The 72,089-nt window shown below is 39.5% G+C and overlaps 5 protein-coding genes across 6 annotated transcripts; 2 read left to right on the top strand and 3 right to left on the bottom strand.

Moving 5' to 3' along the window:
• The first annotated feature begins 6,090 nt into the window (after nt 1-6,090).
• LOC108667756 (protein-S-isoprenylcysteine O-methyltransferase) lies at nt 6,091-7,824 on the top strand. The gene is made up of 2 exons (XM_018154821.2): nt 6,091-6,312; nt 6,596-7,824. Exons 1-2 carry the CDS (start codon nt 6,097-6,099, stop codon nt 7,256-7,258), a joined length of 879 nt encoding a protein of 292 aa, XP_018010310.1. The 5' UTR covers nt 6,091-6,096; the 3' UTR covers nt 7,259-7,824.
• A 2,772-nt stretch (nt 7,825-10,596) lies between these two features.
• LOC108667751 (kelch-like protein diablo) lies at nt 10,597-24,502 on the top strand. Its single transcript, XM_047885754.1, has 11 exons — nt 10,597-11,437; nt 11,693-11,815; nt 12,355-12,515; nt 13,836-14,010; nt 14,327-14,530; nt 14,897-15,009; nt 15,595-15,761; nt 20,022-20,254; nt 20,836-20,938; nt 22,664-22,771; nt 24,303-24,502. The coding sequence occupies exons 1-11, from the start codon at nt 11,333-11,335 to the stop codon at nt 24,500-24,502; spliced, it is 1,692 nt and encodes a 563-aa protein (XP_047741710.1). The 5' UTR covers nt 10,597-11,332.
• Nucleotides 24,503-31,856: 7,354 nt separating this feature from the next.
• On the bottom strand, nt 31,857-33,033 carry LOC108667755 (CLIP domain-containing serine protease 14D-like). The gene is made up of 3 exons (XM_018154820.2): nt 32,876-33,033; nt 32,487-32,677; nt 31,857-32,179 (listed from the first exon to the last, which is right to left on the bottom strand). The coding sequence occupies exons 1-3, from the start codon at nt 32,898-32,900 to the stop codon at nt 31,952-31,954; spliced, it is 444 nt and encodes a 147-aa protein (XP_018010309.1). The 5' UTR covers nt 32,901-33,033; the 3' UTR covers nt 31,857-31,951.
• A 306-nt stretch (nt 33,034-33,339) lies between these two features.
• Nucleotides 33,340-36,078, bottom strand: LOC108667753. The gene is made up of 4 exons (XM_018154818.2): nt 35,764-36,078; nt 35,421-35,530; nt 34,269-34,393; nt 33,340-33,762 (listed from the first exon to the last, which is right to left on the bottom strand). Exons 2-4 carry the CDS (start codon nt 35,509-35,511, stop codon nt 33,340-33,342), a joined length of 639 nt encoding a protein of 212 aa, XP_018010307.1. The 5' UTR covers nt 35,512-35,530; nt 35,764-36,078.
• Nucleotides 36,079-37,423: 1,345 nt separating this feature from the next.
• LOC108667754 (phenoloxidase-activating factor 3) lies at nt 37,424-43,516 on the bottom strand. Of its 2 annotated transcripts, XM_018154819.2 has the most exons (8): nt 43,399-43,516; nt 42,609-42,755; nt 42,031-42,152; nt 41,489-41,663; nt 40,463-40,571; nt 38,629-38,801; nt 38,309-38,505; nt 37,424-37,924 (listed from the first exon to the last, which is right to left on the bottom strand). In XM_018154819.2, exons 2-8 carry the CDS (start codon nt 42,751-42,753, stop codon nt 37,721-37,723), a joined length of 1,125 nt encoding a protein of 374 aa, XP_018010308.1. In that variant the 5' UTR covers nt 42,754-42,755; nt 43,399-43,516; the 3' UTR covers nt 37,424-37,720. The 2 variants fall into 2 exon arrangements, with proteins under 2 accessions (XP_018010308.1, XP_047741711.1); XM_047885755.1 differs by lacking the exon at nt 43,399-43,516 and having other exon boundaries at nt 42,609-42,811.
• Between the last annotated feature and the right edge of the window lie 28,573 nt (nt 43,517-72,089).

Consider the following 72,089-nt stretch of genomic DNA (forward strand, 5'->3'; position numbering starts at 1 on the left):
CCAAGATTAGCCTTTGCTGCCGCACTGGCAGACATTGGAGTGTCTTGGAGACTTAGCACAGTCTTGGGAGCTGAGATCCCTGCAGCAGAGCGCACTCATGTATTTTCTAACCTGTCACAATTTTTGTTGCAGTCTGGCAAGCTGGATTCGCTGTGAAGCCAAAGGAGCTATAAACAACTGATTTATGTCTTGCGCTAACTAACTTACTCTCAGATTCAGTCTACAGATATGAGAAACTTCTTGCTGTGAGACCTGCTGCAGCCCCGTGGAAACCTACATATTGGTGCCAGAAGCAGCACTCTTAACTAGCAAAGTACCAAGTTTTGTGCTCTGCGCTCTGCTCTTTCTCTTTGACAGGGAACAGGCTGGGAGGTGCTTTGTACACCACAAGTCTTAAAAAACCAATTAAAAAAAATATCCCTTGGAGGAGAAAGTCAGTTGCGTTCGTTGTGTAAGCACGTGTGCCATTTTGCGCTCTCTGATTGATTTACTGATAAAAGTTCTCTTAGAGTTAATTTTTGAAGGATTTCCAGACCAAAGTCATTAAGTAACATGACTGGCTTTCTCCCACAAGCCACAAGGGTTTGTCAGTCGTTCGTGTTTTTTTTTTCCTTTTTTTTCTTTTTTTCTACTCGCTCTCCTACTTCCTTCCTTTTGACTGCAAGTTGCCATCTTTTTTTGTAAATTGTTAGTTTAGTTGTCTGTTGTTAGGTATGGACTCAGACTGTCTTGCTGGGTCAGGGTTTGGCCCTCCAGCTGACTGGCTCAGAGGTCATTGTGATTGATGGAATGGATGTTCAGGGTACTATTGTTGAGGATTCAGATCTAGATAGTCTCATTGATGCAACTCCTAATGTGAATGTTGGTGCCAGCCGACCAGGGTGCAGAGGGTGGATGCAGTGTCGCCAATATATGGGTTTTTAAGCCCTAAGAGTTGCCGGGTAATTTTAAGATGCATCGCCAGGTAATTTTTGATGAAAAGCTATTTACACTGAGTAATGAAAAACTATTTACAAGACACAAACTTATTTACAAGGTTGCATGCACGTCAGCACGTGTTACCCCAAAAAACTAATTTTACCCTAAAAACAGTCCGATTGTACAGCAAGCCCAATTGGAAATTTAAGGTAATGGTCAGGAGTACTGCTTTTCAAAATTCTCTCGGAATTACACCGAACCGCCAGTGTGGAATTCTGTATAGGTAATATATTCTCATGTCAATATAAGAAAACGTATCGAAATACCAACCCTACCAGTTACCACCGCGTTACACCACCTTCCACTGCAATGAAAATTGATGAACTGAACTCATTTGAAACAGCTGTGCTTCCGAAATCGCGCGTGGTTTGCAATCCAATCCCGTGTTGCCAACGACTAATCAAGTTAACTAGTCGTTTATCTGTAGGCTAGCGGACACATTTTTGCAATGAATACATTCTAAAATTTAAAAAAAACACATCCAGCTTCGTAAAAAATTATCACGATTGGACAACACCCACAAAGTTTTCGATTTCACACAAAATTATGAGATAAACTTTGACTCTTTCACTGCGTATATTCACATGGTGTTTTCTGTTTACTTCTCACAAGATGGTGTCACACACTTATGTTTTGGTTGTGTCTAGTTTGATTTCACAAATAGACTTGATTCACATTCCATTCTGAGATTTAAATGATTGAAAGTTTTTTTTAAATTATAAAAACCTATTTATACTTTCCAGATTTGAATTTTTTGCCCTATTATGTTGAATTTATCTTGATAAATTAATGTCATGTAAATAGTTTTTTATTACTCAGCGTAAATGGCTTTTCATTAAAAATTACCTGGCGATGCATCTTAAAATTACCTGGCGACGCTTAGGGCTTAAAAACCCATATATTGGCGATGCTGCATCCACCCTCTGCGCCCTGGGGGCTGGGCTTACACCTACGAAGTGGCCAGTGGGTAAGGTGATGCGACAGTCCGGTGCGGGGCTGTTCCCATTTACGGCAGTCTGGTTTGGTCTGAGCCTCTGCGGACCCTGTGGCTTATGGCATTTGTAAGAAGTGATGACTGTGATGGTATGGGCTTGAATCATTGGTGTAGGAGCTATTGGGCATAATCCGTTTGCACTATCAGCTTGTGGGCTGAGGCATTGCTTGTTTCAAGCTGGTGTGGTGAGATGAGGCAAGTAAGAACAGCTGCATGTGTGCTAGGCTGACTAGGTATTTCTATTGCATGTAGAGGGTTGGCATTGGCTCTTGGGCTGATTTAAGAGTCAAATTTTTGGGCTATGGCAGCGCTTTCCAATTTTGTGCGGGTCGCCTGTCAAAGACCACCACTGCCCTTAGTGCACTAGATGTAACGGACCATCAACCATCATGATTCCTGCCTTCTGGAACGTAGCCTTCAAAGTTCAACACTTCAAGCCGTCCGGATCTAGGCCGTGGGTCGAACCAGCCCTCGGTCAAAGTGTCGAACGGCGGGAATGCAGCCGTGCACCACCAAATTTGTGCACCAATCAGCCCTGAAAGGAACGCCTTGCATATATCTGGATGACAACCAATCAGCCGCGGATTAACCTTGCCGTTAGTAACCAGCCCATGACATATCTTGCTTTAAATATTAGGAACTTCACGCCACCATATTCTGAAGCAAACAGCCCAGACTCAGAGAATAATGGTTGTCCACCACTGAACGTTGCATTGAATCATCACTTCATACCCTGACTTTAGCTCGAACTGTAACTTGCAGACAACGGACTGTGACCAACCAGGGTGACCAACCAGGGCCCAGGGTGCCAGTGGAACTGCATGCATCCTGCCGTGAACCACCAGGCCGTCAGTTTTAGCTCAACATCCGGGGTTAGGTTTCAGAAAGCATAGTTCTGTTCAAAAATTTATCGTCGTACGACGCGTGGCCGTTTGACCGTGGGCTGATTCGACACACGGGACAGATACAGACGGCTCCGGCGCGCTCCATCCGGGTGGTGTAAAATTTTTTCGCGTGTTGGCAGACGAAGCTTGGCCATACGACGCCAGGCTTATTTTCCTGTGGGCTGATTGATCTAATTCAATGGATGTGATCTGTCTGGTGGCATGCGGCTGATAATGTTACAGTCATGAAGTGTTGTAGGCTACATTCTTCAGGGAAGGGATCATGAAAGTCCATTCGAAGCATGGCAGTGGTGGTCACCGACAGGCGTCCCTCGAACGGCCACTTGTCGGAGGACAATAAATTTTGGAACAGAACTATGCTATCTGAAACCTAACCTCAGATGCGGTGAACGTAAAATTACGTAATTTAACGATGTGTGGAAGTCAGATTCGATCCGCGGCCTGGTGGTGCGCGACAGGTGGTGGTCAAGGCCGGAAGAGGACAAAGCCGAGTGGTGCACAGCTGATTGCCAGTGATTGGTATAGGTCCAGAGTCACTCACTCCGGAGAGATCCAAGATGTTCGATTCAGGGCTTATTGGTGTACAAAATTGGTGGTTCACGGCTGCGCTCCCATTTTGTGCTCCAATTTGTTTTACCAACTTGACCTTGAGTCTTAAGGTCAAGTAAATTCACTTAACCCAATTAAAATGGTGTGAAATTACAAGCCGTCCTGTAAGCTTACAGATACAGAAAAATGCTATAAGGCTGCTGATATGAAGCTTGCAGTGGACAAGTTGTTGTAAATGCTCATACAAGCCGTCCTGTAAGCTTACAGATACAGAAAAAATGCTATAAGGCTGCTGATATGAAGCTTGCAGTGGACAAGGTTGTTGTAAATGCTCCATGGCATGTTCATGGATACGGTAATATCGCATCAATAATACGGTAATATCGCATCAATAATACGGTTATTATTGTATATGGTAATATCATATCAATAAAGGAAAAACAAGTAAAAATCACAGAAAATGTCATTTATTCTACCTCTACATTATCTACAATGAAAGAGAAGGACTTCAGAGTACTGTTAGTAATGGATGAGTACACTCTGCTTGCATAAAATGTTTTAAAATTAAGTTTTATTCCAAGTGTCCCTAGTAGCCCCATTTGACGGGGCTACTCGGGACACTCTTTTTTTGCTTCTGGCACCTTACAAATAGCATATGGAATTTTTTTGGAGAAGCCACGTGATAGCCCTTGCAAAGAGCTTTGAAATGAGCCTAAACTTGATTATGAAATGTTTCGTGGTAAGAAGTTATGAATGAAAAACATTTGAAATCGTCCCAAGTAGGCCCAGTTGATGGTACATAGATAGTAAAAATGTAGAACTTTATGCCACTTTTTTTAGTTTTGCCATATTTTGATTAGTTTAGCTGCTACAACATTCTTACAAAATGTGGGACGACTGTCCCAATTTACCAAGCCCATCCCTTTTTACCCTGTTTGACAGTACTACTCCTACATCAAAAATGTGGTGAGCAATTAAGAACATCAGTGGGAAGCAAGGCTCAACAAACATTCCTATTGGCAACCAACACACAACAAGTGAGGAAATAGCTGCACTTTTTCTGAACCAATTCACCCAAGGCTGTGTTTCTGCAGAGGATTGGGCAGCAGATGAGGAAGTGATCAACAGCATGGAGAGTGTAGTACGTATCACGTGCTGGTACACCACAATGCCCTGACATTAGTTTCCATGAGCTCCAGAGGGATATCCAATCATCAGGGAACATTTTACCTGGTAAGGAGCCTGGACCACATTAAAATAGAGCTTCTCAACTTATTTAACACTAGCTTTGTTTGTGGAGTTGTTCCAGCTACGTGGAAAAGGGGAATCATATGCCCAATACTAAAGCCAAGGAAGAATCCAGCTCAGACCAAATCCTATAGACTCATATCTTTGCTGTCCTGCATAGGAAAACTCATAAAGAAAATCATTCAAAAAAGAATTGAACATTATATTGAATCAAGAAACACGTTTTCAACCATTCAAACAGGCTACTGTCATCGTAGAATTACAACAGAACTTCTGGCTGTTCTAACCCACATCATAGACAGGCAACAACAGGTGGAAAATATAGCTTGGTTGTTTGCAGCCATTTTTGCAAGACCTGGTGTGTGATAATGGGTGATAAACAATAAGGGTGATAATGGCTGCCATTTTTTTTGGATTGAGGTATGTCAATTCTGCAANATAGTAAATGTACAATTTCTTAACCAGCTTTCTACATAATAGATATTAATGAATAAATATGAAAAATGAACATTTTAAAAGCCATGTTTTTCTGGTGTTTACAAAACTAAAAACAGTGAAATAAATATAAATAAAAAATTTTTTAAAAACCCCGTTTTCTTAAGAGACAAAAATAAAAATGTTAACTCTTACATAACTTTGAAGTTATGTGAAATGTTATGTAAATGTATGTAAGAGTAAATGTTTTTCTCTTTTGTCCATTAGGAAAATGCAGTTTTTTAAAGTTTTTTATTTGTTTTATTTTACTGTCGTTAGTTTTGTAAACAGCAGAAAAACATGGTTTTTATTAACATTTTTTTATATTGATTTATTTTCTAGTTTTTAGTTTAGCAATTTTAGCAATTCAAATCATTTCCCAGGGTTGGTAAGTCTGGATGTTCAACAGAAAAAACTTGATTCACAACCATGAATTTTTTTTTTTATTTTTTTATAGAAAATTTTTTTTGAATATTTCTGATGATCAAATCTTGAATTGTTAGGCAGCAGAAGCATGCATGTAAAATTTCAAGTTTGTAGGATCTTCGGAAGTGCTGTAAATTAGGATTTGAATTTTTGATGGCGGACAGATAGGGACAAAGCGAAACTAAGTAAAACGTGGTAAAAAAGTGGAAGTTTATGCCACTATTTTTAGTTTTGTAATATTTTGATTAGTTCAGCTGCTACAACATTTCTACAAAATGTGGAACGTGTGTCCGGATTTACCCCGCCTGTCCCTTATTACCCTGTCTGTCCCTTATTACCCCATTTGACAGTAATTCTGCTGGTGGGAATGTCACAGCTCCACAAATGGCAACAATGGAATAAAATAATTACCAATATATTCTGAGATTTCTGTTTGAACTAAAACACATTACTTTGAAACTGTAAGATTTGAATTTACAATGTAAAAATAACTAAAAAATATCTTCCTCAGGTATTGTAATAATGTCATTGATACGCAATGGTCAAGTAAGCTTGCAGAGCTTTATTTTAGGCTCATTTGTATCAAGTTATTTATTGCTTTCAGCACTGCATCTTTGGCTAACTGCTGCACCTCAGTGGTTTCTCTGGATTCTTTCAAATTCATGGATATATATCCTAGCATACTTTATATTATCAAATATTATCATCAGACTGCTCTATTGGGATGATGAATGGATGGTAAGTTGGTGAAATTTATTGACTCACTGTTCATGTGATATGCTGCTCAGCTTATTTATGCATCTACCATTCATTGTGCCTTGAAATTTCACTTAGGTACTTCTCAACAAATGAAGTGAACCTTTTGAAAAAAAAGAAGCCATGTTATACATTTTGATTGGTCACATTTTCAGTTATATTTTATGACTCCTTCTTGTTTCTGAACAAATTGTTGTGGAACTTTTTATCAGATATTTTATATACCGTACATATTAGATTGCTTTTAATTCTTCATTAATTGCAGGTTGCTGTGTGTGGAAATTTGACTGGAGTAGCCTTTGGCTCAGGCCTGGTTATAGTTGCATTGGATCTTCATGGACTGCGTATATTTGGTGGGTATGTTATGGTACTTGCTTTTTTTCACTTCTCTGAATATTTCATCACAGCTGCCACCAACCCTACAACTCTATCATTGGACTCTTATCTTTTAAACCACAGTTGGGCTTACTGGTTAGCAGGTTCTGCCAGTTGGGCGGAGTATTTCCTTGAACTTTGGTTGTTTCCTCCCATTAAAAGTTTGTGGTATGTGGCAGCAGCTGGGGCAACCATATGCATATTGGGTGAGATCACTCGTAAACTTTCCATGATAACTGCGCAGAAGAATTTTAACCATCTTGTGCAAGTGCGGAGACAGTCTGGACACAAGCTTGTTACCCATGGTGTGTATGGCTGGTTTCGTCATCCCAGCTATGTTGGTTGGTTTTGGTGGAGTGTTGGAACACAAATCCTGCTCATCAACCCTGTTTGTGCTGTTTTGTATGCAGTCACTTCATGGCTTTTCTTCAAGGAGCGTATAACTTTTGAAGAGATGACTTTGATCAGCTTCTTTGGCCAGGAGTATATAGATTACCAGAAACGTGTGGGTACTGGTTTACCCTTCATTAAAGGTTATTTGTTGCAGGATTAATGATTAACAAATAGATAAGGCAGTTTTTGTACCAGCTATTCTATGTTCTGGCATTGTTATAATAGAATTATGCTACACCAGAGAATTAACCTTTTTGATATCTATTCACACATATACACATTCAGTTCTTAGCTCAATTGACTCCATTGATCTCACTTCTAATGTATTTAAATGATATGGTTTGCCATGATTTTGCGATAAGTTAATACAAAGTAATAATTAATTTATTTTAATAGTTATGATTACTTAAGAGAATTTTTAACTATGATTCCCTTTTTTTCTCACGACTCACTGTTGTTTCTTCCTGTACACCCTGACCTTGAAAGTTTTTATTGCTGGAATGCTGTGAAGTGGTTCATGCACAAGCAAGTTTTTTCATTGAAACGCGTATGAATAATGACCAGCGAGAATGCATTATGTTCCAATTTTCAGGGAATCAAAAATTCTTCAGATGATGTTAATAGGTAGTAGATCAAAAGGCAGGTCACAGCAAGTACCAATAATATATTTAATGACGTTTCGAATGTATCAACATTCATTTTTAACTTACAAGAATCATTGAACAATAACATTTCGATTGACATGGACAAATACCTACACAATACACATAAATAATATACAACAAGGAAATTTTTAAATTGAAATGACTGCAAATTATCTCATAGTTCAGACAAATTCGGCAGTTTGCAAACAGAAGCTGGAGTCCAATCCTCATAGATCATGGTTCCAGCAATCATCGGTCGGTTAATATTTGGTGGCAGTGCGCTGAGTGCATAATGACGAGACTGTTTGGTTCCTCCAGCACAGTGTGAGCGACGGTCTTGTGAGCTTATCTCAAGGGGTTGCCCTGTCCTCCAGACTGTAGGTGGCAGGTGAGATGGTCTCAGTGTCGTGGTTGTTAGTCATATAACTCCAATGTAGTCCAAATTATGTTGATTTGGACTACGTTACATTCAATAACTTGTAAATGAATGTTAATACATTTGAAAAGTTGTTAAATATATTATAAATATACTTGCCTTTTGATCTATTAACATCATTTGAAGAATTTTTGATTCCCTGAAAATTGAAATATATTGCATTCTCTGGTCATTATTTGTGTGCATTTCAATAAGAAAATTCTGCCGTCTAATGCTAATTTCTGCCAGCATATTTTTGTGCACAAAAGTCTTACATGTTTTGCTTGTGCTTATTTTTTGAAGATGTTAAGGCAGTTATCATTATCAGGATTAATGAACAGTTGCATTAAGCTTTGAAAGCCCTAATTTATGTGTAGGTATGGCCTAACAGTTTGTCCAAAAAGCACAGACCTACTGTAGCTTCTAGAATCTAGATGATTGCAATTAATTATTTTTTAACATTGCTGTTCCTTGGATTGTGCGTATTTGGTTGCATCACAACCTCAGTATATTGCTCATGTTTTGTTCTTACAAATCCCAATTTTTGATACAAAAAACTGATGTTATTATATATAATAGAGTTGTCCTTCTATGCCTGCAACAAATGCTTTGTTGAATATTGATCTAGAGATGTTTAGATCATCATATTACTTTAGATGTCCTTAGAAGTCCTATTAATTATTATAGGATCTATGCAAACGAACTATTAGAAATACGTAATCTTCTAATGTTTAATTATTATTACAATTACATTCATTTAAAATGTATGTCTTCCATATTGTGTTTCTAGTTTGAGGCACATGAAATTGATCATATTGTAGCATTTATTGAATAAGATAGGTAGGTACTCATTGTTGGAGCTTGAATATGATTTCACATCACTTTTTGAATCTTTTGCTATGACACATGTTCAACTTGGAAAAATACCGTAACATGGCATGTGATTTAAAAACTTAGGTATGGTATTTGGATTTTTCATGACCACTTATACGGTGATATGAAATGAATGAATTATAAGAAAAATGCACATACTTTGCTGTTACCTTATCCATGAATCCTCTGGTACTTACTATATGTGATGTACAATTATTGTGTCATGCTATTCAGTGCTACAAAGAAATATATGTGCCCTCCATTTAGTCAAATGTTCATGAGTTGCCACTAGGAAAGTACGGCTCTGATTGAATATATAAAAGACTTACCGGTATTGAATTTTAATGTAATAAGCTCCAGAAGGAATTAGTGTGTCATTGTCTTATGACAATATTTTGTAGTAAAATCTTCTTTTTCCCATTGTTCTTATCCTTCTATTTTTTAAATAAAAAAGTTTATTATGGGCTATATGATTTTGAATGATCTGCTTCATTATTATCATTAATATGCCATCAAAGTTGTCTAGACATACTACCTACCCTAAAAAGTTGAGCGTAGCACACTAACTTTCCGTGCACCTTCTTGTAAGTTTATGGTACAGCAATTTTAACTGTTATGGCGACCTGCACTTCAGTTTTGAATGATAGCTACGTGTGTTCAGAAATGTTATGACGGTTGAGTGTTTGCCTTTTACAGACGTATGGCTTATGAGTGTGAGCAAACTTGTATAGCTTATGAGTGTGTACAGTCTTGTATGGCTTATGAGTTTGTGCAAACTTGTATAGCTTATGAGTGTGTGCAGTCTTGTATGGCTTATGAGTTTGTTCACTCTTGTATGGCTTATGAGTGTGTAGTGTGCACACACTGACAATATTATTATTTAGATGCCATGAAATAGGGAGGATACTTCGCTGGTAGGGTGACCTATCAAAATGCTACCTATGTTATGTAATCCCTCTGACTTTTCGGGTAAGAGTTACGATTCAGAATCTTTACTTCTTTATCTCCCTTATTGGAATAAAACAATTTTGATGTTGAACGCATGACTCATCCTGAATGAATGGAGATCAGTGTTTTTTGAAGATGATACGATTAGAAGGCTCAACTTTTAAATGCGGATTGACAATTTTGGAAAATGTTTGACTGAATGAAAACATTAGGTATCGTAGTGTTGGAGAATTGATTGAAAATAGTGAGTTGAGAGAACAGTACAGTGCAGGTTGAAAGGGTCTTGCGTCCCTTGCTTCCACAGCTGAACATTTTTTTCACAATAGTCAACTTTGAAAATTGATGAAATTAGAAGGCTCAACTTTTAAATGCGGATTGACAATTTTGGAAAATGTTTGACTGAATGAAAACATTAGGTATCGTAGTGTTGGAGAATTGATTGAAAATAGTGAGATGCGAGAACAGTACAGTGCAGGTTGAAAGGGTCTTGCGTCCCTTGCTTCCACAGCTGAACATTTTTTTCACAATAGTCAACTTTGAAAATTGATGAAATATTGAAAATTTAAGTATTGATTATCGTGTACAAATTTGACGAATGTCCATACTTGTGCAGGTATATGGTCATTTTTTTTTTTTTGCTTAGGGACCGTTTAATTATTCGTTTCTACCATCAACGAACGCATCTCCACGAGAAGATTATTGACGGTTTGTAGTATTTTCTGGCGGCTGTCATTATCCGCAATAGAAGGAAGGCACGAGCTTGTCAATTTTGTTGAAACCTTAATCCTCTGCCGACGTATGTCAATCTCCGGGAACATAACTTTCAACCTAAATATACGTAAACTATTGAGTTTAGAAACTTGACGTTTGTGCGCAATAGTGAACATTTTAAAGTTGCCGTACGTGGCGGCAAGCATCAGTGCGAGTCAGTTTGCGCTCGCTAGAACGCATCCTTTTTTGGGAAGTAGGCTTGCGACAATATTGCTCCGATTACTCATGCCAGGCGGTAGAGGGTTAAATCTGAGTTCCAGTAATCGATATTTACTCTATCAATGCTCGTACTTATCGTGGTTTACCCTGCATGCATAAATTTATCAGAGCACTGGTGAGAAGGGACTCGAAATGTGGTCAAAATTACGAAAGACGGGAGGATCGCTGACTTGCCAGCCAGCAACGCGATCATCGCTGACTAGCTCGAGAGCGGCGCGGTCATTGCTGATCTTTCAACTTTCCCCGCCACGCTCTTCTTAAACCATGCGCCATCATCGCTGACCTCGCTTCATACGGCGCTCTCAATACACCGTGCGCCATCATCGCTGATTTACCTATATTCTTACGACGCTCTCATTAGACAATGAGTCAGTTCACGGTAGCAGAGGTGGAGGCCGGCGCGCTGCGGAGGGACGGCACAAGCACCATACAAGAGGTTACCGTCATCGACAACACTCTGCATCTCGCGGTCAGCCGCTGGCGAAGCTAAGCTCTTTCTCCACTTGATTATTTTACTGAAATAAATCCTATACTTGCGCTATAAACTATATATATAAACGATCTTGCTTATACTCAAGCTCTTGTGGATTTTCCATCTATTCTCATAAACTTTTAACCTGGCTTATATACCGCTTAAAAATCTATTTGAAATACTCGTCTTTTACCAATGCTCGTTAGTAACATTAGTGTTGGCGGAAGTGTAAAGAGCTCGTCTGTCGCACAGCTGCACCGCGGCATGAACGAGCTACGTAAGAGCGGCGAGCTGTGCGATGTCTCCCTCTGTGTTGAGGACTGCACCTTCCCCTGCCACCGAGTGGTGCTCGCCGCCTTCAGCCCCTACTTCAGGGTGAGTAGTACTGGGACTGTTATACAGTCACTATGACGTGCTGTGACAACCTTCAGCCCCTACTTCAGGGTGAGTAGTACTGGGACTGTTNGCCTACACCGCCTCCATCACCATCAACACGTCCAATGTACAGGTCTGAACCTACCAACTTCTTGCTAATAAACTTCATCTCGTGTAACATAAGGCTAATTTAAAGTTTAAAGAGAAATAACTTCAATTTCCGAGTGAAATCATCACTAAAATTCCATTTTACAAACTTGTCGCAATGGATGCCATCGAACTCTCGAATGTGTGACTACTCTGTACTAAGTTGTGAACACGACTTAGCTAAACTAGAGTACATAAAAACGACTAACTCTAGTTTATATCGAGGGCAGATCGAGCATTTGTCTCGAAATTGGTCCTTGTACATTGCAAATCTATACTAAAATTGAATGATAAATGTAAAAAAAATTGAATCAATAATATTGTACGACGGAATCAGAAACTATCACTAATAAAACCCCCTTTGCGATAGGAGGCAGGCTTTACCTTTCTAGCAGCAAAATATTTATTCATCTAATGATGGAATGGGAATTGAAGTATTTACCGANTTCCTGGAGCATCAGCTGGAGCCGTCCAACGCCCTCGGCATCCTGCAGCTCGCCGACACCCTCCAGTGCGAGGACCTCAGGGCGGCCGCTCACACCTTCGTCAACAGGTATGACTTGATTCCACACTAGGTTATTCTATAATTTAAGTTATACTGTAAACTGACTCTGCAGCTTCATTTTTGATATTATTTCTTAGTCAATTCTCAAAATGGCTGTTAGATTATTCGTCTGTAAAAATAAATATAAACCAACGAGAATCTCAATTGAAGCAACTTAATTATGTTGGTTCAATTCATTGATACATTTTCACCATGTATGGAATTAATGTTGCTATTAAAGTATTCTTTTCCTAATTGTGTTACCAGCCGTGTTACTACTTTTGCGTATCAATTATGTTACGTTTGCATAATACCGTACTTGATTCAAAACCTATTGCATGCATAGACATTCTTTCTTTACTTTTCAACTATTTACCTATATTGTAATTTTTCGAAAATTTATATAAACTTCAAACCAGTGAAGATCCTCAAATGATTTTTCTCATTTGACATTTCTTGAAAGCATGCGACGAAGTAGGGGCGTGGTAGGTGAAGCGCAATATAGCGACGTATTAGGTATTGTAATGGTCCCAAACTCACGTACTTTACAGTTTGCGGCGGCATATGTTGATCGCAACCAATATTACCCGCAGTCCTCTAGTAACTAGTTCTACCCTCAAGCATCGAGTTCTAAATAATCATATTGTTATGGCTTGCATTCTGTTGCATAACATGATTTTATTCATTATTCCGCTCTTGTCTTGCAGGCACAAAGTATTTTTTAAAATATTTCTCACTGCCGTGAGTTCAACGAGCTTCCTCGATATTTTTTGTGGGTTTATTGAATTTACTAAATATCGCAGCAAGTTTGTTGTACATCCTCAGTACTGTAGCAATTTAAAAGAGCTTTTCCTACTGTGAGGCGAAGTTTTTGATATTGTTATTGATATTCCAGTGAGTTTGAAGAATATTCTCAATATTGTAAGAGCACTCACTTCTGCAGCCAGTTCAATGAGCACTTACTATGGCAGCGAGTTTAAAGAGCTCTCACTATGCCAGCAAATTTAGAGAGCTCTCATGGCAGCGAGTTTAAAGAGCTCTCACTATGCCAGCAAATTTAAAGAGCTCTCATGGCAGCGAGTTTAATAAGCTCTCGCTATGGCAGCGAGTTTAATAAGCTCTCATTATGGCAGCGAGTTTGATGAGCTCTCACTATGGCAGCGAGTTTAATAAGCTCTCATTATGGCAGCGAGTTTAAAGAACTCTCACTATGGCAGCGACTTTAATAAGCTCTCGTTATGGTAACGAGTTTGATGAGCTCGCACTATGGCAGATAGTTCAATAAGCTCTCACAATGCCAGCGAGTCTAATAATCTCTCACTATGGCAGCGAGTTTGACCGCGTGCTGCGTGAGAGCGACGAGCTGCTGGACCAGAGTGTGGCGAGCCTCGTGTCTGTGCTGAGCAGCGCTGAGCTCACCGTCAACAGGGAGGAGGACGTCTTCGCTGCCGTCATGCGCTGGATGCACCACGACCACGCCAGGCGCGCCCCTCACCTACACAAGGTACTGACCCACCAATCCCTGACGTTAGTGAATGTTTCCCTCTGTTTCTGAACATTCTATGTCATTAAAATTTGACGTGTAAATTCAACATTTTATGTTATCAATAATACTTTGTATGTAAATAAACATTGTGCACCGATACTCTACTCAGTTGTTCGTGACGCTAGGATTTGGCTGCTGGATACTTCGCATGCATGTTTGTATTTTGAATGAAACGTATTAAGCATAATTATAGTTTTTTCAATAATGTACTGTAGGGACATGAACTTCATTTCTAAAGGTTCTCTGTTTTTGACTAAGTAAAGTATGTGCGCAGGTGCTGCAGTGGGTGCGCCTGTGCCAAGTGTCCCCCTATTTCCTGGTGGACGTGGTGGAGGCTGAGCCTGCCGTCCGCTCGTCGGCGGAGTGCCGCGTGCTGGTGGAGGAGGCGCGACTCTACCACCTCCTGCCCGACCGTCGCCACCAACACCACAGCAAGTTCACGCAGCCCAGACCCCGACCCACCAGGACCACGGCCATGGTATCAGTTCACCTACAATACCGCTCATGTGTGTGTAGTTGCCCATCTTGGTAGTGGCAACTACGGAATGGATGTATTGATGTGTCAGTTTTTAAGCTGAGCTTCCCGGAAGAACTTTTCCTCAGTGGGACTCCAATCCAATAGCTGGGTGCGAGAGACAGAGACTCTCACCACTGCACCACCGCAGCTAAAAAACCTCTCATCGTGTTGTATTCCAATATCTTTGCTATCTATATCTTGTCTTAGTTTCTTCAAGTAGATCAAAATATGTCAATGTTATATTGACTTTAAAATTGATTCTTTGTCGCATAAGCTCATTTGTGTTTAATATTATACATAAGCACTGCATTGCCCCTGGTTCGCTAGGGCCTGGTTGCGGTGTGTGGGGAGGACCCCTCAGGCGTGTACCAGGACGTGCATTTCTTCGACCCGAGCACCTTGGACTGGGTCATCCTCACTGTCGTCCCGGAGCCCTTGCAGTCAGTACACGCTTCACTCGTTACCAATATTGTCACATTCCTCACCTCGTCTTAGCAACAACCAATACTTTCGTATTTGTTCTTTGAACTCATCGAGGAAACTTGCTTTGTACCTCAGTTTACGGTAACAGTTGGTATAGGTACTATATGGTGGACGATTCTTTTGATTTTGTTGACTAAAACAAAACTAAATTCCAACTTAGCAGCGATTTCCAAAACACAAACGTATCCGCTTCTTCACTATTCAGTGCGACAGTGACACTCCAGGAGTTTCATTCAGAATTTACATTGGGGAAAAACGGTTAAATTACTGATTTTTCTCACAATTGCAAGTACCCTACATTTTAGATCCTTAACATGTCTTCTTTTAAAACATTTAAATAGTACTTATTATGGTTGATATCCAGTTTCCAAGATGAGCGTCGGAGCCGTACTATAAACTACTGCGTATTTCTTCACGGTGGTGATTGATGATAAAGAGCCGAACAAAATTCAATTTTTTAATTGATACTAAACCGAAGTGTAAAATATTCCCACGTCATAACTCTGATCAAACTATACCCTAACAATGGCGCCGTTGTGCAGCGGTATGAGCGCGTGCGTTATGGGCGGTGGGCGGACGCTGTTCGTGTCGGGCAGCGGCGTGTCGCGGCGCTGGCGAGGTCCGACCAACTTCGTCTTCTACAAGTTTGATTCAATGCTCGAGCACTGGATGCTGCTGCAGCCCGTCAAGACGCCCCGCTACAAGCCTGGTCAATATTTACTTCATTATTTGGGTCCTTGTGCTTGCAATTCTGTAGTTCTGGTTTTGTTGACGTTGGATGCGGTGACAGGCTATGAAAACTGTGTCGTGATTTTCAAAATATGCATGTATTATTTGCAGTCGTTATCAGGTTAATAATAACTCATTGTACGCCTCCGCGTCGTGTGATATGAACCATCCCTGAGTTGCATGAAAATTTCTTTTAGAGTCGTGTGCTTGGCAATAACGGATCTAGATGGTTGAAATTGTAAAGATTGATTGTATTTTTTGCCGCATCCAACAAGGGTTGATAGAGTTTAATAACGTTCAGCTAAATCTCAAATTTCATCTCATGGTAAGTCCCAATTCTATGTTATAGTCGTAATCTGTTATAAAAACCATTCATACATTACCGTTCCAGCCAAATGACAGATGCCTGTTCTCATAATAATAATTAACATTATTCTACGAAGCATTTATCGTGGCGTCTGGTTCAAACAAACTACGAGGGCACGTTGCACATAACTTTAATAGCAAGCGAGAAATAGACACGAGAAAGGAGCAAAAAGGGTAAAAATTAATAACCACTTGATTCATAGGCTCTATGAATGTAGTAGAGAGCCAAAACAAGCGGTGGTGACTTAAGCAATGTGATTGTCCATAGAAAGTTCCAAGTCCAGCAGAATGCCCAGATTGCGAACCGAAGATGCAAGGATGACGAACTTGTTGCACACGTAAGCAGGGTTGGTCCGGAGCTGATGCTGGCGCCGAGCAGTCGCAAACCAAATAAAGTTGTTTTTGATGCATTGAGCTGGAGTCGGTTGGCGCGCATCCAGTCTGAGACAGCGTCCATACAGACAGACGTCCGGTCCTGCAACGCTGCAGCGCCAGCCGGTGCAAAGTAGCCATAAATTTGGGTGTCTTCGGTGAATATGTGCGGATTCAAAATATGTGAATCAATTTTGTAAAATATACGTCGATAATATATAATAGGGAGAAGATCGGGCCGAGAACTGATCCCTGAAGTGAGCCGCAAGTTGCCAACGATGGCGTAGAAAAATTGTTTCCCGTGAGGAACGCATTGGAATCTATTGTGGGAATAGTTTCGTGGGGAACGCATTGGAATCTATTGTGGGATGCGACTCGAACCCCCACAGCACTGTGCCGCACAGGCCAAATGATACAAGTCGACGTTATAAAGTGGCGTGGTCGACCATGCCAAACGCGGTCGACAGATAGTAAAGCCAGTGCCCCATTGTTGCTGCTGTCCACTGCTAGCAGAATGTCTGAAAGCACCCTCAGCACAGCGGCTTCCTTCGAGTGGAGATGACGGTGTGCAGACTGGAGACGAGGCATGAGACGGGACTGCTGAAGATGCTTGTTCAGCGGTTGGGCCACAACGTGTTCTAGGAATTTCGTCAAAATCGGGCTGGAGATCAGTCGATGTGATTAGGGATCAGAAGCGTCATGGTCTTTTTTTTTCAATCGAGACGTAATGTAAGCTGATTTGAATTTCATCGGAACAACATGTTTAGTAAGGCAGCGGTTGAAAAGTTCGACCAGAAAAGGTGCTAGGGTTACAACATTCCTCTTAAGTAACGACGTCGGCAGCTGATCGCTGGCACACTGCTTCAGCCTGTTAAGGCCCGTTCACACTAGGGGCAACACACGAGAATCAAGTGCCTCAAAGCGCATGCAGAGGCGCTTTGCAGCCTCTGCATGCGCTTCTTGACCGATTGACGAGCTAGCGATTGACAGGGGCCATGCCTCATGCAACACAAGCGCGGCACTTAGTAGATAGCTATTAAAGAATTGATGTCACTTGTATGCTTAAATCGCAAATTAGCTAAGAATTTAAATTAAATTAAAAATTTAAATCAAATTAAAAATCTAAATTAATTAATTAACGAAATTCAATTCGTTCTATGGTTTCAATGTATTAATTTGTGACTTCTGATTTGTGATTCTAGATTCTACGAACTGACGATGGAAGTTTATGTGATTGTAGCAACTCCTGACAATTTATGCATTACCGTTTAGCGATTTCAAAGGATGATATAATATCGGTACGAATATTGGAACTTTTTATTTAAGAATAGACTACGGTTATATTTTTTATAAACTATCTTTTTGAATGTGCTAGTTCTCTAATTATGATGCCTATGCTAAATTCTCGTTTACAACTGGCATAGTGCGAAGAATGACGGACCGCAGCACACCCGAGAACAATGGCCCACAGCTCAAATTCGGTTACATCCATCCTCATTGACGTCTAGGTGGCAACTGGTGTTCAAAGCGCGTGGTCTCAAACTACTGAGTACAAAAGTAGTGTGAACGGTTGTGCGCGGTGAGGCACTGCAGCAAACGACTCAAAGCGCATGTCGTTGCCACTAGTGTAAACGGGCCTTTAGGCAGCGCGCGCACTGCAGCGATAACATCGTCAGCTGTGGCGCGAGTGAATTCTTGGAGCACGCAATCGAACAAGCAGGATACAAATGTTGCCGGCGGAGCATCAACTGACGACGCTCGCACTACAAAAATTTTGTTTTTTTTAAAGAGTTTGTTGTTTGTTTAAAAAGCCCGTGAAATTCCTCCACGCTTACGTCACCCGAAGCTTCTGTATGGCTTCTTCCCATGAGTTTATCCAGCGAATGCCACAACGCTCTAGGATCGCTGCGTTGGGCGTCGACTCTCTGGCGCCAAAATGTCTCTCTTTTAGATTGAAGAAGGTCGACATAATTGCACCGAGCATCTTGCCAGGTGGAGGCCACAGTAGCGGCAGCAGCAGCAGGATTGCCGCGGCTGTTCGCCCGTTAGACAGCCCGCTTCGAGGCCGAATTTCGAAGACAGCCCGCTTCGAGACCCAGCATTCATCGTCGAAACATGAGTTGGAGACTCGTTGGGGTACTCGAACTGTGCATGCAGCAATGAGGTCATCGAGTGTACAGATCAGCTTAGTGTCGTAGAGTTGCACGAGGTCGTTAACTGATAGTGCCAACCATGAGTCAGGCCGACATAGTTGGTACGGCTGCAGTTTTTCGCGTAAGACATCGCCGTCGAGACCGCGCCACGGACGACAGGTAACAGTTTTGCATGCTGGCACCGGGCGCACACATGGCACCGTCCTCTGAAGTAGTCGATGGTCAGATATTGCGATTGCTATGATGTCGACTGGCAGACTTTGAAGGCCAGCTCGCGTGATGACGGCGTCCAGCAGTCCGCTCAGCCGATGTCGTGCGTCGGCAAGGTCACGTGACAAACCATGCCGAAGGTGGCCAGAAGGTCGTTCAGCTGACGAGCAGATGGGTCTTCGACGCGATCCAGTCGAACGTTCAAATCGCCGATAATAAGGGCGGGAGCGCAGCCGTGCACCACAAATTTTGTACACCAATAATCCCTGAATCGAACGCCTTGGATCTCTCCGGACATCCACCAATCAGCCGTGAATGGAACCTTCTATCCGTAACCGATCCTTGACATCCTTCTGATTTGAATATTTTGAGCTCTACACCCCCCAGACACGAGGTCGAATAGCCTACGGTCGAATGACCGTCCACCACTGAACGTTGCGTAGAAGCATCACTTCATACCCTGGCCACCGCTCGAATTGGAACTTGCGCGCAACAGCCTGCGACCACTTGGCTTTGCCCCTGTCTCTTATACACATCTAGATGTGTATAAGAGACAGCCACAGCAACCGATCCAGGACGATAGATGGCGACTGCAACGCCCTTGAGCGATGCACAGGTGACCCTTGCACACAGCAGCTCAAAAGTGGTGGGTCGAGGGCCGACGTCAAGAACGGCAAAGTGCACGCCCCCACTGGCGACGGTAGCTACTCCACCGTAATTCGTCGCCAGGGTTTCGGGTTGTAGGTTGGGCCGCACGCGCCCTACTACCTGGAGTCCTTCATCGCGATGACGCACGATGCAAACCGAGTCAGCGTCGTGCCAGGTCTCTGTCAGGAAGACGACAACTAGTGAGAACGAGCGACAGATGTGAAAAAATTTATCAACTTACAAATAGTTATATTGTATTTAACTTTATCCCGTTTTGCGATGTCTCATGGTAACATAGATGCCATTGTAGCGCATGGCCTCAGAATGAATTGCAGCCGTATTATTGCGATGTTAAGCTATTACAAACGTGCCCGCACAGCCATACATTAATCAGATATACTGGCATACTAAGTATCAAATATCCTGCAGTTACTGCATGCCCGTATGACATAATTCCTGAAATGCTTATTGTTCGTCTACTTGATGAGCAGTGACGGTGTGTCTGAACGGCAACATCTACTGCGTTGGCGGGCAAGGTGGCGTGGACAGAGACCCGCTGGACCTGCACGGGCGGGCGGTTGTCAACACCAACGAGTTCTACGACGTCGCGACCAACGTGTGGAGCTCAGCGTCACCCATCCCTGTTGCCGTGCTGCACCCTGCCGCCGCTGCGCTCTTAGGTATGGGGATTTGCGGCCACATGAACGCTGATATTTTGCTGATAGCAAAATATCGTCGTGATATTTTGCTAAACTATTTACTTTGGAGACTTGGGACCACAATAATGTAGTGTGTGGTTGTCACTTATTGAAATTTTCTATATGGGGACTATGGAGACTAAGTCATTTGTTTTAATTATCTGGTACCGATTACATTACATAATGTACAGTCATAGTAAATAGTTGAATGGACTTTTTCCTGTGGTTATATGTTAAAGTGATAGATTTGAATGATCTGTCGATGGGAAGACAGAAATTCCGATAGCATAATAATTAGGCGAATAATCCATTCGACGACAATAATACCCATCATTTTTTTCGCATTCTTGTAGATACTTGAAAGAAATAAACTCTTTAATAACTTGCCTGGTGCAAGTCATGATTGTTACTGATTTTGTGCCTGTCATAATTACTACCTACTGATGCTTCCTAGTTGTTATCCTGAATAGCTCAAAGTTAAAAGTTTTTATATCAGAACTGTTTGCAATACTATTTCGTATTATGTTTTCAATTTGAGATGGCATTTGTTTTCCTTCGCCAGAGCTTTTTTATCTCACAATGATAATGGGTTTTATTTTGCTTGCAGGTGTACAATCCTCACCAGGACTCGTGGAGCTGCTGTGCGCGGATGCTGGTGGCGCGATGTGCCGCTGCCGCCGCTGTCTTGGATGGAAAGCTTTACGTCACCGGTAGTACCGTAACCTTGTTATTAAACTTCGCCTTGTTTCCTCGGCTTTAACTTCGCCGACGATGTAGCCATCACATGCCGAGGAAGAACTCCAGCAGCTTATCACCCGCTTTACTTATGCTTGCAGGGAATTTGGCCTGACCGTCAACCTGGGAAAGATTTAGGTACTAGCCCAGGGCACTAGACTAGAGCTTCCCAAGCATGGTTCTTGATGGTTACACCCAGGAGGTCTTTGAGAACTTTGCTATCTCGGGTCCACTGCCGGTATCTCCAGTTCACTGTACATCGAATCTGAGATTAACGGCAGGAACACCAAGTCCGTCACAGCCGTGACAAGTAAACCCAGCGTGTTTGGAACAACTCGAGCCTCACGGTGAAGACTAAGCTGTGCGTTTTACAAGGCTTGCGTCATCGGCACTCTCCTGTATGGTTGCGGGACATGGACCACTTACGCGGAGCATGAAAAGAAACTCGACGGCTTCCACAAGAGGTGTCCTCGGCGCATACTGCAGATCGGGTGGTAGGACAGAGTCTCCAATTCTGTGGTAAAAGAACTATCAAATATGATCAGAAATATGATCAGTCTGCTCTCAGTTCTCAGTGAGAGACGTCTCAGGTGGCGGGGGCATGTCAGAAGGATGGTAGCGAGCCGCATCCCCAAGGACCTCCACTATGGCGAGCTCATGGATGTCCTACGGAAAACGGGACGCCCAAAATTACGCTTCAGGGACGGGACATCTGCATGAGGAACTCCGCATCGACCCATCCTTGTCGGAGACCCGAGCAGCTGACCGAAAAAGGCTGGAGAATCTCTGACGAGCAGGATGTGTCCTGTGCTGTGGTCGAGCGCCGCGTTGGCGACTCTCAGAGGAAGTGCAGACGGAAACGACGGTCGACGCAACTGCGACAGCCATCAGCCTTCCACTTGTGAGGCTGTGGATTGGATTGTCACTTCAGGATCGGTCTTTACAGCCATTCTCGATGATACAGGCAGGAACTATAGCTACTCTATCGTCTCTCGAGATGGACGAATTCCGACGAGTAACCTTGTTACATGTGACTGAATTCTTGTTTATGTCGAGTATGAATAATTGAAAGAAAATTTTTCTTTATTGAACGAGACTGAGTGATAGTATTCCAAAATATTGCCATCCTGCTGTCAACTCAATAAAACCATTATATTTACTTAATGACTTACAAAACAGAAGCGGCGTATTCTATTGAATGAACGTATATGTTAGAGGGCAGCCTAAGTATTTGCTGACTACTTAGTTCTTTCACAATTCAAGTGAAGGATATTGAATCGAGAACGATAATTCGCAGCGCCAAACACACACACCTCAATTTGTCTTCATAAGCTGGGCAAATAAAAACTCTGCAATTATTAAGGTTATATAATTAATTGAAAGTCGTAACCTAGGTCACATGATGTACAATACAAAATATACGATTTTGTTATCACGAAGGCGGACGTCAAAATTGGTAGCTATAAATCGGCAGCAATGTTGACGTGTGATAAATAGGTTGACGTGTGATAACAACGTGTGCTGTGCAGGCGGCTGTCGGCAGCCATGTCGTAGATTGACGTGTAATAACAACGTGTGCTGTGCAGGCGGCTGTCGGCAGCCATGTCATAGATTGACGTGTAATAACAACGTGTGCTGTGCAGGCGGCTGTCGGCAGCCATGTCGTAGGTTGACGTGTAATAACAACGTGTGCTGTGCAGGCGGCTGTCACGGTTTCTTGTCGGTGACGAACAAGGCTGAGCGCTACGACCCCAAGACGGACACGTGGGAGGAGATCGCCCCCATGACCACGGCACGTCAGCACCACGGTGAGCGAAGCAAGCAACGCTCTGTAGCCAATTCTTTGGCGAGTGTGTGCAAAACACATCAAGATGCCACCAATGGTAAATATAAAAGATATATTGATGCATAGGTATATAAACTTTGTGAAGATTCTAGAAATGACTTCACACGCGCCGATTACCGTCTCAGTTAAGGTGGTCTAGAAAATTTATCCCGACCCGGTTATAATTATGAGCAAACCGGTTACGTTTCATTCCATCTAGATGTGAAAACAGTTTTCCTTAGAAATTGTCAATTGTTGATTTGAAATTCTTCTACAACTGCTAGAGAAATGAAGTCTAATAAGTGCACTCACTGAGTTTCATTCAGCATCTGATATTTTAGCCCTTTTTTCATTTCCAAAAAATAATCTAGAAGTCGCTATTATACATTTTCTCACATTAGTAAAGGAGTTAAATATTACTGTTTTCATCTTTATCTGTTTTTTCATTATATGCAGTTAAATTATTTCATGATTTACGTACCTCATACGGAATTTATGGTAGTTTAAATCAAAACAACAAACAGTAAGTCCCTATTATCTTAGTTGCATCGGAGATCAAGATAGGCTTCACTTAAGAATCAGATGTAGATCGTTGACCGAGTTCATCGAACACTGAATGGAAGGAAGATCTTTTCTTTGAATATTTCAGTGCATGTTAATATAAATAGTTTATATTTAATATAAATAAAGTTAGTATAAACCGCCTAGGCTGGGCTGCTACGCGAAGAACCTTTGTGGGAGAGCATTTCCTGCCTGCTCTGATATTCATCATCCAGCTCCGATAATTTTTTGAGTGGAAGTTTAATTTATTTACTTCAACTGAGACGCACTGAATATTTAACTGGAAATATTTAGTAACAAGACTCTTCAAATGGATGTGCTAGACACGCGGAATGAATGAAATTTCCTCCTTTAAAAAGCCACCTCAGTAGACGGAATGCTTAACGCTGCCTCAATATTCCCCGAGTTTTGTTTTGAGGCGCTATTAATTGAAGCCGCTGAAATGATTAATTAATTCTAACACGTAAAATTCTGCAGCATCGCACCACCTGCCGCTTAGAGGGAAGAGCTGAAAATATCTGCTTATCTTCCTTGAATTTTTTTGTTGACTAGTTTTTAAATAAATGGGCAAAATTTCACATACAGTCTTTTGCTATCATAGGCTTTGTGTTTATAGGGTCGAATAATGAGAATACTTTATATAATTTGAACTTTTATTATAGTAAAGTAATTGTGATTTTTAATTCATTTTCTAGTTCATAAATTATTAGAAATAATTTCTATATGTATTAATTTTTTTCTATTCAATAATATTTGATGTAAGTTTAAACTATGAGCTAAAATTACATTAAAAATGAATTTACCATTTTTAAATTGATATAATTTTAGTGGATATAATGTGATGCGGTTGAAACTCAACCACACAATGTGAAAAAAATATGTACCTACTGCATTGTTTTTTCGTTGCTATGCATCTCCCCCCCCCCCCTGGAGCTAAACATTAACGTGTACAGGCATGGCGTCACTGCACGGCGCGCTGTACGTGGTGGCAGGCGTGGGCGGCGGTGGGGAGCAGCTGGCCAGCACTGAGATGTACGACCCCAGCACCAACAGCTGGCACCCCGCGCCCGCCCTACCCTGGCCCCGCGCCCATCTCGCCCTCGACGCCATCACCGTTAATGTGCACCACCCGCACGCTAAAATTTTTGGCTAGATTGTCCTGTTGCGAAGCTGCGCTTGTAACATTTGAGTCAGACCTGTAGCAGTGGGAACCACGTAGGACGAGGTCAGGTCTGAGCGGCTGTGGGTCAGGTAGTTAGTCGTGTCCCGCCAGCCCTACAGTGAGGTTCTAGCCTTAACTCACCTCGCTTCGTTGCTCCACTAGAGATCTTGTGCCCTAGCGCTAGTTACTGTGGCTGTGCTATAAATGTTTCGTCCAGCAGCGTTATGTCTTCCGTGCTTGCTGTACTATTTTATTCAACGTGTTGCTTCTAAGTTTTCTTTACTGGAATAAAAAGCAAGTTTTACCGTGTTAACCGAAGTTTTAATAAAAGACATCCCAGTGCAATAATGTGCAATATAGCTTTAGCAGAAACCCTTGAACTTTTCACAAGATAGTTGCCGGCGTTTGGCCGTGGAGCTCCGATCATCCTGATAAGATTAAAGGTAGCGGCACACGTCCGGTGACAATGTCATCACCGTTAATGTGCACCACCCGCACGCTAGTGACCGTTGAGGCTAGAAGTAGAGCATTGAGCCCTTGTGTAGTTAAGGTAACGATCGCTACGTCCTTCATTTTAACGATGGTTAGTGTATCAGCAAGTTATTCATTTTTTTCTACTCATCTAGTTCTAGCTAAGAAGTCATAAGACAGAAAAACAATGACGATCGTCATTGTATCGGATGACAGAACAATTAATCATTTCATTACTCTTAGGGGACAGAAGTGGTGTTCAATTGTGGTTAAGTTATGGAATGTACGAAGAATATGCTCTTTATGAATGGGGCGACTGCGTGGAGCCTTGAAAACTATGTTTCTTCGTCGATGTAAGGAACGTGCCAAGTGGAATATAATGAATAAGAATCTACACTAATTTAGTTCGTTTTTTTTATTGTTCGTTGCTATGATGAATTATTCATGGCAGCGCACTATAAGCTTCTTTCACCCAAGGACAGACCTCGTCTTTGACGCAGTGTCGCGAAGCACCTTCTCAAGAATTTAGAAAGTTATCGTTAGGTATCGGCTAATCTTAACTCACAACCTCTCGTCGACCGTTAGATGCTTTGACTTGAAAAGTTAATCGCGATTTTCTTATCATGCAGTTCGGCAATGAAACTTGAGCGTTCGCATTGAGTAGGTACGTCATTGAGAGGCAATTAGACGACGTGTTCCCAATGAGGTGTTATATCGTTATTGTAAAATGTCAATTACATGCCGATAGCGAAATGTGCCAGTGCGTCACGATGTAGGTGGTCTTTTATCACCTTATAAATATCACATTTCAAGACGCGAGCCTCGATGAAAGTTTCGTGGTGATTTAGTATTGTGCAAGTAATTTTAACAAGGATGGTCTTTAAGATTTATTCCCAGCTCTAACTTACCATCTACAGTTCAATGAGATGGCCACGCTTATTTTCCTGGTTATTCTAGGTTACACGATCTATTTGATCATTCACCTTGGCAGACGATTTTCCCGTGTCTATTTGTTGCAATATACGACCAGTAATTCATGGCTTGACCATACATGATCACGATTTTAATGCAGAAAACAGTTTTGTTTTAAGCCACTTATGTGGTTTCCGCCATCTCCAACATTCTCTTAAATGCAATTGGAATTGAGTTTTTGACGCTGTTTTTTCTGATCTCAAACACTTATGCTCCTAGTCATTATTTTATTATCTTATCTAAAAAATTGTTAAAAGCGAGCGATGAAAGGAAGAAGAGATGAACGTGGAAAACTATTCGTGTTGTGTTACGTTAGTATGCGACATTTGGCTTAGTCGGATATTCCATTTTTTGATGAAAACTGCTATAAGGCCGTAACTTTCGAAAAAGTTCCCAACCATAAATCGTGCAGCTCGAACTTCATTTGCAAGAGTCTGAAGTTATTTTAGGCGTTCTGCGATATTTAATCTTGGAGGAAGATTTAGCTCTGAAGACCAAAATGAATCATTTCAGTGTCAATTTCAAGCTGTGGTGACATTTATCAGATATTCTTTCACTAGCCGAACTCATTTGAAGTCCTGCGTCGTTACATATCACGTGTTGTATATAATTACTTCGTTGCAGTTACGTTTCACGGCATTTATGTGATGCATGTTTTAGGCATCGCTCATACTGTACACGTGTACTTACTATTTTGTTCCTACAAGTGCTTGTTGAATAAATATACCTGCACGACGAATTTTTTTTCCCCCACTAGAGAACAGACAACTATTTGATTTAAACAGGCGAACAATATGCATGCTATGTCGAAAGGATCAAGATTTCTGGTATGCTCGACAGTACATAGTAATATTTTACTCGATAAAAATTGGAGACGAGGATGTCACCTCAGCAGTATCTTCCGACTCGATCCAGGCGTACCTAACAACACGACTGGAGCTTCAGAGGATGGTGAACGCTCGTTTAATTCCCACTTCCCATGCGCCGACTGCACAAGCGCATCGGTGTCGCCTCTTAAGGGGACCGGCTACCCTAAAATTTTCAATTTTGGCGTTTTTCGGTTTTTGTGCTCATCTGAAAGCTGGAATTCTGCTCTTTCCAATGGTACCACTGCCATAGGACATGGGTGGAGAAAATGTTGCTTGCCAATGAAATTAACAGGCAGCGTATGATGTGCACCGAAGTTCAGCGATATCCAGAGGTGGGCAGTAGCGCGCTACACGTAGCGGCCGCTAAATTTTCAGTAGCGGTAGCGGCGCTACATTTAAGGCAACGTAGCGGTAGCGGTAGCGCCCGCAACATATTTAAGTAGCGATACGAGGTTTTGCCGCTACAGTACTACCGCTACATTTATAGATAAAGTCTTTAGATTTTACTTAATAATATTAAATATTATTTCAAAAACAGCATGATACATACATAATATAAATTTCAGAATAAAACTGCACGAAAGATTTCGGTGTAATGTTGTCAACCTCAGCCTGTTACTAGTGTCAACATGTTAGTTGTTACTTGATAAGTTGTTACCAGTTACCACTTACAGGTATTTTTTCATGTTTCAGTTTGCTTACAGTTATTTTTACACAGTTATTTTTATGCTTCACCTTCCCTACATGGATGTCTACTTTAATCTACCAATCTCAAAAATAATCCACATATATATACAAATGAAAGACTGATTTTTTATATGTATATGCACATAATTTTTGAGATTGGTAGATTAAAGTAGACATCCATGTAGGGAAGGTAAAACATAAAAATAACTGTAACATTTATTTACTGTATCTAACCCGTACTAGTTCGGTTAGGTTAAATGCAATAAAGTTGCATTGATATGTTTTAAAAATGTCTTATTCTCATTAAATATTTATGAGTAAATCCCAGTTGCAGAACAATAAATATAATTTTGGCCATTGTAGCGGCTAATATAGCGGCGCTACATTTTATTGTAGAGGTAGCAGTAGCGTTCGCTACAATCTAGTGGGTGTAGCGGTAGCGCCGCTACATTTCAAAGTAGCGCTGCCCAGCTCTGGCGATATCATATGAGAACAGAATGAAGACCAAGTTGAGTGTTCTGCTTGTGACAGCTGACCCGTGTAGTTAAACCTAGAGTTATTGAAGATTCCATGCCCGATAACAAAATAATAGCAAAGTGAGAAATTCAGAAACGAGTGATGATATATATAGAATGAAATGAAATTAGTCGGATGATTTAATTGATGAATGGAGGAAAAAGGACAAGTGCATCAAGCTTACCACCCACTGCTAGCATAAGATACATTATGTTTTGAACTGAATGTTATCCTACAACAGAACCATAATTATATCCTAGGGCTTAAGCAGGACCAGTTACATTTTTAAATCATTCCATGGTCGCGCAGAACCATATTTGGTCACAAATGAAGTCTTCGCAAGGTATATATATAAAGTAAAAAAAAATATTTTCGCGATGCAGAACCGAAATTGATATTATTCGTTGCTGCGGGGCATAACGATAATCGGTTTTTAATGGCGTCGCTAGCTGAACCAAATATGCTTTATTATCGGAAAATAAAAGCTTATTTGTCAATGATGTTATTTTTCGCTCTATTACGAGGCTCATCATCCACTTAGACGAGCTTTCAGAGCGCCGGTATCGAGACCCGCGAAGCTTCGATAAGGCTCGGCTCTTCCCTGCGCGTTTCTTTTCAAATTAGGCTGTTACTCCACTCGTAAAAGAGATGGCGATATGGATTTGTCCGTGCTTACCCAGCTAATTAATTATTCACAAACGGTTGATACTAACAAAAAATATATAAACGTTGTGTTAGAAGAATTATGATGAACTTTCAGGAAACTTTGAATATAAATGTTCATCAAGTCTGCGACTTTTACACTTTTCGAGATGTCAATAGGCTATAATTTTTATTCTCCATTGAATTTTCTTGATCAGCCTCATTGTTGTACATTTTTCCTACCAAAAACTAGTTATGAACGAGCATGCTCATGAAACGAGCATGGAGTGAAAATCCCTTTTATTAACTGTTTAAATGGAGGCGTTGCGAAGATATCAGAGGAAACAGACGTGATTTATTGAGCTGTCAGTCCACGACAGCGGCTCGGTGAAGGCAAACTCAATGAGGGGCGAGGAATAAGGCCCCTTTCACACAGGGCAGTAAATACTGCCAGCGTCCGACAGTATTTACTGCCGAACCTTAGCGGACATACGAAATGTGCACTGCTGTTATTAGCCCAGCCACCAGACAGCCTTAAACCTCACGGTGTTCCCTAGGAGACAAACCTAATAACTTTAGCCCAGCCACCAGACAGCCTTAAACCTCATGGTGTTGCCGAGGAGACAACCCTGATAACTCTAGCCCAGACATCATTAAAGCACACGGTGTTCCCCATGAGACAACTCTGACTTCGCAAAGATCCAACTCGTTCCTTCTGCCGCTTCCACGAAAAAAAAAATACGAGAGGACGCGCTGTAGCTATTTTAGACTTGGGGATTTTCCTGAATTAAGGGTAATTTAGATTTCTTACCTAAATAGCGAAATGCAAAAGATTGAAATGAATCGGGCAGCTACTCAGAAGTAAGGATTTATCCTTTTTGTTTCTGCGGTGGTTGCATCTTGAAAGTTGGAGAGCCATCCTGTCGCCACACAGATAGCTGTTTTTAAAAACTTGAAACGCTGTGACAAGTGTGTGTCACAGCGGAAGTCTTGCATTAACAAACAAGATATTCAAATACGTTTCCTGTACAGTTATGAGTGGTATTTACATTTTTCGTGGCAAGTGCTGTACAGTAGCAAGTGAGCCATGATTTTCACGATTCAATTGAACACTTTAATTTTCATCAATCATACCATTGATCTACATTCCACACTCTACTGGCTACGGTCATTTGTACACACATGACATGAAGTTTTTCAAAACGGAAAAATATTGGGCTCTTTACCGCATCAGTTGTCACAGATTCCTAGATAAGAATTGTCGTTACCAAAATGCACCGTACCTTGTACATTAGATACGTAGCCATAGTATCTGTAGAGAAACAGTTTATGAAGCGAAATTTTTAACAATTAAGTTAATTTTCTAAATATTCTGCTTAATTGTCATTATTTAATTTCTTCTGATTTTCTATCATCTTCACGATGCATAGCATTAAGTTACATGCTATCACATCTGGAATTTAGCTCTTTATATCATGCTGGGATGAATAATATTATTCATTTATGAGTGGCAAACATATAACGAATATTTTGTATCGTTTATTGCAACAACAATTTACAGGTTATTAGGTAAAAAATCACGATCTCCGCCTTTGCTTAACAATATGGTAGCAAGATTAATTAAGCTATAATGCGGTCACGGCTGAAGCCACAATACGGTCACGGCTGCAGCCACAATACGGTCACTGCTGAAGCCAAAATACGGTCACGGCTGAAGCCACAATACGGTCACGGCTGAAGCCACAATACGGTCACTGCTGAAGCCACAATACGGTCACGGCTGATGCCACAATACGGTCACTGCTGAAGCCACAATACGGTCACGGCTCCAGCCACAATACGGTCACGGCTGCAGCCACAATACGGTCACTGCTGAAGCCACAATACGGTCACGGCTGAAGCAACAATACGGTCACGGGTGAAGCCACAATACGGTCACGGCTGAAGCCACAATATGGCAAACAGGAGAAAGTACAATCGAAGCTCACGCTTTTATAGAAGAGCATGATCCGTGAAGCGTTCAGTGATTCTGCCTTACTATGATGAAAAAAATGAAGCGGCATAGGGGATTTCTGTAACATCACATGATTGCCGCTTCTGATAGCAGGTTCCAATAAAACAATATCTCTCTTACTTTTATCTAAGATTAATGTATCGCAATTTTTTTTAGTTTTTCTTTTATATGCTCCGTTCTACACAGTAGTCTAGCAAAAGAGGCTAACGCCCTTCCCAGTTAATCTCAATTTATGTGACAAGGATCGAACGTTTGTGGAAGAAGACTATTTTCCAAGATTTGGAACAACAAATGGCGAGAACTGAATTGAAATTTGTGTCTCTATTTTCTACCAAATGATGTTTAACGCTGATCCAAGTAATATGTGAAGATCCTGACCCAAGCACAACTGTTAGGGAAGAAGATTCGAAACTGTAACCAAAGATTGTTTCATTCCAGAGTCAAGGTTCGAAATAATTAGTGTAGGACGTCTTGGATTTGGAGTCAGAGTATTTTTCTCGTTGGGCTTCAAATTATGGAAATTTTTAATATTAGTAAGATGATGCACTTTGAATGCTCAATCGAAGACAAGTTTTTCGCTCGTTGCTGCTGTACGTAAATGTGGGGTCCCCCCGGCTTTTACCCGCGCTCTCAGTCCGCGTATTGACATTGATGTCTTCACAGCCTTTGCTTATATATTAGGAATCGCTGCAATGGGGGGTACTTTTTTACTTTTTCCATCATAACTCGGCAACGGCTGCTCNCCCGCTAGGTCAGAGATGGAGACATTTTTCTACTTGAAAGTCGAATTTCAGAGGATTTTACGATATTGGGAGCAAGGTGGACAAGCGTTCTTTGCAACTTGATAAGGAGAGTTAAGACGTCCCTAATGCTTTCATTTGCTGCACTTTCTTCCTAATAACGCTCAGTGTGAATCCAGTAAACAAGTAATTTTTTCATATAAAATGGATCCAATGTACAAATGATACTAGATGAATGAGCACGACAAAGAAATCGTGCTCCCACTCTCATCTACCAACCTCTTTGATGAGTTTCCAATGCTACTGATTTTATAACAGGAGCAATTACTGTATGTAACGAAATTTGAATCGAACAGACAGTCGCAAACCGTCGCACGATATTCCAATTCATGAAATTTTACTGAAATTGTATAAAGGAATCAATCAAACATGAATTCGTAAATCGTTATTTCATTCTTCAAAAAGGCCAAACGGAATATAGAACTCCTTTACCGTTTGGCAAAAACAGCTGCACTTACAATCTAATGATTTATACTCCGTACTGAGCATCGTTACTACCACCGTATTCAGCAATAGTATCAACGATCCACTTGTAGTAGTAACTCACGAAGCCTGCAAAAGTCGGATTCCTACCAGAGCAATCTAAATTCCGGGAAATGACTCCTACTAAGTAGCGGAATCCTCCAGCGTCAAGTGACAGCGGCGTGCCTGAGTCTCCGCTGCAAATATCGCTTCCGCTCACTCCCATGAGGCAAAGCTGCAGAGAAAAAGCGAATTTGATGATAAATTGTCTACATGGTGACATTATTCTTTTCACCTGTGGACTGATCGATCATACACTGATCTTATGCGAGCTCTTCAGAAAACGTTTCATTCCTATTCGATATCAATCTGAACGATAAACTTCGTCTGTTTTCATCCAGTGATGTAAACAGAAAAAAAATCTGAATATTTTCCAGCTATTTCATTATATAACCTTGCATGCAGTATCATCGAGGCTAGAACGACACCAAAACATTATTGTCATAAGCTCGGAAGCTGAGCATTGTCGTTTTCTTGAGTACCTGAGAATCGGGATTAAAAACCGACAGGCCCTGGCAAAATCTGTTGTCGATTGTCATCGTAGTTTGGTACAAGATTTCGCTCGAGACGACTGTTCCAGTACTTCCCCATCCTGCAACCCGCCCGACCTGATTCGTCAGGCTCCAAGTTGTAAAAGAATCTGGGAGCAGCCTCAGTGCCTTTATGTTAGGAACTAAAAAACACCAATATTAGTCTAATGCCATTGATTAAAAACATGCACACATGATAAATGTAACATATATAATCCATTTCAATTTATAGCTCAATTCAGGAAAAAAGTGTTTGTAGCGTTTATCGCATGTTATAAATTTAAGAAAAATTATAATTCTTTAACAGCAACTTCCTTTGAGGAAATTAATCTAACTCTCACCGTTTGTAGAGACTGGATTTCTCATTACAACCAGAGCAATGTCGTGTTCTATGCGAGGCTTGAGCTGGAACGCGGGATATTCTACTATGGACAAATCTTGGGCCCTGATGACGATTGAGGGAAATTGTGTCGTCTTATCCGGCCGTCCTAATTCGATTTGATATCTGGAAAGAAAACGCAATTAACTACAACTCAAATTATTATCACTTATTAAAACAAGATGACTGTGAATATCGTTGAATATGAGGGAAATGTTCAATAATAACATTCGAATTGCAACGACTATGAATATCGTTGAATATGAGAAAAATGTGCAATAATAACATTCGAATTGCAACGAAAGTTGCATTCACTGTAAGAGCTGTGCTGTAAGGTGCATAGGTGCTTGACTACACGAATGTTTCCAGTTTACCATTAAGGTTCTTTAAGTAATTTAGTATCTAGATACACGCTCTTTTTCAAACCTAATACACGAANGCGCGGACATTCGGCTCCGTCGAGTAGGCGCGGACATTCGGCTCCGGCGAGTGGGCGCGGACATTCGGCTCCGGCGAGTGGGCGCGGACATTCGGCTCCGTCGAGTAGGCGCGGACATTCGGCTCCGTCGAGTAGGCGCGGACATTCGGCTCCGTCGAGTAGGCGCGGACATTCGGCTCCGTCGAGAAGGCGCCGGCATTCAGCTTCGTTGTGTCAGCATCTGAATAGTTTTCTACGGCAAATACTCCGTCGTTTTCTTCCGTCGTCTTAACCCAAACATTCGTCTCTTCGGTGATAGGTAAGGCATTTGCAGCCACAGTTTTTGCATCATTTCCAACGGTGCTAACTTGGTTTTCTGAAATTCGATGATCTAATTTCGAGCAAACATTGGATGGCAGGCAGCAATATTTCTGAAAAATGAAAACTTGTTTTACATATTAATTATATTTTCTGAACGGTTGGGAAATGTTAACATTTTCATCCGAATCTAAAATCAATGAAACTGCTCGAAATAAATGGAAAGTTGAGTAACTATTTGAGCGCTTTATGCTTGATAAATAATAGGCGAAACTTCATGAGGCTATCCATATTTCATCGTGCACAACGATGAACTAACCCGACAATTCGCGATTGCTTCTCCTTAATTAAAATGTACGCATAGTGCACTTCTCGTCATGTCCTCTGTTGCTATAGAACCTATGAAAGCTGTAGTAGCATCGATTATTAATGAAAACACGTCCTCATGGCCGAGTTACATTACTCATTCATTTCTTCAGTTATTTGAGTTATGAATTACTGATGAATTCATTATTACCGATGAAACGTGCGTCATTGGAGAAACGTCGAACAGAAATAATCCTTGAAGTTAGAGTTTACAGTTTGACAATTACTGAAATTTTTATTTCATTTCCTTAACCTTGGAAGCGCCGGTCTTCTCGCAGATCGTGTACTCTATATCACGACTTTTGGCCAAGCTTTGCAGACGAGGACACTGACTCAACGGCACGCACGCCGCCTCGTGACAGGAACAGAGACCAACATCTGGAATAAATCGAGAGCGGTGGCATCTATATCACATGTGAATGGCATCCAGCAACATTAAAAAACCAACCACCTTAGCCAAAAATGGTAAACACTAAAATGACTTCCACTAAATCTTTTACAGTCAATTTCTGGCTCGTCTGTCGTAGTACTCCTACACGGTTCTCTCTCCTTAGTCGCAGATCAATAATACGTGTCGATTAAAACCAACTAGTTTCCCATGTTTGTTAAAAGCACATGTCGGCTCTAGATTAAGATATGACTCTAGCAGGCGTAGTCGACTTGCTCGCCTGTCTTGTGTCTCCACCACTAGACTTCGGCGTTTGGCTTGAATGTGGAAGCATTAGTTATATTCTCCACTTGCTCCTGGTCACTTTTTAACTCATAAATCCTTCCTTAATAAATCGTTCCAAGATTGATGCGGCTTACATAATTCACGGGTTTGATAATTTTTTAACGTTAATGACAAAATTTATATGGAGCCATTGAAAAGTTAGATAAGGGTGTACTGGTGTAGGTCATACGTGAATAAATGTTCGCCCTCTTTTTAACGTATTGAAAGAACGTACTCAATGGAATATTATTTCAAATTCATCAAGGCTTAAAGACGCTTTCTGGCTATAGGCGGCACCAATACATCAAATCATAACCGTGAATCATGGATTTTTTGAAATTTTTCTGCAGCACAACAATTTTGATGCGGTCAAAACAACGACCAGTTTCATCACAGTCGCGGAACAAATGTGCTACCTACTAATGATCTAACTCTGGTCAAGTCATCAATCCTGTTTACGTTTACGCATACTGAGACGCGACATTGGTAATGTTTATCTCAAAAATTTCGGTTAATTCCTTATTTTGTGTAAACTAACTTTATAAGGTTGGTTAAATTAAAATTCTGTAAATTGTTATTTCTTCCATTATTTGAATCAGTGAACTCTCAGATTTCAATGCTACAGCATCAACGACAGCAGTTACCAACATGTGTACTTCGATTATTTGAATAATTAACGGTAGTTAGACTTACTATCATTTGGCGGGTTACGAGCTGCGACCCCGTAGACCACATATGAAAGGATTAATAACACCGCACCAGTCGTGTTTTTCATCAGGGCCATAATGATGAGAATGGCTTAACTGTGGTAGGAAAAATATGAACTCAATAATTGCTTCCACATCCAAAAACTATAGTAAATTCAATTATTTGAGTAAGCTGTGATGAACTAACACATTCACGTTTCTTGGGCACACATAAACTGCTTCTTTACCAACCAACTGCTTATTATTCAAATTCCTGTCAGCCCGATTGATTAAAGTTAGTCAACGGATCAGTTGTGCTGCATTATCCTGGCACAAATTTACACACTCACTTAGTAACGAATAAACATGATCAAGTCTAACAACAATTGACGTCGAAGCTTACTGGCTCGATTAAAACGTTGAGCTTTCAACTCCGGCGGAATGGGACAAACAGCAGCTTTTGCACAAAAATTTAATTTCGCATCCTTATCACGTCCCATAACCTAAAATCACATGCACATTATTCCAGTCAAATAATACGAATATAATTATAATTGTATATCGATAATTGTATATCGTTTCGAGTTGAATATACGAGTTAAGACTTGGATTCAAGCACCTCATATCCAAATCTCCGACTAGGTGGCTTCAACAATCTCCTGTCCGAATTTACGAAAAACTGGGAAAAGTGTTGCCTGATGGGAAGCATCGAGAAGTTTAAACGGGATACGTTCCTGAATGATCTTACCGAAAATTGATACAGCTATCAGGCAATAACAATTGACAAGAGGAGGTAAATCAAATTTTAATAATAAAACGGTTCGTACATTTATTCTTCCAACCTGCAATTTCCTCTAACTTGCTATTCTCATACATAATGTTAAAGTTAAGTATTTCTTTATATTACGAATGTAATATATGGATCAATTTGTTGTTGCATCCACTACGACATTAGGTTTCAAATAAAAAATCGTTCTGAAACTCCTCATTAATCGGAATCTTGATTTGAAATTTGTTGCATTTCAACCATGCATAGGAGACCAACTGATGTAGGATTCGTCATTCAATATGTGGCCGAGTCGTATTTGACGCTTTGATTTGCTGTAAGTTATTTACGCGGATCCCTCGCCATCTTTGAAATAGTGAATCAGTATGAAGTCGAATCTATTCAAGATCATGCCAGCTTATTTCGTGTATTCATCCAGTCTTTAGTAACTAGGAACGACATCATCTCGCATAATTACCGCATTATGAAGATTCAACTGCAGGAGGCCTAGGGAGCGAAACATGGCAGCAGTCAATGAAGTCTTAATTTAGAGTATGTCGAGCAATAAAATTCGACTAGGTATAACGTTGGAACTAAGATTGCAAAATTAGCCTTTGTCCTCCGTTTTTACATCATTATATCACGCGAACGGTTTTGAATTGTGAGCATAAAGTCAAGTCTAACCATTCGTTAGCAAGTGATCGAAGAATCCGGTGAGTTTTATTACCACTCCTTCACTAGTGATTTGGAATCGCAAATTTCATTAATTCAAGTAAATTCAGATTCTCATTTTGTGACCCAAGCAAGTCTTAATGCAACCAGGAAAGTTGGTCACGCACTACATCCAATGGTACAAAAGGAACAAAATATCCTTTGGAAGAGCGTTTCGATATCCAATTAAGATGATAATTCGGCTGATAATTTCAAATCTCAAGTTCGCTCGTTCCGCCATCAACACCTATTCGTTCAAATGGATCCTAAACTTGCGCCGAGATGGAGAAAGTCAGTCCCTCCTCATAACCTGTCCTCTGTGCTGTGCTCCCTTACTGAACTCGGTTGAAGTCCTCCTAAAATCAATCCCCAAGGGTTTACCACGCTAGATAGCCATTTAACCTGTAATAGCCTTCAAATAATTCCTTGATAAACGAGTAAATTGTGAAGCTAGAGCAATTGTTTCATTAGTAATTCGGCAACCGAGCCCCCAAACCAATATTCCGTATAATGAAGGTAGAATAAGACACCTGTGGGTCAACTCCACATTATTCCACATTTCGCTAAGCAGTTTCACAGCTTCATTCATCATTTGATGAATCCAATCATTATAATATTTTTGAACATAATATTCTGCGACATCACTAAATGCATCAATATCCAAAGAAGTAAAAAAAAAACTTCTTTTGAAGTGTCGATACATAGAGCTTCAAACCTAATAACTACATTAGGTTTACCTAACCAAGAACTTCGAGTACGATCATAGCTTCAAAAAAACTTGGAGAGGTAAACGAACATTTCGATGTTCTGTCCTAGCACGGGAACTGGCCTCAAGTTTTTATATTAGGCGTTATAAATGAGTCAAGATAATAAGGCACGTGAGTGTAGACAGCGGCCACTTGGCCGCAAGCGACCGTCGGGCCGAACGAAACTAGTCCCAGCTGCACGGCGCGGCCAGAGCTGTCAAACGCGAAGGCAGGGCCGCCCGAGTCACCGGTACAAGAGTCCATCCCTTGCTCGCTGCCCAGGCAGAGCTGCTCGAGGTAAGGTGTCGTGTAGATACAGGAGATTCGGAAACGAAGTGGCATAAATACAGGCATCTGGTATGCATTTCGTTTCAAATTGAACCCAAATACACATTTCCTGATGGAAACTATTCTTCAAAAAATTTGTAGGTGGAGAAGTTTCAATGTAGAGGGACAAAATTCGCTGATAAATTTTGTGTAATATAACTTTAACGAATATGCTCACCATAATTATTTCCCACAGATTTCTCAATAACAATGGAAGGTATCAAGTGACAAACAGCCAAAAATTAATATGTTATAGAAAATTTCTGCTAATGCCTCGTTTCAACAAAAAGTTAAATTAGTATATTGCATTTTTATTTGATGTTTTCTTTACAGGTTGACTCTCACCTGCCTGCCGTCCACATTAAATGCTGAGGAGTAAAGGCTACGGCATACAGAAGGGCTAACGATGGGCAGGCTGGCGGCATTCAAGATGTTAGTGGTCGATCGTGTGCCGTCCGAACCCCAGCCCGCAACGGTCAATTTTCCTGTCGTGAGAGCTTCAGTTTGTCTTAAGCCTCTCAAGCAGATGGGGATGATGTATTCTGTCGTGAGAAAAACAATGCGAAAATTTCTTAATAATTGCGTTACTGTTCATAACTTACCGAACGATCTCTATCAAATTTGAAATCCTATTAACGAGCGATTATTTCGACTTTGATAATTACCGCTTAAAGTTACGGGTCGGCTGAGGCGCAGTAACGCAATATCGTTGATCAGTCCTTTATACTCTGGATGAACGATGATGCTTTCAACTGCAATCCTGATCGCGTTCGGCGCGCATGTGGAGGAGGCACAGTCAGGGTCTGTATTGAGAACGTGATCGCCAAGTGAAACCGAACTGAAAAATACAAGGGAAGACAATTATCACGAAATCTAGTTCTATTACAATTATGCAGTAAATTAATTTATTAGTAAATGTTGGCAAAATTTGTTCTTTAAAGCAGGTTTCATTGAAGACCAGAGAATTCGTTTTATTGACAATTTTCTTATTAGTTTTTTCAATAGATCGAATAAGATTTTTCGTTTGCACGGGTAAATCGAAAATCAGATTACCGAAGGGCATTTTTATTTCTTTAACGACGTTTCGAATGTTTCTATCATTCATTATCAAGTTAAAAGGTGCATTGAGTGATGGAATTTGGGTTGACACAAGTACAAAATCAAGTAAATAGGATACTACTCAATCAAAATTGTCTAAATGACAAAAATAATCAAGAATTAAAGCACCAAAAATTACACCGAAAACAGTCTCAATGTTCTGACAAATCCAGTAGTTTGAAGGTTGATGGCTGGGGTCCTATCCTCAATGATGAGGGCCTCAGCTATCGCGAGTCGGTTGGAGTCGGGGCATCTCATGACGACGCTGGTGCACTCCTCCAGCACCGTACGAGTTATGGTCTCGTTGTGGGCTTCCATCAGGTGGTTAATTGGTCCACCAGACTGAAGGTGGCACGTGAGACGTCGGTTTAATGTCGTAGTTGTGAGCCCGATGTAGTCCATATTGGGGAGAAGTCTACAACCTTCTCTATTGCAAAAAAATTTATAGACTACATTGGTCTCTTGAAAAACTCCCGTTTTTTTGCAGGGGTTATTGTTCATTACAAGATTCTGTATTTTCTTGTTTTTTTAATAAATCAGTAATTTAATTTTATTATTAGTTACGTTCACGATGTTGTGAACGATAGAATGAAGAATCCGTTCATCTGCTTTATATCCGCTGGTCATTTGGTTCTCATAGTAGATGGTTGTAACGTTTGCGTCAGTCTCTGGTTCATGGTTGAGTCTGTTTTGGTACATTCGAGGTTTCGAAATTTCTGTGTCGATGGTTCTAATGGTAAATCCGTTATTGACCAGGATTCTCTTGCAATTTCTCAGCTCCGTATTCAAGTCATTTTCAGACTAGCAGGTTTCGAAGGCTCGTTGGATGAGAGCACGTGTTGTGCTTCTTTTATAGCGCTCTGGGCATTCGCTATATTCGCCAAATTAATTTAATATATAATAATTTCGTCGATAATGATCTCGAAAATGTATACGTAATCAAATAATTATAATAAGGAAAATTTAAGCACTCTAATCGTGATTAGACGATATATATATAGCCGTACTACCAAGACGGCCGTAGCTGTCCTACGAAGTGACGAAATTCATTCAACAATTGTGATGGATACAACGTTTCATAATTCAATGAAGTCCTGAAACGAGGAAACCTCGTTTCCTGAACGAGGTTTGAAATGTATACAGTAATCTTTACGTATTATTGCGGTAAGCCAACAAAGACCAGTAAGTTGCTGGCGTTCGTAAATTTTTAATAAAGGAATTGTAAAAATAGAAAGTGCATTCGATGAAATCAAGCTGATTTCAATAATTAAAATGCCGATGCTTCTTCTCGAGAAGTGCCGAGGTACATGAAAAGTTGAGAACCGTAAAAACATTCGAGTGACATTTTGTAAACGCGTCAAGATTTTGAACTTAGTAACACGAAGGAAGTTTACCACTCACAGCGAATATCCTCGAGGGAGGCGAACTTCATCCACGCAGTGAGCGGCTGTCAGAACGTAGCGACTGTTTATCAGAGATCCGCCACAATGGAAAAATGTCCCAGTGCGGGCTGAAAAAATAAAAGAAATAATCGAGACATATGATGAGCACTCAACACGTTGACTCCGAAGTGGTACATATGCGTACCAGGAAGTGTATTCCTCCAGGACGTAGTGGTACATAATTCAGGGTTGCCAGATAAATTAAAAAACGGCCAAGTCCGCGAACAAAAAAGGCCAAAAAGGCTAATAACTCAATATACAAGCATATTTGTAGGTTCCTGTGTAAAAATTCCATTTTTTTTAGTTTTATTAGGAGAGTACCTTTATCATAAATATTCGCCGGCCAATGGATTAAAAAAATAAATCGGGCAATTTGTCCAGAACAATAGAGAGTCTGGTAACCCAGTTGCCAGACGTTCAAAAAAAAAAAAACCGGCGAAAACAGGTAAAAGCCAACCGGAAAAAAAGATTTTTCTAATAAAATAAAAAGCTATCAATCATTCATTTCTTATACATTGCAGGGTCTGGGAAGCCAATAAAAAATTGCGGCACGAAACAAATGTCATCTCGGAGAAAATAACATCGTTGATCGGATTTGGAACTTACAATCTTTGTCTTTAGGGAGTTATGTGAAAATTTTAGAGACCGCAGCGTCGGGACAGATGCACTTGTCGCCAACTCGACTGAATTCTCTTTTGCTGAAAACGTGTTCTCAATGCAGAGCTTGTAATCAGTTAACCAATAAGCTGACAGTAAAATTGTGGAATTCGCAGGAAAGTCCTTGAGAAATATGTTAACTGTTGGCCTGTAGTTCCATGATCAAGCGGGGAGAAGATGGAACTGTTGCAACGGAAAATATCAATTACTCGAGAACTGACGCGAACCTAATACCACTGCAATTAAAGGCGTCCTCTATAAAACACCATTTCTAGAACTGCTGCATGAGATTACTGCTCCACGAGCAACAGCGTTTATTGCCGCTTACGAGATTGCTGCAGTAAAACGGCCATCCATGGGTACTCTCCGAGGCTGACGTTGCGGCCCCGAGTGATCCTCGCAGCCAACGACAATCCACAAAGCGCAGGTATCCTTGAAGTTGCATCCTCCTCGACCACACCGGAGCGAGTAGCGGCGTTTAACGTTAGATTTTGGCAACACACCTGAAAAAATACTCCTGCTGAGACGCAACTCCCGCATCGGTAAATACTCCCGCATCAGTATTTTGATCGAACTAATTCAAATTTGTGAGCTCAATGCAGATCTCATGAACAGTTTCGTTCGTGAAATTCTACTGAATCTCGTTCCACGATGGTCAACTTTGATTAGATTGTATAGTTAGGGAAATACTGGAGTCTGGAAACCTTCAAACATATTGGAAGCGTTCGGACCTAGACCATCATGACCATGTGGATCCAAAGCTGTTATCCAATATGTCACAGAAACTTAAAACGTAATTAACGTTATCACTGATCCAATGAAATAAAAACGTTTGCTTTTTTGCCGAAGCTTTAGTGTACAACTACTCACACCAGCTGCTCCACCGGCATTACAAATATTAGGTCCTAACATGCCAGTCCCTCTTGAATTTCCAAACATTTCCATGGCCATTGGACATTCTCTGAACAGCACGCAGGAGCCGCTTGCGCATCCTGAAAGCAGTCAGCAAAAAGTAAGGTCACTAGGTCAGCAATGATATTCACAACGTATGAATTGAAATACCAGTGGAGCCCCAAACCTCTCCGTATTTATCGTCCACGAATCGGCACCTGCATAGTTTAGACTTTAGGGTGAACGCAAAAGCCAATAACATTTCGGTTTGAAGCTAACTCCCAAGTTTGAACCTAAGTGGGTGAAATAATTTTTAGGCTTGGACTGATAAATATTGCTCCTATCAATGGTACTGCAAACGCACTTTCATTTTAATCGAGTGTGGGGGTCCAGAAAAATTATACCTACTTTCTTCAATAGGCATAGCTACTGTCTTTAATAGGGTGATTGTCCATTTCTAAACACATAGACATTATGACATAGGATCTTCTATAACTCCAACTAAAAGAATAAGGAACGTCACTGTATAGTGTATACCTAGTCAAATGCAGACTCACCACTGATATTCCCAGAGCTCGGAAGTTGGTTCGATGGAAATGAAGACAGCGGGTCATTCACTGGATTTGTATCTCGGCCAGAAGTTTCTTCTGAACTGCATGCCGTAAAGACCAGCGGGACTATAAATAACCACACAGAAGCCATATCTGCAGAAGTGCAAAGAACTACCTTCAATGGCACACAAGATCAAGTCACCACTCGTCAGAAAACGCACATGCCTGATCACTAAAAACCATCTTATACAGGTAAGAACTAAGAACTATGATTTGTAGGGTTCGAAGACCACATGATGACTAGAAACGGTTTTAATGGTGCTAGAGTGCTTGAGCTTAATGGGGGCCTTTTCTCTGCTGCTAGGCCTAATAGATCGTTTCAATCGAAGTCAGACGACACAAGTGCTGATGCGACCAGCTGCATCCTGCGTGGTATTGTCATAAGATATTAATTAAGCTCCGGCATGATTGGAAATTTCATCCTGGAAATTTCTTATGAATTATCTAAGGTGCGTCAGTCATGCATTTCAGCGACTTAAAAAGAGTTTTCACCGACATTTTCGGAGCACGAAGCAACCGCAGTGATTAAAATTCTATATTTAATTGAACATCTTGCCCCATGACGCGAGGCAGCAGCTGGTTTATCAAAGTGATGCTCCAGATTCGTTATCCGTTTAGCAGCATAGGCCTAACGCCAAAACGAATGTGCAAATTAGATTCTTATCGTATAACATAATCAATCGGATTCTTGCTTATGCTCAACATTTCAGTCATATATTATATTAAATAGACTTCCCTTAGCGCACTGCCGAAGATTGTGAAATAATATAGTTAGCTAGTTTTGCCACTTGCGTTGCACCTCAATAATAGTTAGGCATCAATCTAACAGGTGGAATGTTGCCAGTCTTATTCTTTCTGAATCCATTCTATTGCTTCTTCGATTATACTGTTTTTATTTCTGGAATGCTTGGCTCGGAAACGTTATCATCCCGTAACAGTATGGATTAAGAGTGGCTAACTTTTCAATGTTTCCGGAATCGATTTGATTTGAAATAAAATATTAATTCGACTAGTTAATATAAACAAAATAGTTAACAGACGAAATTTTAAATTTGTGCTCAGTTGAAGACTACTAAAACTTTCATTATTGATTATTTTAAACATTATTTATGATTCTATTTAGTGCTCATTTTTAGCAATAGATTTATTGATTTATTGCTCATCTAGCCCAGACAGCATTAAACCTCACGGTGTTCGCTAGGAGACAACTCTGATAACTCTAGCACAGACAGCATTAAACCTTATGGTGTTCCCTAGGAGACAAACCTGATAACTTTAGCCCAGCCACCAGGCAGCCTTAAACCTCACGGTGTTCCCTAGGAGACAAACCTAATAACTTTAGCCCAGCCACCAGACAGCCTTAAACCTCACGGTGTTCCCTAGGAGACAAACCTAATAACTTTAGCCCAGCCACCAGACAGCCTTAAACCTCAAAACTTGAAACGCTGTGACAAGTGTGTGTCACAGCGGAAGTCTTGCATTAATAAACACGATATTCAAATACGTTTCCTGTAGAGTTATGAGTGGCATTTACATTTTTCGTGGCAAGCAAGCGAGCCACGATTTTCATGATTCAATTGAGCGGTTCAATTTTTATCAATCATACCATTGATCATCACTTTACTGGCTACGGTCATTTGTACACACATGAAGTTATGTTCCCGGAGAGTGACATGAGGCGGTAGAGGGTTAAATGGCCAAAGTCAGAAGCTGAATTTCTTGATAAGTATATAAGAATGAGTCATCTCGGTTGATGCCAGGAATCATTAACGGCGGTCAAAATTCTAGTAACATGTTTTCATTTCTCATAATTGATGAAAAAATTTCCGCTATCCAAAGACACTATGAACATGAACCATTCTCTACCTTGAATTATTACAGCTGTATTGCAGCAAATATATGAACNTCATTTCTCATAATTGATGAAAAAATTTCCGCTATCCTAATTCACTAAGAACATGTACCATTCTCTACCTTGAATTATTACAGCTGTATTGCAGCAAATATATGAACTCCAACTGGAAACTTATTTATTTTTAGATCGCAATTGCTAATTACATTCGATCCATCGTCCAAAATTCAAGTTCTTAATATGACGCAGGGCTTCTTCGAAGATTACATGAAAATAGAACAGGATCTCCTCGGGGGATTATTTGAACTTCGCCTCATTCTTCTGCCCTCGCGCATGCCATTACAGCGATGAGGCTCGCACACTGAGAAGAAAAGGATACGTGGCGCTGCTGGGAGGCTAAAGTGTTGAGATAAATACGTGGCGCTGCAGGGAGGCTAAAGTGTTGAGATAAATACGTGGCGCTGCAGGGAGGCTAAAGTGCTGAGATAAATACGTGGCGCTGCAGGGAGGCTAAAATGTTATAATTGAACTGTGGCAAGTTTTTGCCAATATTCCAGTTGCTTTTTAGATTCTTTATCATTTCATGAACATTACTGGAATTGTAACGTGATAAGAGATCAGAATTCTCAGAATAATTAGGAATTTAAATCTTAAGTTAATTTGTACTAACATTAATATTGCGTAGTGAATGACCCAACAAGCCAAATATGCCAAAAAACTGCAATACATATTATTTTATCATATTTTTTACATTAATTATTAAACACATACATTGATTGGAATTTTATTCCAATGAATCGAGAGTCTTCTCAAGTTAACCCTCAGTATTTTCTAAAAAACATACAGGATTCAACCCTCTTGCCATATGTTGACAAAAATTGACAAAATATCGAACTATTTCACCATCTATGCCGCCTGGATTTCGATGCCATGCACAATTGCGCACGCAATAGCTTGACCGCACCAGAACCAGCATCACAATAGCCCTGGCAATCAACATTACCCAGCTTATGGTAAACATTCCATTACTGCTGTGCCACATTCCGACTTGCCTCCTAACGAGCTTCGGGTGACATTGCCATACCACCACTACAAGAGGTCACTTTTGGCTCACCCCTATCACCATTATACAACAGACCTCAGTCTATAGTGTCCGCAGCAACCTTGAATTAGATTTAAATTACACCAGTTGTATGTAATGAGAAGACTGCGACCGCATTTAAAGCTGAGTTTTCTGGGTGAACTTGAAATGTGGTTATGAATAATATGACCTGCAGTCTGGGCCCCATTTGTGATTGTTTGTAACTCTATTGCCTTATTCGTGCTTCAGATAAATCCAGATTACGGAATTTGAATTTTTAGATTACGAGATGTATTATAAATGGTCATCCGTAATTGTGTGGGTCGAGTTTACGTTCAATCAGCAATCGTTTCATATATAAAACTGGAATATCATTACCAGATTCGAATGAGACAAGTAAATAAAATATGAAGACATGTAATATTTATTGTCTATAAAACCTATACTCTAAAATCTGATTTACTCACATCCAACCTAGCAGCTATAATGCATTCGCGGCTCCAGTAATACATGATTATTTAAAATACATACTTTTTATGTTTGATTTCATAATAAATACCATTTTACGTGTACGATGCAATATACACTGTATGTGCTCTCCAGCGTGATCAGATAATATTTTGTCTGAAATACTCACAATGCAGGATCCCAATGATTGAAAAGTGAGTTGCAATTATTTTCTAACAAATCAAACGAATTCGCCATCTTCATTATTGTTGTTCAAAATCTTTTCTTTATCCGATTCATATGGTTATTAATTGAATTTTATCAGCTCGTAAATCCTTTGGAGATATCTCAATATGGATGTTGTCTATTAACTTGTTAAAAATACGAAATGATATTGAACATCCGGTGAGGTAAACATTAATAAATTTACATTCAAATAATATTATGCATTTTCATGTCATTCAGAGGAATTGTGATGCAACACGAAGAATATTTAATTACACCTTTTTCAATAAGTAACGACACGGATGACATGAAATGGATGGCAGCTGCGAAATACTACGTATCGAGCCATAGGTCTGAGACGTGAATGGGTAGCAGTGAGGAGTTGTATATAAGATTGCACGTATATATTCAATACAACAAAAGCCTGCTTGAAATCCTAAGTCTTCATTGTAGTCTGAAGAAGCCTGATCATCGTATTGCTTATAAATTAATTTGATCCTAAAAATTCAGCTTGAGAAGCAAATTTAGTCATTGATGTGCTAGCGGAGCTAAAATAATCTAGAACATATTTCAATTAGTTCCATATGATGCATGATTTTATGTATTAGTTATTTCAACAAAATTTTACGTCGGAAGTAACTAAGATATCAGGTAGCGAAAACATTTCCAGATAACATCGATCGCAGATTTTGTTTTAAGTGTCAGGTAAATTGCAGGGCTCAAACTTCCGAAGCCGCGTAAGATGCTGATTGGTCTTTAAATGAGGAGCAAATTCGAAAAAAACTCTGTTTTCCGTAGGTTGAAATAAAAAACAACTGTTATGTCAAAACAATTTATTTTGAATCGATCGCTCGGTGTTTACTAAACTTCCTAAGGCCTCCCGGATCGAGCAGCTCTCACAGATAAATTTCGAGTAAACTTTTGAGAGCATCTCAGTCATCACAAGAAATTCTGAACTATTTTTGTTTACTTTTATACAAGAGCAAACTTCCACTCGCAGAGATTGACACGTCCGTAGAAACATTTCCAGAGAGAAACTCACTACAAGATGTGCAATCCATTACAGAGATGTTCATGGATACGGTATTTGTAAAGATTTAAAGAAGCAGAAAAGGAGTATTCAAATAATGTCTGCTTGATGCCTATTTTTCGATTGTAATCATTGCTCTAGAAATTAAAACATGTATATTGGTTGATTTTAATCCAATTTATAATCATTTATCGTAATCTAAAAGCCCAAAACACAGAAGTTGGATTTCATTTGTTGTTTGAATGCAAGATGAAACGAAATTGAACAACCGTAGTTAAAAATGCGGAATTTTTTGAAAGAAAACGGGATCAAGAACAGCAGACAATTAACACGGCCTAAGATTATTCGTAAGTAAGTAAAATATTAGACAAGATTTACGAAAATGTTAAAAATTTTCAGCAAAAATTGCTTAAACATGTAGAGGACTTGAATTATTGGTTTACATTTTTGCGACTAGGATTCGTGAAGATTTATGAAGATTGCAGTAGCATGCCATTGTTCCAATGCATAGGAAATTTAACACAATGACGCTTCAAAGCATGCTTGTGGCATGAAATTCAAGGCTGCATTTAAAAATATTGATTTGCGAAAGTATATAATTGAAGATTACAATGAGCCAGAATGACGATTTCACCGAGGTAAATGATCGCAATCAGGAACGTAGGTCACGTTAAACTTATTAACCGTGTCGACACATTTTTTTTGTGGAGCTAATTAAGGTGCAATTACTCATATAATGATAAATTTTTATTCATACGCAAATTTTCACACCTAAATTAGTCTGGCGAGAATGTAAACATGGTCTTAGATTTGTACCTAGCTGGGCCCCTAGCTGCAATTGTTTTAAGAAACTATAGACCAGTTAAAGTGTAACAAGGTTTCATTTAAGTTTCTTACTCATTTTCAAAGAAATGCTTCAAAACGAATCGTAAGATCATACTAAGCGAATATTAGCTATTTGATGATGAATTAAGTTTAGGTATTCGGTTTTGAAAAATAGAAAAAAATTGTCTCAAAATCAACGTAAGTGCAAGCGACAGATGCAACAGAATTGCCTGATAAATTGGCAATCCTGATGGCCCTTTGGTAGTGAACTTGTAACGATCATACACACCATTATTTCTGATAACTCTTTCTATAACTACCATGTCCGACAGGCAATACGATTAAAGAATTCGACTGAATTACAAAAAAAAATAATTGCAGATTACAATCATAATAGTGATCAAGATAAATAACTGCAGGAAGTGCCGAACAAATACCCATCCATTGCAGACACTGACGGCAGAGCGCAACACGACAGCATATGATCACCAGAGCGCACAATTCCGGGCGGCTGAGATGAGAGCACAAACACGCATCGATGTTGGCGAAATTAGCGATGCAAGCGTCACTCGAAGCTGCCGTAATGTGTGCGCCAAAATGGCGTTCGGTGCGTCACAATAGCATTTGGTGCGCCACAATAGCGCTTGATGCGCCACAATAGCGTTTGGAGCGCCACAATAGCGTTTGGTGCGCCACAATAGCGTTAGGTGCGCCACAACAGCGTTTGGTGCGCCACAATGTTTGGTGCGCCACAATAGCGTTTGGTGCGCCACAATGTTTGGTGCGCCACAACAGCATTTGGTGCGCCACAATGTTTGGTGCGCCACAAAGCAGCACTCGAGCTAACAAGCTCGCCACATGCTCTCCGCCGTATATAGCGAGATTGTGATCAAAATGAGACTTGCATGCAGAGGAAACTCGGCCTGATCAGACCTCCGTTATTTGGCAATGCTCATTATTGTTAATGGCGCTATTGTGGCCGCCGTGATGAGGTCCTCAGCTTTGTGCTAGCATACTTTTTGCAGTGACAAATTTATTGAGTAATTTTTTCCAGGCAGGCCTTCCTCAAAAAATACCGTACATGATCATGGACTCATGTTAAGAAAATTTAAAATTTTACATGAATTTATCGAGCCACGAATTTGCTAGTTGTTAATTAATCAAAATATATGGCGTTGTTATGTTGTTATTGGGAAGGCCATCAGCTGTGAGAATCAAGGAACCTGGCATTTATTTGCTTTGGACATTCTTATCGTCTGAGGAACGAAGCACGAGAGTTTAATCAATCTTTAGATAAAAGGTCGCAAAAAATACGACAAACAATCATCAAAACACGTTTCTTCAATGCATCATCATTGAAATTACTCACTAGCAAATAAATGTCAGAAAGTTGACTTTCAGCTGATTTGATCTTCTTAGCTTCAATAAAGGGTTCTATCCTACAAGCCTTGCACAAACTCTAAAATTGGCTTTGCAGAGTCACAATAATATACAAGTTAGTGCCAATAATCGCAGTGGACTACATCAATAAAAGATATCATAGTAAAAACCTAATTGCTAACTAATAGAAACGTGGAATAATGTTCACTACGCAGACTGCCTGCCCCAGACATGCAAATCACCCTCGAAGTTCATAAAGAAGCGACCGAACAGCCAAGCCATTATCGGAGGCAGCACGTAAACACAAGGCAGGAGCTCTCCTGGAGGCCACCCAATTCTGCACGTTAACCACCGCTGAGAAAACGTAAAACAGAAGCAACATTAATATATATTCTCCCAGTATAGTCTTAATTTTTTAATTCGGCAGGTTTTAGAGATGTGAGAGAATACTTTCTGAACGATTCTGCTAACTTTTCATTCAGAGTTTAGTAATCGCAATTTGAATGCCAGTAAATACATCGTTTTGATTTTGGGCAGGATTAATTATTTCAGGACAATCGATATTTTTATTCTAAATTTGTTTAGTTTCTAACAGAGAAAAAAGATTTTCCATGTTACAGTGAGTTATCCGAATAGGAACGCATTTGTCGGCTGCAGTATGTTTTTCAAAGTACAAAACTCGACCACACAGCAGCGCTACAACTTATTCTGGCATCAATTAAGCTTTGCGGGAATTAAGTTCAGTGACCAGATTTATATACTAGATTATACATACATCAATACAGTGAGGAGTCATAACCGAAAACGTTTCATTATAAATGTAGAAGTGTGTGTTTCGCCACCTAGAGCAATGATGAAATAACGACTTCTCCATAGTAAGGAACGAATGCCCATCCTCGATCTTCCCTTCAATATCAATAATTGATGTCTTTCTCTGGAAGTTAAGAGCGACCACAACCGATGTTCTAGAGAATCAAGTACACGTCCAAGAAAATTGAGAATAAATCTTAGTAATAAATTTTGTATTAATACGAATGGACTTCTAAGAAGACTCCATAGCTTACAACTCAAAAACAGAGAAAATAGCGAGAAATTCACCATTTTTTTCACTGAAAACGTTTCTAATGCTTGCTCTATGATCCACTTTAAAATTTATAAAATGAGAACGAGTACAAAAAATTCTCACAACCTGATTTACTCATGTATAGGTTTGTAGAGTAGTAACAAACCAGAGTAGATATTATTATATTATTACCATATTTTACAAAGAAATTAGAATGAATACAATGATAAAAAATAAAAAATCCTAAAAATTTCAACGGATAAAAAAATGCGTGTTTCAAAATAGGCTACTGTCAAAAATACACAAGAATTCTGAACTTTCCGGTCGAAAACACTGGAATTGAGGAAGTTAAAGCTGAGGATTCGTTATCTAAGAAAGCTAGTCGGTCAAAAATATAAACTGTCCTTGACATTTACATATAGTGAAAATCATTCTGAATATATCACTTGACAATTGGAATATCCATGAGGAAAAACAGTGTCATGTTTTGCTAAAATATCCAAGAAATAAAGTTTTACTATAAGGTTTTCAGTTTTGTCGGGGCCTCTCTGTCCACGAAACTCTCAGCTGGCCGGGGCTAAACCAAAGAGAGTTCACTGAACGTTCATTTATCAACTGATTTACTCATGTATAGGTTTGTAGAGTAGTAACAAACCAGAGTAGATATTATTATATTATTACCATATTTTACAAAGAAATTAGAATGAATACAATGATAAAAAATAAAAAATCCTAAAAATTTCAACGGATAAAAAAATGCGTGTTTCAAAATAGGCTACTGTCAAAAATACACAAGAATTCTGAACTTTCCGGTCGAAAACACTGGAATTGAGGAAGTTAAAGCTGAGGATTCGTTATCTAAGAAAGCTAGTCGGTCAAAAATATAAACTGTCCTTGACATTTACATATAGTGAAAATCATTCTGAATATATCACTTGACAATTGGAATATCCATGAGGAAAAACAGTGTCATGTTTTGCTAAAATATCCAAGAAATAAAGTTCTACAATGAAGTTTTCAGTTTCGTCGGTGCCTCTCAGTCAACAAAATTCCGAGCTGGGGCTCAAGCAAAAAGAGTTCACTGAACGTTCATTTATCATCGCATTAATTACGTTAATATTTTATCCGCGTAGTTAATTTTCGTTTGCAAGTCAATTTCGTCGCAAGCGTAATTAATGAGCGCGTATAAGACTTGACCTCACGTGAGGAGCGTCAAGAAATTAGGGCGATGGGATGATGGAGAGCTTGAGGCATCCGGTGTCCGTTAATCATCTGCTCTGTTTCCTGAACAAGTCGCCTTAATTCAACGACACGTTGGAGGAATGAAGGAGGTCTGTAATTATTTCACGCTGTCCTCTAACGCATGAGTGTCGCATGTTTAAGATAATTGTTATGTTTGTGGGCGTGCACTGGCGGTGTGACAAACTCTTGGGATTGTTAGCGAAAATGTAGTCTCAATTATTCATTAATTTCTCTTAACTACTAATAAATAAATAATCCTTGAGATAGATGCTAAATGTATGCAAATGGACATGGTCAGCTAATATATAAACTTTTGCTGGAATGTTTAGTGGTTTTTATTTTATGAAAACTATTAATTTATTTCTTATAGCGTTCTACACAAGTTTTGAAATTCAATCGTGTCCCTTTATATATACATTGACGCACTTTAATCATAAAGCAAAAAGTGATTGACTGGATGGTATGCGAGTGTTTTTGAAATGTGTATTTTTCACAAATAAAAGCTTTATACACGAATAGCCAATCGTTCCTAAATTCTATTGCGGGAAATTCTCGACCTCTATTTCATTCTTTGTTGTCAAAGCAGAGTATCAACGTAGCGCATGCACTCGCCGTAATATGTTACTTCTATGCCGCTGCTTGCAAGCCCTCACGAACAATAATTGTTCAGTAAATGAAGTTTCGCCAACGCTTTTTACTTTCTGCAAAATGTTTGCAAGCTACCGGCGCCTCTCTCCAGCGACGAAATCCAATTTATTTTTTTATCGGCTAAAGAAATTTGCTACAGTTTGGCCGGGTACAAATTCCAGACAAGCGCGCTCACCTTGTACGATATAAGGCGGGGAGACGGACTCCCTGCATGAAGCGTTGCGCGGCAAGGATCTTGCAGATATCCTATTGAGATCTACGCAACAATGGCAAAAGTCGAACGATTTGCGAAGATATCGTTGTCTTGACTTAAAATCCCTCGTATATAAAGTTTACAGTTTTAGTTTTTTGCAAAATGTCCAATTTACTAGTCTATTTAGCGTGTTTTCAGTATGCGGTCGTGGAAAAAATCCCTAATTTGAATTGTGATTTATTACATTTTCTCCAAACTTCTGACAACTTCCGGTAATGTTGCATGTATACAATTGTTCATTAAATCCACTCCAGAAAAAATTAGCCTCGTAAGTTACGCATTCGCTATTGGCACGAGACGAATCTCTTCGTTGTGCAGCAGCAACAACAGTTTTACAAATATTTTTCGAGCTCGTGTAATACATCCGCCTTAATTAAAACCAATTAATCCTCCACTTGGTTCAGCGCTCGAAAAGCATGTCCATCCGATCGGTCATTGCCTTGCTTTGTTGGGATTTTGTCCATTATTCCTCTACATTTCTGACAAAAATAGATGACTAATGAACTGCATGAGGTTCGGCACTTGCAGACAAAATTGTTGCACTCATCGACAAGTAATGACAACACAAGTCCGAGTGTTCCAGCAATTTCTGTGCCCTCGATCGAACCCCATGCAGATGACAACGAATGAAATATTTCGAGAAGAGGAATGAAATGAGTGCAACGAAATAAACTGTATCAATTAAAGTTTCGACTCATTTTAGAAAGAATCTATAACGAGTGAAACTTATTTTTCTCAATATCTGAGATAAATTCCCATGAAAGATAAGTAGAGTAGAAAATTATTAGCAATAAACTGATCAAAATAGAAAAAAATATCGTACATGACAGGTGCTATCTACTGGCTGTTGTAAAAATCCCTACTAAAACAAATAGAGGAAGCTCCAATCTTAAAATTCCAACATTGTTAGACTTTTGCTTATGTCAGCGGCATGCGGCATGCCTACTTAACTTAATTAAATAATGAATTGCTTCCTGTCACTAAGTTCAACGGAAAAACATGTCGCATATCCTCTTGTACAGCCTAACTACACAATTTCTGAGCGTATAGGGTAAAAATTAAATTGTCTGATAATCTCCGTGGGACTTAAGGGCTGCGGGGCAGGCGGGTCTCCCTGGAAATTAATTCTGATGAGCACAAGTCATCGCAATGTAGATTGTAGATAGCCTAAAAAATCATGTGTTGATCCTTGAACTAGTTGGTCAGAAGATTTATTTGCAACTACAGTGGTTTATATGCCTTCACATAATCCAATACAAATGAGCGTTATCCATGTTCTGTCAATTTATTGAGTCATACATCAGTTTATCTTAAATTATGTTTGTTAAACATACATGCGCTACTAGATAAATTGTATTAATTAAAAAATTAAGCTTTCATAATAATCTCTAATTCCACATTACATTTTATTCAGTTGACTTCCATCCTATCTCCAAATATATTAAATAACTATTTCTAACATTTTTGAACGCCCTGAGAACGGTCATGCTGTATTCAACACAGAATTTAATTAAAAGTCGCGTCTCTGCTCCAAAAGTCATGAACTTTTCACAACCTGACGCATCGAAGCAAAATTCAGAAATGCTGCAACACAGAACGAAGCTGAAAATGAAAGTCATCAATTCCTGGCATCTGTTAATTGGACCAGTTGCATGTAGTGTTGGAAAATCCATCACGCTTTTTTTTATATGTGTTCAGATCCATGGCTTAGGAAGATGTATTTCCTGCCTTGAAATCGCGAGGATGGCTTGAATGTTTCGTTCAGACTGTAATTTCATTAATCGTTCCTACGTTAGTGAACGTTCTAGTTGAAAAAGAAGACAATACTTTATTTTTACATTAATTTATGCTGCTCGCTTTTACCAATAAAATAGAAATTTAAAAGTATTGTTGTTAATGCTTTTCAACAATATTATCCCAGAGGGCTACTCTGAGAAATATAGTTTACAGGAATTATTCTCTAAAGGTTCCTATTGAGCATCATGACGTATCACATATCAGTTACAGCCGTCATTGTTGGCAGGGCGATCAGTCAGAAGCTAAGGAAAAATACCATCGGCAGTTCATGTTCGTTGGTCGGCTCCTAAGAACCATTCTTTACCTTCCATGATTGCGACCTGAAGATGGTCTCGATAGAAGAAGAGGCGGAAGTCGAGGTTCAGCAGCGGTTTCAATTTGAACTTTGTCGAGTTCTGAGTCATTATGGACCTGCCAATGAGGAAAAACGCATAAAAGTCATGAACTTGTGGATGCTGCAAGTTGCTGCCAAAAGACTTCATTTTCTAATTCATCTAATATCGACATCGCGAGTGGAATTGAAATACAGCGAGCAAAATACTTCAATTATTTTATGTTTCACTCGGAGTATACGATCTTTCGGAAAACCTTCTATATTAATGGTAAATCAGTGGTAAAATAAGTCTAATTATCTGATTCTGTTTAAAATTAATAAAGTTGCTACATTGTACCGATATTTAGCCCAGGTGGAGTTATTTGTGATTGATGATCTGATTACAAATTATATAAAAAGAAAAAGGAATAATTTGACAGGAACCAAATTATCGATGAAATTTAGTTGAAAATTGGAAATCAGCTGGGACCAGCATTATCATCGCCAAGGTTCGCCACGTTGGGCTCTTGATTTTTCGGCTGGGCTATTTACCACCTTTTCGGGTGCATTTTTATATCAAGTTCTTTCTAGTGTTGAACTCATTAATAAAATGTCAAGACTTATTCTGTGCTCATGCGGTAACAGCAATCTGGCTCATTTATCGTCTTACCTTAAATAGAAGGACTGGCGGCACAAGCAGCCATTCCCTGATTAAACGAGCTAGGTAACCGCGCGCTGTCACAAATTCAGCTGGCGGTTCTTCGTGTAAAAAATTAGGCGCTGCGTTATTTCAACGTAAAATTAGTGCTTTAATTTTGCAAAAACACAATTTTTCTTGAAGCGTTGAGAACAATCACACTGAAAAAATACACACTACTGATGGCTGTGTTAGTTTCCTAGATATTACTTGTTTTATATGAGCATTAGAATTGACGGGCAACATGTAAATTCATGCACAATTGCCCACGCTTATAAATGCAAAAAAGAAAACAAGTGAATCATGCGTGTTCACATTCGTAATTACACTTGAATTCAATAATGTGTTTGTATGATGTTAATTAAAGTTTGATGGTGCAAATTTATATATAGAGGAACTTAGCTCCGCAGTAGCTCCATTAGTGGGAGCTTGATCAGCAACATGGCGGGAACAATAGCCGTCCTAGTGCAGCTTCCTGTTGTAACGAAACAAAATTTGATTCAACCAAAAGATTGAGGGTATGAGAATTTGTTGTCCATTCTAGATTCTGATATTCATCTGGTATTTAGTATAAAAAAATCTGCATATGTATTCACAAATTTTTTAAACTTTCATTATTGATTATAGAGAAGTTTTTGTCCAAGAATATATAATTTGAATTCAATCTAATTTAATCCTCATAGTCTTTTTCAAACCTCGATCATGGAACACGTGTTAATGTAATTTTAAATATTCGAATGCAGCTTTGATTAACATCTAAATATTTTATCACTTAATATTTTATAGGTGCAATCCGATGATTTGTCGCCGACAAGCGAGGTCATTTTAGGTGCAATTCGGGACCAAATTTCGAGTGGATTTCTCTACCAAATTGCATGTGCACTTCTGGACCAAATTCTAGGTACACTTCGGGACCACATTCCGATGAACTTCGAACAAATTTCAGGTGCACGTCGGTACCAAATTACGTGAAATTTGAGAAAATAGACGCCGAGATCTCCTCGGCCTAAGTAAGGAATTTAGTCCCTTGAATAAAAAGGTTTAGAATAGAATAGAATAGAAGTGTCGGCGTTGAAGAAATAGGCCCATTGCCTGTTGCCGATTCATGAATTTTTCGTGACTTGATTCACAAGGGATCCGGCCTTTGGAGCCCAATCTTTCCATAGCTGACGATTGATTGAGATAGCTGCTGGACTTATTGCCTGGTCCGTAATTTGCTAGGCATTTCAAGACTGAACATGTGCTCCTGCATAGCTTCGTCTAGTCTGTTTTTGAAGATGTTCATACTCGGAGCGTCAACGATGCTATCAGGGAGGCTGTTCCACATGTCGGTGACTCGAAGCGAGAAGAAATGTTGTCGCATGGATGTGTTCCAAATTGAATTTAAATGAAAAGCTGTCAATATTTGGGGATGAAACAATTGAATTCATACTTTTTTACACGTTTATGTGTTGAAAAAATAGCGTTCTAAATGCCGAACATGATGGAATTATTTTAAACACCATAACAAAATTTGGGGACCGCCTAGGGTACGGCCGAATATAGTTGTTACACTCGGCGCAGAGTCAGTCTGGGTCTGCTTGGCTAGCCGATCGAAATCAGTTTCTGATCAGAATCTCCTATCCAACTTTATAGTCGCCTCAGAGTATGAGAAGAGTAGGCCGAGCCGAGTCATACCGAGCTAGCAAGCTAACCAGAGGCTGCCATTCAAACCCTAAGCCGAAGTGGACATAGAGGAGCTGATTTATATACGTGCCGTCTGAGCCCTAGACGGTCCCTAATTCAGGGTCGCCACCAACTCAAAATTTTGATAGGGAATTTGTACGCGGTACTATCGAATAACAGCTCGTAAGTAATCAAATATTTAATGCTTGGATGGCTCCAGTTTATCCCAACTATCGCTGTAAATCGTTAAAATGAGCTCCGTTGAGACAGCTCCGCCTGCTCTACATTAATTCTAACCTGGCACATTTTTACGGCCGTCCCTAAAAATTGACTATCATTTGAATTTTTGCGGTTGCATATGATTAGCGTCACCGGGAAGGCGTGAGCTCTTAATTAGTTAAAAGGATCAATTAATCTCGGGAGCTCGGCGTTCAATGAATGGAAAAGTTAGGAATGAATCTTCGAGAATTCAGTAAAATTCAATTTAAAATTAAATAATTTCCATTCAAGGACCGAATGCGAATGAAGGAACTGAATATTGCATGGGGTAGAAATGAACGGATAATTGCAAATTAAGACTTTGATGGCGATGACTTTATTATGCAAATTGGGTGAGGAGCCTCGAGATCACGTGGGTCGCTATCTTAAGATAATTATAGATTTGTATTGATAAGGGGGAAGTTAGCAATAAAATTTGTGTGATTTACATTTCACAATAATGAAACAATAATATGAGAATGAAATTTTAACTGAGAAATAAACGGCTTGAAACCCTTTATTAAATTACTTTAGAATATTGAAAGGGAACTGGATTGAGGTAAGAAGCAAATTGTGTAACCCTAATTATATACATACGTATTTTCTATGTCAATAGTGAAAAACTTCGAAAACGTATCTTCGGTTTACAGTATAATTATAGATATATAGATTATACACATTTTCTGCATGATAAATCGCATTTCCGTCAATAAACACCGACCCAGTCATGGTGCTATCCGTGGATGAACTGAACATGCCTGCTCTAACGCTCGCTCCAGCGCAGCGCCATGTCAATAGTGAAAAACTTCGAAAACGTATCTTCGGTTTACAGTATAATTATAGATATATAGATTATACACATTTTCTGCATGATAAATCGCATTTCCGTCAATAAACACCGACCCAGTCATGGCGCTATCCGTGGATGAACTGAACATGCCTGCTCTAACGCTCGCTCCAGCGCAGCGCCATCAGTCAAACAAACAAACGTCCTAGACCCATAAAATTCGAAGGTGATTTGCATAATATTAGCACGTGAATCCGCCATGTACGGCCAATTAATCCTCAAACTGCAGACATGCGATTTGAATTCGTCTCTGACAGCTACACTGGAGGTGAGTGTAAAGCGATGCTGGGTGCTCGTAACGAATGCTGGAATGTCCGTAAGAATCAAAGAAAGTATTCGCGCGTAAAAATCGGGCGATGAAACAAATTACAACTGCAGGCTGCAGCACTTGTGATGCGAAAGCACTCGAGTGAATTAGAAATAACTGAAGAGCGTCATCTTCTCTATCTCTCGCCATCTCATAAATTTTCATCTTAATTAATTGTTCTTACTTGAAAGAATTGGACCGAGGTAAGGTAAGTTACCTTGTAACTAACAGCATATTCCATGTTATCATGCGTGAATGTGTACGCATCGTTGTGGATTCAAGTTCGTTCTGATTTGCTGTAAAATACAAATAAATCGCGCATATTTTGAGCTTGCTAAACACCGTGAAATACTAAAAAAAAAGACCGGAACCAGAATTTCAGAGAAATTTCTTCGGTCTATTTGCTATCCGCCTTAGCGGCAGATTGTCAGATTACGACGGCAGGAGTAGGTGGATTGCAAGGATTAGTAATTTCCGGATCCAGAAGATCGAAAGAGTAATCGAAAGAGAGAAAGAAAGAAAGAGAGAACAAAGAAAGCTCGAAATAAAGGTGGACTATTACACTAAATTTGTTTGGTGGCGTGAGCAAATACTATTCTGGCGCTCGACGTTTCAAATTTGAAATGAATTTTTTTCGACATTTGAATTAAATTAGATATTTTGGGAATTTTCGGGCTATATTGAGTCATGCTTTATATACTGAACGGGGGTGGGCTCGCATTTGTCAAGATATTTAACAATGGAAGCAATGTCGTTGCCGTGGCTCATGCATCGGATTGTTTAGCACATAAATTCTGAATATAATCTATTGAGATTATTATCGACGATCTCGCAAAACAATCACGACACCTTATTTTGAAGCGCCCTTCATGTTCAAAGTACGTATGGCGTGTAATTTTCACCTGGAGTTCTTTTTTTTTATAAAAAAGCATAGCTATTAAATTTGTTATTGACTGAAACTGATTGAAATCATACTTCCAGTGGGAATAGACAAGTCGAGTAGGGAATAAATCCAACACGATTGAGGCATATACATTTCCGTTTTCTGAACACTCATAAATTACGAAGCATGAAGTAAATTTTCCATCACCGTACCATATCATGTTCAATTTTGCTAACTAAGCCAGTAAACGTTAAAAGCCTCCCAACCATCAGCAAATTTCCAGCACGTGCATAGTTATATCCAGGGCAACGTAGGGGAACCTACTTTATTGCACGTATTTCACTGGGAGCCTTTTTTTATAGCAACCAATGCAAACAATTCTGTATGGCTCGCTACTCTAATGTCCTCTACAACCGCGCTCTGCACGCACCCCCAAGTTTGCTGGCTTGCACAACATGGCGTCATGCCGGACGTCTGTTCATTAGCATCAGCAGCGTTAGCATCATTAGTTATAGAGTTTGCGTCTCGAGGTTGAGCACCTCATAGAGCGCCAAGTAGGTTATGCTCGTTATAAGATGAGATAAAACCGTTTATGAAAAATTTCACTTTCTAATTTGACTAGGTAAATTATTTTCACAAAAGAGTGCGATGAAAGTAGAAGTTTTCTTAGCAAACTACCTGTTGCCGTTATTCGGCAACAGATGAGAATAATTTCAATGATCCGAAGTCGTTGATACCGGTTAAAATTGTAGTTCTTTACAAAACCGTTATGTAAAAGAATAAAAATTAATAAAAATTAATTACCATGCTTACGTCTAACAGATCTCAAATTAGCCTACGATCAAAGATAGGTGCATTCGACATTGCAGTTTTTTTAACTTGAAAAACTTGCATCGAACTTCCGTTGCAAACGATGATATTAACGCAAGTAAGACAATGCATTTGTAATATGAACAAAACTTCAAACTAAAGGGAACTAGAATATAAAGTATATCCGAGTTTCTACCGTTGACATAAACAGATTCTCGTACTTTACGGAAACGAAAAAAAAAAACGATTCACAGGTAAATGATTCAGTAGAAGAAACAGACAGCATTTAATTACGAGAAATGTACAGCATTCAATACAAAGAAATTAACGCTGAAGCCGTCTATCATGCAATCTGTTTTCTTCTCAAGTTTCGCTTCTTTGCAGGAAGTCAACAATTCTCTTCATACTCGGCTACAGATCGTCCTAGGGAAAAGTGTGACTTTAGTCTAATCAATTTAATTTATAATGTGCTACATTTATGAAGTTAGTCTGAAATGACACTGAGCTAAAATGATTAGATTTTCTAGAAATTTCAAGGAAAATATAAAATTTTATTAGAATAATTGTTATATGAATCACTCGGCTTAGCTTGTCTTGGAACGTGAGCTCCTCTAAGCCTCCAGCTGTAGGCTGCGCCAGTCCCTGTTGCTTTGACACGATGAAAATACTTCTCTGGGAAGCCTCTGGCAAACGGCACAAGTAAACAAAAGAAATTTATTCCAGACTCGTGGCTTTCACGCAGCGAGCATCAACGATTTTCAAGGCTTTATGCGTCTAGTTTTACTGCTCTGTGTATGTTGGATAATATTTCTTTACATGATTTCAACAGAAGCTGGGAAAGGATAGGAATCTGTTTCACTCCATGGGCAAGAATGCGCTTTGTAACATCTCTAATAATATCTGGAATAAATTCCGTGCTGTAGACGGAGATGAATCATTCCACGTCAAATGTTTTTTCGAGTTGAACAGAGGCAAAAAATACTAATTCGTTTACTTTACAAAGAATTTCTTCCGACCGACAAGAACATAATGATTACCGATGAGTAAACGGACTCTCTCATGTGTAGACACGAGGGTGTAGGAGTCTCAACTACATAAAATGCGTTAACATGAGCTGTTTATATGCGACTCTTCATTACGTCTTATACTTATACTTAAACAATTGATGTAAGTAAAATCTATAGATTGAAACACACATTCATTCACGGGTTTCATTACCTATTGAACTACGGCCCTAACTTCATCACTGGAGTGTCGGGGCTTGCAGCATCGGCAATGATGCTATCTATTGTGATACTAGCCTACAGCCTCGGCAATGATTATCGTTACCGGATATTGTTTTCCCCTGACTGAAGCATGAGCCAAAACACATCGTTTAATTTAGTTGTTTTTCGATACAGCTTTTTCATCACCGGACTAAATTCGACCTTCTTGAAACGAATATTTAAATATATTTCTTCCGGGCACAAAATTTATGTGTATGTCATGCATTCGTGCGAATAAATATGCTCTCTCTTCAAAATGTTCTCAGGTATGAGAACACAACCTCCATTTACTGGAGCTTTCCAATAATTTAAATCTTGTGTGATCACTGAGCAATTTTATCGGGTAATTTACGGGATCATAATAATTAATTTTTAGCGGTAAATAGTATAAGAGCTTTCACTGTACACCGCGTCGTCGTCAGCCCTTGGAAGTTGTTATGCCACTGGCTTAGTATGCTTGGCAGAGGCGTGAGTTTTCTGTGTCAGTGCTACAATATCATGAATAAATTTCAGTTCAGGAGAATTTCTACGGATAAGCTACTGAGATTTGTCGTTCGATTGTTATCGATGGTTATTTTAAATGCAGGACATTTTTACTTCTCAATACAATTGAAAGACCAAACGATAGAATAATTCATATGTATGGGCACAGTGGGCTTTAATTCTGATATTTATATGAGCCACTTTCATCTCGATATTTGAAGAAATGAAAAAGGTTTCGGAAAATTTCATACCTTGCAGAAAGTTCGAAAACTTTTTATGTTTTGACCGAGAACTGGTTTAGTCTTTACCCACGATAAAATATCTTCATAGACAATAGTATTTTATTGTTATTTCGCCTTTGAATTGAGATCGTGCATTTGAAAACAGACACAGAGTTTTCCTTTCGACTCAGCATAATAATAACAAGTGATATTCCTGCCACTGACCACTTTCTAGAGGCGTATACAAATGCAGGAGCGATGTCAGGAATATATAGTCAGGAATTATTTAATATAGCTAAGCAGCCTCTTATTTTTACCTATTTTTACTTCTTTTATTTATGGAAATGTATGGTTTCTAATATATTTGACCCAGCCCTTTTCGAAAAATTATTTCGTGTGCGGAGAAGGATAATATTGAGCCAGCAATGAAATATATAATAAAACTCAAGAATTTGTAGGCAGTAGAAAGTGAATAATAATGTTAAGAAAAATTAGTTAACAACGAATGTAATTTTAATTGAGTATTCAAATTTTACCCACTCATTTTGCACGCTGAATCTAGTTGAAATTTTCATAAAATTTCTGTCCATTTAGACACACAACGACCCGATGATTGACCAGCAAAATCCTTTAGAATTCGACAAATGATGGACCAATTAGTCTTCTCCATTTCCTGTGTTTTTGATTCGTCGGCATGAGCGAATACACACCTGCATCTATCAGTTCACTACACGAGCCTGCATGCAGATCTGCTCACTCTGGAGAAGAGCGGAAGTTTCGAGCTCCAGACAATAAGTCAAGTCTTGCGTTGACAATAGGAACGAATAATTTTCTCAAAAACCTACATGCCAATTATTAGGTTTGGAAATTTTCCAATATACTGACGCATAACACTAACAATCAGTATGAACATTGCCCAATCCTACTTATCAGGATGAACCACTGCAACTATTTAGACAAATTGTATTTTCTTCATTACGCTATTCTTATTGACAAACACACGATAATATGAGAAAATAACGTGGCAGCCAAATGATGTATAATCACCAACGATGAATGACAAGTTTCATGTGAGGTTCAACTACCGGACCTGCCTGGTCGTCTTATTTTCAAATCCAATAATTTTCTTTTCTGATTACGATTCAAGTGGCACAATATTCATAACATATGGTCATTGATTCAACTTATTCATACAAGTCAGTATCAATTAAACGTAATAAATAAACAAAAAATATTTTTACATCTTGTGACGTGCAACAAAACTCAGATACGCAAATGTTTTCTCCAGAAAAGCTCGTGTTTTCTTACCCCTCTGTACGAAGCCGCAAACCTTGTATCATATCCTGTCTTAGGTCGGAGACACTGCATGCGTGCCTTTGAATTTTAATGCACTTTTTCTGAGCTCCTTATAGGACGCACGATGTTTATCGGGCGGTGAATTATCACTTCGTTTGCATGGAAATTCATCGACATTTATCAGTATTATATTCGGATTTATACAGAAGGCCTTTTTTCTGTTTCGATGATATCCCGAAAATTCCGGAATATATTGTATCGCTCATCGAACTGCATTCCGAGGGACCATTATTCATAGAACTTTTGGATGAATCATATACGCAGGTATTTTGAGAGAGTGCGCACTTATACGGAATAACGTCGTCAAAGATATATACAGAGGAATTTGTCACACCTTTTGCAATGGAAGGCGTGCTATGATATGTCAGAGATTAAATTATTGCAGTCGTCTGATAGGCAGCATTTCCTGTCTATTGAAGTTCATTTGATCAACTTTAATTCATTTAGTGCAACAATTAAGATTAAATAAAACCTTTAATTTCTATATATCAACGATTCAAATAACTTACTACATACCTACGTGTTACAAAGTTCCACGACTTCTTTCAATTCAAGTTGTTTATTTTGAAGAGGCACCTTGTGATAATGTTAGGGCATTACTACAGAATTTCATTCTATAATGCTACCGATCAATCTCAGATATTATGAGATATATGCATTCGAGCTGCAACATTATCCACTAATGTTTCTGTTACATTGCGAAATGAAACTTGGATCACACGACATTAAATTCATGAATTCGAGGATTAAATCGCATATGAAAACTAGTTAAGAATTAAGAATTACACCAACTTCGTTCTCGTTGCTATCCCCTCTTATGTACATAATTCGTTTCAAGTTTTCAGATGCCAGATGAAACTTCCACGCAATTTTGGTATAGATAGAAAAAACTCCACCCGGTGTTTTTCTAACGTGTTATTTTGATTATATTTATCTTCTTGATGAGTCCTAGAAGGTAATCACAGGCGCTGAAGTTTAGCCTGCTTCACGGGCCGGAGTAACGAGCCTCTTTGTCAGCGCCGTCTCTTCGCTAAAGTTGATGGCGCGATCACTTCAAGTTTTATGGCCTGCCGTCCAAAATGATCACATCTAAAAATTATTATATTATATCGAAGAAGTGTTAACGAATCTACTAGGAGTTTAACACATTTTTAAACAAGATTTGCTTAGGCAAAACATTTGTAATTAAATTTTTACTCCAGAATGCGCACGTAATTCTCAGTACCGAGGCGAAGGTTGAAAAACCATATCTTGCGGCAAAGGAAAGTTCCCACCGAATCTTCGGTTATTAGCAATTTGGAAACTAAAGAGTGTTTTGCCATACTGGATTCTGTTTTCTCGCTGGAGGGTGTTTTCCTAGTTCTGAATAAATTGATTTATACTAAATCTATATCGTTTGCACAAGTGTGGATGGATTTTAGAGCAAATAGATTCAAATATTTAGAATAAATTCACAGAAAAAAGCAGGGAATGAATTCACAGAAAATACTCCGAGAAAATTAGTTCTTTTATAATTTTACTCGTTTTTTAATGGCACATTACCGGTTTTTTGCTGAATTTTATATACTTTTCAAATAAATCTTCGGATTATTCTACCTCTTAAGACCGTCTTCCTTTGATTCAAGTCACGAGAAGAACAGTAGAGGCGTGAGGTTTGGTAACTCAATTCCCAGTCGTACAGAGCTTGAAGAACTCGCCGTGCAGAGTGCGGTCCAATGGAGGCACGTTACGAGGGTGAGAGCGAATTAACTCTGCTCGGGTCAACATGCATTGTTTGACATCAATTATTCCGGAATATCTGGAATAATTGAACATTTCTTGTATGAATATCTGAACATTCCTTGTAAGAATTCATTTCGATTTTGATCATCTAATGCAAGGCATTGAATTTAACAATTGTAACACATGCGAATATGTTCTTATCTTTTCTCATGCATTAATATTTCTCTAACATTGTAGCTGCTTAAAATTAGGTAGAGTTTGTCTAGTAAATACGAGTCTTGTACAATAAAAATGTAATTACAGTCGACAACAACTTAGCCGCTGTTATTCACCAATGTTAATTAATTCTGATACATTCATCATTTTCATGCTGCATTTTTTTTTATTTTAAAAAGGCCTCCCACACTCGCCATTCCAACAAAAAGGGAATTAATTAACGAGCGGCTGCGTCTTTTGTGTTTGTGTTAACTCTCAGTGAACTAACTCAGTGTGTTCACTCAGTTCGAACTAACAAACTTGTATTAGATAAGCTTAATATTCCTCTTCTATTCTCTGTCAATAGACCCCTAAGTTGAATAAACGAACGCTGGGGTGCAATTTAGCTCGCAAAGAATTTATTATTCGTGATAAAACAAATTTCTCAATATTCTGCTCGATTATATTCCTGTTCGCGGCAAATCCAATCTCATAGGAGAGCAGATTTAAATATTCATAAAGTGTGTCATAAACCAATTAAAAATCAAGAGCGGCAGCAGGAGTGGTCGTTACCGGTGACCTGTGGGGTGGGAGAGTTTTTTTCCCTCTTGTATAGTGAGAGCAGATAAATATTTTTTATACTTTTTCAGGTTCTTACCGGTTGATGACTAGTGGCCAATTAAAACTTGTTGATTTTAATGGGGCCGTCGCGAGCCTCTCCAGCCTGTACAACTGAAGTAGCCATAAAAAAGCTCACCAATTACAGCTGGTGCGCGGTGAGAGCTGCAACTCAGGGCGACATGATGAACTCAGCCTCTGATTACGGCAGCATCAATTACGAGGGAGCCAAAAATTCCATTTTTCCGACGTCTGCGCTTTCATAAAAAGGTAGGGCTACAAAATTTACGGAACAGAATGAAAATATTCATTAAAACTACAAGATGGCTAATTTATTCGAGACTGCGGCAGATTATTCAAACAATACTATTCGATTGCTGGAAATTGTGGCGAGGTCATAATTAATTTATATAGATTCGAGTCACCACCGCCACCCTTCGAACGGTGAAGCATTTCAAATAGGAATTCATAATAATAATGTAGTATATTTGTTTACGAACATAAATAATCAAGATCAAACAATGTTTTGAAACAGTATAGACTAATTTATTCTCTTCTTGGATACGTTTACCTGATGCATTAAATCATTACAGCTCACACGTTTCCGTACGCAGGAAATAAGACTTTATATTTCTACATAAAATTATGCAGCTGTGTTAACGTACCATAACAAGCATGAGCGCACACCAATGATATTCTACGACCAGGCAATGTATGCGCATGAACGAGTGCATTGCTGTTAATAATTGCATTAGTGCGCCGCTCTGTGGCGCAGGTGCCGTATCAGCGGCCGCAGCTGCCCCGGCTAGACGGGGAATGTAATTAACGGGCGACGCTCCGACGACTTCGTTCTATGGAATGAGATGCCTTTTCTAGCTCCCCCCGAAAATTTTTTATAAGAGTTGCGCTAGTTTTGATCGCAGGAATATCCTGGTGGCTTCTCACTCTTAGTTTAGATATTGTATAATCTCAAGAATTAACCTGGTTAAAATATATCCTTAGCAATTTTTGTTGACATGTTTGATTACCCAATTCACCACGGATACATCAGAAAAAATTTTGCTACAAAAAGAACATTGTACGCTCACCCCTTGTACATGGCAACATTAACAATCGTCTCTGCTATTTGTATCAGCAAGACCAGTAACTTGAGTTACCCTCCGTTGACATACTGAAAAAATGCAAACGAAAACAACAGATTTTCCCATTTATTGTTATCGATAAATAAAGCTATATCAATCATAAAATAATTCGCATTGGCTGCACAAGTATATATGAAGTAGCAGTTAAACTTAAATAGCAATCAGTAAACGACAACTGTACAGCGGATCGTAGTTTTTTAATTCACCCGCAACAAAACAAATAAAGACACACGGCGACTCCTTGCAGAATTTTGAAAACACTGTTGAATATTGAACCCATGCAGATGGTTACTGCTGTATTTTTGACTAATTTCAAATGTGAATAATTGGTTGTGCTTATGAGCGTGTTGAATATACAAGGGATAAGGCACCAATATTCCATATCCAATGTTCATATCCCAATTTCCGCGCTTTACTCTACATAGAAGATAAGTACATACTAACTCAGGTTGATGGTTACTCAATTGCTAGAAATTTCTCTCTACGCAGATATAAAGATTTGCGATGGTGAAGTTTGTGCAGATCGAATTTGTTTGTATGTCCCGATTCCAGGAGTCTGGTCTGATAGCTGATTGTCATCCTTAGAATGATGATGAAGATTAAGTACGTCATAGTGATGATGAAACAATCAATTTAGATGAACGTTGTATTAGTTGAATTGCACTAGATTTGAGACCCTTTCATTATATTTTCACGAAAAGCGCGCCAGGAGATCGCCAAATTTGATGAGTAATGTTGAGTGTTTTTGAGAGAAGATTGACTTAATTTATGAATTGATGCTATGAATTGACTTGAATCCTTTGCCCAGCTAGTATTTACCTCTTCAAAGTTTGCATATTTAAATCCAACTGTTGCTTGATTTGTTAAATATAACGACGTTGCAGAATCGATTTCCGCATTAAGATCTTTACTTTAGTCGCGATAAAGCTCAAGTATGAAAATTCGCAATAACACCAGATCAAATCTAAACTACGGATGAATATAAAATCTAAATATTGAATAAATATGATCTCAAATTTGAATATGTAGCGTTCATCAATTTTGGTGGGCTAAGAAAGGATCAGTGCATCACATGTGTTGATTAGAACAGCTATTGCTCTACAAAAATATGTTTGGGAAGCTGTAAAGGTCCCGAAGATAGAAAGTCGGAACTTCCAAGATAATTTAGTACACCAAGGTTAGGGAGAGGCTAAGATACGACTGAAGGGTGTGGGGCAAGTTTGTTGGTCTAGTTCTAGAGATGAACTAACCCGGAGCAAAACGGCTATGACAAAGTTAACACAAGAATGAACTGTTTCTTAGGTGGATTGATTCAAGAAGTCAGGCGGGATATTGCTACAAAGCTCTTATACATATACACTGAAAAAATGCACTTTGAAAACATTCACAACGCTGTATTACACGACCTTAAATTAAGTTCCGGAGAGAAAAATTTTCGTTTTCTCAACAGTAAAGAAAAAATTGCTCTTCGAATGATGATTTTAATCAGCTTTAATTCATGCAACAAGGCAAGAAGTCGCCCAAATCAATGACGCTTCAGTGAGCGTATGAGCTACTAGCAAAAAAAATGTCTCTATATGTACACGGAGGTAACGTTTGCGTTCAAGTGCACACAATTACAAGTCAAAGCTGTATTATGATTTAATCGGTCTCGTTTGCTTTAATATTACGAGACTCCTGACGTACGTTACGGAACCTTGGGATAGTTTAATTTTTATCAATAATTGCGCTATCGCCCGTCGCAGCATATCTATTTATATAACTTTTTTTTTTACTTTGTATTATGGCATAATGTTTTACACACGTTTGTAAAATACTCGTTTAAGATAACATGTGCATTGAAAAAAATCTCTCGGAGAGCCGATTTCACGAAGGTCTGACGTCATGCAGACATGCAGAAATAATGTAGATCGTTTGCTATTCACTTCATTGCGGAATTTTGCGTTTGAGCGAACGACTCAATTCTTCATAATGTTTGATAACGTTTTCCGATAGTCGGAAGATGAGAGCTTACCGTAATGTAAATCAGTAATCTGAGTATTATTGACTCACGCATGCAGTTGAAATTAAAGGAATTCCTGAGAGAATATTGCCGAAAAAATGTCTTGAAAACATATATTCGTATTAATTTCGTCATTTGTTTAACGGCATACCTTAGACAACGAAATTTATTCATAATTTATAATTCTTGAATAGTTCTTGATTAACTTGGAATTGCTCTTGATGGCTCTATAAGCTCTCTAATGACTTAATTATAGAGCTACATAATTATAATTAATTAATTTTAAGCTCTATAATGACCTAACTTTGATAACAATAACAATAAAGCGATTCCTAACAAGGTTCCGTTGCAATGTTTTAACGGAATCAATGAAAATCATTATTGTACATGGCATGGCCGCATGCATCGTATGACAATCCCGTAGAATTTGTTCTTAAGCTCCAAATCCTTGCTGTTCATCGCTGTATTTCTCGGTAATGCCTGATGCTCGGGCAGTTTGTGTTATGCTCGATGGCGTGGCTACATCGGCTTTAGCGTTGTGCTCGCCATATTCGTGTTGCCGAACTAAATGCATCAGAGTTGGTCCCCTGAACAGTGATATCCAAATCGCCTCGCTTAGGAATTCTCGCTGCCGGTGATGTTATGTACTCGTAGGATTGCAGGAACGGAGCAATTCACGACATATATAGTTACGGAGCACAAAAATAGGACCCCGACTGCAGCGTTAGAGCATCAAGTGGAAGCAGGTCTGGCAGCATCAAATGGAAGCAGACCTGGCAGCATCAAATGGAAGCAGGTCTGGCAGCATCAAATGGAAGCAGGTCTGGCAGCATCAAATGGAAGCAGGTCTGGCAGCATCAAATGGAAGCAGGTCTGGCAGCATCAAATACGTACCTGCAGGCAGCTGTTGCCGAGATACATTAACATTAGTTACGTGTTGGCGTGCACGGCAGGATATCTTTCATTGGCGAAGAAATAACATGTTAAAAATAACGGGAAATCGGCGGAGGAATATTAAAATATGACTATTCCATACAAAATACTATCCAACTACGTATAATTTTTAGATTGTAGTGTTTCGATATTTCAGTTTTGCCTGCAGAAAATGAAAATGGAAAAAAGTTTGCAATTTAATCATAAATATTGCAGAATTTATTTTGAGTAAACATGAAGCAAGCAGGAGCTTCATGCAGAGTCTAGTCACGAGATTTTAATGAAGGAGTCTCGTCACCTCAGTTTTCTCTCAAGAAATGACTTTATGATGCACCCGAGAGCCACGCATTGCGCGGAGCAGGACGCTTTTCTACAGAATTAAATTCTTGCTAAGGCTGCTTTGGCGCACAATGTTACGTGAAAATCATTTCTATAGGTGCACATTCTACTCCGACTCCAGGCTATCGAGAACAATGGCGACTTCAATATTTCTTTAAGTCTTCTCTTTGTCCGCATGTAATATTTTACATACGTGCTGGAATATTTATCATGGAAGGAAAGTTGTAGTGAAATGTGCAGGAGATAATTTTTACCTCTAACGTTACATGAACTCCTAAAGCAGGAGCTGAATAACAATGTGTCGCCCCAGCCAAGCCAGCGGAAGCGAGGTGTCGTCGACGCAGAGTAATGAATTTCAAGTCCGCCTTTGGTTATCAGAGAAGCTGGAGGGAGGCTCAGTAATCCTTTCTGGAGCACACAGCAACAGCCGGAGGGCAAGTTCATTGTTCAGAAAGTCTTTTTGAAACTAAAAGAAAAAGAATAAACCAGATCCATGTGTAAGGTCTTCAAAACCGACACTACAAATGTAAATGACATTTATTTAGGTCCTAAGACAAGATGCAGTTGTCTTTGCCACAGGACGCGTAAGATTTTAGTTTTAATGAAAATTAAAATTCCACTTGGATAAAAAACTCATTTCAGATTCGGAAGGAACTTTTCTACATTTTCGATATAACCCAGTACAATAGTTCATAAGTGGTTGAACCCAAAAAATAGCGTCAAGTGAGTAAAAGTTAAATAACCTAAGTTCTGCATTTGTTAATCAAGGTGTCGATCTGTGAAAATAGGTTTCAACAAGTTTCCGCCTCTCACCCGGATAAAATTTCTTTAGTTCTGTTACTTCAAAGAAGCCTTTAGAGTTTAGACTCTAGATAGAGCATTACTTCAGTACTCGTAATGCCCTACTGAGCTGCAAGCTACTGGGAGGCTCTAAATTCATTGCAGAACTTGTAGAGAGTAGATCTGTCATTTTCCGCTTGAAATGCCATCACGAAAGAAAAAACTTCCGCTGCTGCAGGCTTGCAAGCGTAGCGTGGAGACGTTTGATGCGAACAGTTCAAAGGCGTTCGAGAATGTGAGGAATGACGACGTAGTTATGTAAACTTTTGTGGATTTTTCCTGCTTCAGCGATGTTATAAGGAGACACTGAACTGTTGACACCTCCAATATTGGCCTCCAGGAGCAAAGTAAAAAATAAAATGGAATAGTTTTGAAGAGCTTCAGGGAATGAGGCTACAGGCCTCTCAAAATTATTTCTTCGTTAAAGAATTACACAGACGCTACAACATTGAAATCTTTTAGTAATGTGTGTCTTTCAGAAATAATCTTTGTAAACGTTCCTAATTAAATAATAACAAAAAGGATGTTTTCCGGGAGACCTTATGTGGCCACCTCACTGCGGTTGTCCAGTGCCTGTACGAAAATAAAATCGCTCAACGCAGGAGCTTTTTAAGATTGGCAAAATAATGTCCCGGCACAATACTGCACTTAAGGTTCAGAAGACATCATCATCGAGGATAAACTTTCC

The sequence above is a fragment of the Hyalella azteca genome, unplaced genomic scaffold (genome assembly GCF_000764305.2).
Source record: "Hyalella azteca isolate HAZT.00-mixed unplaced genomic scaffold, Hazt_2.0.2 contig2994, whole genome shotgun sequence".
In the NCBI taxonomy this organism is placed as follows: Eukaryota; Metazoa; Arthropoda; class Malacostraca; order Amphipoda; family Hyalellidae; genus Hyalella; species Hyalella azteca.

What these genes read in the sequence shown, in the direction of transcription:
- LOC108667756 (XM_018154821.2), top strand. Translation starts at nt 6,097, where the DNA reads ATGTCATTGATACGCAATGGTCAAGTAAGCTTGCAGAGCTTTATTTTA. An exon ending in ATTGGGATGATGAATGGATG is followed by an intron (nt 6,313 to 6,595) that starts GTAAGTTGGTGA and finishes CATTAATTGCAG; the next exon opens with GTTGCTGTGTGTGGAAATTT.
- LOC108667755 (XM_018154820.2), bottom strand. Translation starts at nt 32,900, where the DNA reads ATGAGAAATCCAGTCTCTACAAACG. An exon ending in AAATCCAGTCTCTACAAACG is followed by an intron (nt 32,678 to 32,875) that starts GTGAGAGTTAGA and finishes GGTGTTTTTTAG; the next exon opens with TTCCTAACATAAAGGCACTG. An exon ending in TTTTTAATCCCGATTCTCAG is followed by an intron (nt 32,180 to 32,486) that starts GTACTCAAGAAA and finishes TTTTCTCTGCAG; the next exon opens with CTTTGCCTCATGGGAGTGAG.
- LOC108667754 (XM_018154819.2), bottom strand. Translation starts at nt 42,753, where the DNA reads ATGGCTTCTGTGTGGTTATTTATAGTCCCGCTGGTCTTTACGGCATGC. An exon ending in ATGCCGGTGGAGCAGCTGGT is followed by an intron (nt 41,664 to 42,030) that starts GTGAGTAGTTGT and finishes GTATTTTTTCAG; the next exon opens with GTGTGTTGCCAAAATCTAAC. An exon ending in CGTTTTACTGCAGCAATCTC is followed by an intron (nt 40,572 to 41,488) that starts GTAAGCGGCAAT and finishes TTATTTTTTCAG; the next exon opens with CCCGCACTGGGACATTTTTC.